Below are 72,089 nucleotides of genomic sequence, written 5' to 3' on the forward strand. Positions count from 1 at the left end.
CCGTTTCGTTATTAGTGGATGCGAATTCCAATCTGAATGAAAAAACCATCTTTATTCCTTATGACGAAATTAAAAAAATTCCAACTCCATTTCCTTCTCCATTTGATGATCCATCTACCAATATCTCCCATCTATTTGATTCTGTTAATAAATCTTTTGGATCTCCGTTTTCTTCTTCTATATCCATCATTTCTTCTACCGCTTCATCTTCTTCTAAAGGAAATTCTGCCAAGAAATCTACAACAACTTGTGATTTTGGTGAAGACAAAATTTCATATTTAATATCAAAGTGGCCTACTTGTGCATTCCATTTCTCCACTCTTCCCGATATTTTAGAATTCTTCATCACTGATTCAATTGGTACTTTTGTTAATACCTATATCTTGTGCGCTTGAAAATATATGCGGAGCCTAAATGATGCATAAACTAATGCTAAGATCAACTTCTCATTCTTTGAGTAATTCTTCTCAGCAGTATTAAAAGTTTTACTAATGTAATAAATGGGTTTCTCTATTCCTGAGTCTACTCGCAATAACACAACACTTAATGCATGCGACGTCGTCGCAAGATATATCAATAATTCTTCTCCTGATTCTGCTTTTTGTAAAATAGTTGTATTCATAAGATGTTCTTTGATCCCTTGAAAAGTATTTTCGCAATCCTCAGTCCATTTGAATTTCGCACCCTTCTTGAGTATATCGAAAAAATATTTGCATTTGTCTGATGATCGCGAAATGAATCTCCCCAGCGAAGCTAGAAGCCCATTCAACTTCTGTACATCTTTTATTGTTGCTGGTGTTGGCATGTCACGAATTTCTTGCACTTTTTCTGGATCAACCTGTATTCCTTCTTTTGATACAATGTAGCCTAAAATTTTCCCGATGCAACTCCAATAGTACACTTCTCAGGATTCAGTTTAATGTTATACTGCCGCATTTGTTCAAAAATATCCCTTAGGTCCTGTACATGGTCTTTATCTTCTTTACTCTTTACTAACATGTCGTCCACGTATACTTCTCATGTTTTGTGTATCCATTTTGCGAATACCTTCTCTACCATTCTTTGGTATGTCGCTCCCGCATTTCGCAAACCAAATGGCATTTTCGTGTAACTGTATAAACCTCTTGGAGCGAAGAAAGCAGTATTTTCTTGATCTTCTTCAGCGAGAGGGATTTGGTTATACCCTTTGTACCAATCTAAAGACGATACCCTATCATTTCCCGTTGCGAATTCCACCATTTGAGGAATATCTGGTAACGGAAAACTATCTTTAGGACAAGCTTTGTTTAAATCAGTGAAATCTATGCAAATCCTTATTCCTTTGTTTTTCTTTGGGACAATGACCATATTCGCTATCCATTCTGGGTATTTAGCTTCTCTTATAATTCCTGCATCAAGCATTTTCTGTAGTTCTTCTTCTATTTGGGAATGGTATGCTGTTGCGATTTTTCTTATTCTTTGTTTAAATGGTCTCACATTCTTGTTAATCTCCAACTTGTGGCATGAAATTGATGGATCTATTCCCGGTATCTCATCCATACTTCCTGCGAAAACATCTTTATATTCTCGCAAAAGGTTAACAGTTCTTTCTTCTTCTTCCACATCCATCTTGGTTCCAATTCTCAATATTAGAGGTTCTTCCATAGTCCCAACGTTTACTTCTTTTGTTGGTTCTGCAGCAGTGTAACTGGACTCGGATTCTCCCATTGGTGTTGGTTCTTTTATTGTTTTCACAGGTCCTTCTCCTTCTTCCGAAATTTCACTGGGTATTCCCTTGCCTTCTTTTGCCCTTATCATGTATACTCTAAATTCTTCTTCTTTCTTTGCCTCCCTCGCCAACTTTCTACAAAATTTTTTTCCTTTTTGCTTTTCCTTCATAATGCTTTACTTTAATTTGATAACATAATTTCGCATTATCAACGTCTCCTCTGATTTCTCCTATTCCATTTGGTGTGGGTAATTTAATACATTGATGTAACGTTGATACTACAGCTTTTATCACATGTATCCATGGTCTTCCTATCAACATATTATATGGCGATTCCATATCCACCACGCATAGTGTTACATGTGTTTCGATGTCTCCTAGTGGAATTCGTACCACTATTTCTCCTTTAGGTTTTGTTGTGGATTTTCCAAAGCCATGAACAAAATATGTTGAATTGGACATTTCTTCATCTTTAAATCCCATTCCCATGAATGCATGATATAATATTATATCCATTGAACTTCCTGTATTGATTAAAGTTCTGTTCAATATCCATTCTCCCATGGATTTTGTTGTTGTTTCCTTCTCTTTTCGCGTAATAGGCACTGTAATAACCAATGGAGATGTGTGGTTCAAATTTTCTTTTGGTATTTCTGCCGCCATGAATGTGATTTTGTGTTTTTCCCAATCTTTCAAGGGTGATGTCTCTTCTACCTCCATAACTTTCCTTCCTTCAAAATTTCGTTTATGTATTCTTCCTTTGATGTTTTCATGGAATTCATTAACCATTGTTTTTGTTATCATATTACACTCTAATCTTTTTTTATCTTCATTGACTCTAATCATTTTTCTTTTAACCGGTCCACTAATTTATTTAATCACTTTCTTGATTTGATTAATCTCAACAACAATCTTTAACTTTCGATCTTCAGCCTCTCCCTGTTTCTAGCGCCATTATGTAGTTGCAGGAAATCCTACACTACACCCCTCATATGATTTCATTAATACTCAACTCATTTTTAGATTTACAATATTAATTTTATTGATGAATCTTTGAATATTCTTACAAGAAAAGATAAAGGAATCAAGAATGACCTCTGCTCTAGACTTTCTCTCTCCTATTTACTTGTTTCTTTCTCAAAAAAGATCTCTCCCTTTTCCTCCCAGTTGAACGACTATTTATAGGGAAATACATAGTGGATGACAGCTAATCTGTCCTTTATTTTCGGATATGGCTTGCGACATTCTCGCAATCTTACAAATGTTAATCTCGCAAACTCTTTAATTTTCGCAGGATCATCACATCTTTTTCATGATTTTAGCTGACGTCGTTTATTATATCATTTATGAAATTGTTCTGCGACGCTGTTGTGTTGTTGATAATTTCGCTGAAATATTATTGCTGCGAGATTCTGATCCTACAGTCTTGAACGTATTTGCCTGCTCTGATACCAATTGAAAAGGCCGGGGTACAACAACCACACCCAATATTTCGTTTAGAAATCTGTATGGACAAACTCCAATATACTTTCTAGAGAATCAACTAGACAATGAGACTCAATCTAGATAAAGAGTATATCAAAGAGTTTATATCTCAATCTCTCGATTTGATATATACTCAAGCAAATAGAAATCTGCGAGTATTTATTAAATACTAGAGAGATAACTTGGATGCTACCAAAGACCAATATCCAAGTACCAGTCAATTTAAATCAACAACCAAAAGTTTGTATATTCTAATTGATTGAACAACGCACAACCTGTGATATTTCAATTATATAACAAAATATAATGGGGAAAAGAAATAACACAGGCACCAGAATTTTGTTAACGAGGAAACCGCAAATGCAGAAAACCCCGGGACCTAGTCCAGATTGAACACACATTGTATTAAGCCACTACAGACACTAGCCTACTCCAAATTAACTTCGGTCTGGACGGTAGTTGAACCCCAATCAATCTCACACTGATCAAAGGTACAGTTATGCTCATACGTCTCTGATCCCAGCAGAATACTACGCACTTGATTCCCTTAGCTGATCTCACCCACAACTAAGAGTTGCTACCACCCAAAGTCGAAGACTTTAATAAACAAATCTGTATCACACAGAAAAGTCTACGGTAATAGATAAATCCGTCTCCCACGAATATACCTACGAATTTTGTTCCGTCTTTTGATAAATCAAGGTGAATAGGAACCAATTGATAAACCAGACTTATATTCCCGAAAAACAGCCTAGTATTATCAATCACCTCACAATAATCCTAATCGACGCAGGGAAAAAAGATATCGTGGAATCACAAACGATGAGACGAAGTGTTTGTGATTACTTTTATATCTTGCCTATCAGAGATATCAATCTCAAGCCAATTATTACAATTGTACTCGTACGATAGAAACAACAAGATCAGATCAAACAACTATGAGAAAGTAGTATCGGTCTGGCTTCACAATCCCAATGAAGTCTTTAAGTCGTTAACCTGGTTTAGAAGAAGAAACCAAAGGTTAAAGGAGAATCGGCTCTAGCTTAGCACAACTAATATCACACAGAAGGTTTGGGGATTAGGTTTCCCAGTTCCTAGAGTTCTCCCTTATATAGTCTTTCAAATCAGGGTTTGCAATCAATGTTAGCTTGGTAACAAAGCATTCAATTTTCACCGTTAGATGAAAACCTGATTAGATTCAAGCTAATATCTTTCAACCGTTAGATCGAAAACTAGCTTGTTACAAACAAATGAAATGCACGTTTCTAGGCTTATGTAACCGTACCCAAACTTGTACATTCGTGGGTTCAACAATAGTCAACCAAATAGTTAGTCATATGATAACTTTCATATCAACCATATTCTTCTTCACCATAACTAGTTCAAGTGACTCAAATGAACTAGTTAGAGAGTTTTTCAATTGAAAGGAAATCTTATGTAACTACACAAGACACAATCGAAGCAAAAACGATTTGATTCAGTCGAATCAGTTCATGAACTATATAGCCACGGTTTGCAATTTGCATTCCTTAGTTTATATAAGACTAAGTTCACAAATATCGTTTTTAGATATAACCTACTCAAGTTCGCGGACTGGGTTCGCGGACTGGATTTCCCGGACGGAGTTCACAAACTCCAGCAAAATTTCTCGGGACGAGAACTTCCGCCAGTTCGTGGACTGAGTTCGCGGACTTGGCTCACACCACCATGTCGATTCTCTTAATCAACAAAGTTTGCAAACTTCAGTTCAAGGAATAAGGACTTATACATATATGTGTTTCCACAACAATGCTTATATCCTCCAATGATTATATAATCTAAACTCTCATTTCAATCATTGAAACATTCTTAGAGGACGTTGATATTCTATAGTTGTTATTCACAAACTATTTTTCGTCAAAGTAAGCAATTTTCAAAGTGATTGAAACTTGTCATGACTTTCGTCACTAGGTAAATATGAACTTGGTTAAAGCGAAAGCTTACCAACACATATTTCGAGAAATAGATAGGTGAGATAAACTCGGCTCGAAATAGCAAATGTGTATAATCTAAGTCTATATAGAAAAACGACTTTTGTCTCAAGATAGGAGATAAATAGACTTTTGAGTGATAGATAAGTTCAAGTCTCCACATACCTTTTAGTCAATGAAGATCCACCGGTTCCTTGAGTAGTCCTTCGTCTTGTATGATGATTGCCATGGAGTTCTTGAGCTCAACTACATTTTCTATCCTAGTCCGAGACCTTTGATATAGTAGACTATAAATCAAGACTTATAGTTTTATCACCAACATTGACAAACATGCTTGAGATAGAAACGCATGCGAGTTCGACCGAGCAATGCTCTAACAATCTCCCCCTTAATTTTAGTGACAAAAATACCAATTTTTCACATGGAATACAAAAAATAAATAAATTAACTTTTGTAGCTCCTATTCCATACGCATAATCTTCAACATTACTCGAAATCTTCGTCACTTCCAAGTACTCTAATGATCCCAAAGGTTGTAAGTTCAGCATCATCGTTGTTGAAAATCCGTAGCTATAACAACGAGAAAACAAGAGTTCTCAATCATTGTTATACAATGTCATAGTATCATTACACAACGTCAAAGTTCAATTATATCATAACTTCAACAACAATACTATGGTGATATGTATCACTCCCCCTTAGTCCGAGATCTTTAGCTATAATAAGCTAGAAATCAAGACTTATTGTTTTGATCACTAACATTGACAAACATGCTTGAGATAGCAACGCATGAGAGTTCGACCGAGCAATGCTCTAACAGTGAGGTGATTGATATTTCTAGGATGTTCTTCGGGAATATAAGTCTGGTATATCAAGTGGTTCTTGTTCACCTTGATTTATCAAAAGACGGAACAAAACTCAAAGGTTTATCTGCGGGAGACAGATTTATCTATTCTATAGACTTTTCTGTGTGAGACAGATTGGTTTATCAAGTCTTCGACTTTGGGTCGTAGAAAATCTTAGTTGTGGGTGAGATCAGCTAAGAGAATCAAGTGCGTAGAGTCCTACTGGGATTCAAAGAAGTAAGGAGCGCAACTGTACCTTGATTAGTGTGAGATTTATTAGGGCTCAACTATATTTCAGTCCGAAGTTAACTTGGAGTAGGCTAGTATCTTTAGCGGATTAATACAGTGTGGTGTTCAAATCTGGACTAGGTCCCGAGGTTTTTCTGCATTTGCGGTTTCCTCGATTAACAAAATTTCCGGTGTCTGTGTTATTTCTTTTCCGGATTATATTTGTGTTATTTCTGGTGTCTGTGTTATTTATGGTGTCTCTACTCATCATATATAATTGAAATATCACAGGTTGTGCGTAAATTCAATCAATTGTGAATCCAACCTTTGGTTGTTGATTAAATTGATTGACACTTGGATATTGGTTTTTGATATCGTCCAACTTATTTCTTATATTCAATCGGGCTCGCAAATTCCTTTTTGTTTGATTGCAGATTGAATTGAGAAATTGAGATATAACTCTTTGATATACTTTTCTTAATATTGAGTATGAATGTCTAGTTGATTCTCTTGAAAGTATATTAGAGTTAGTCCATACAGATTGCTAAGAGAAATATTGGTGTGGTTGTTAGACCCCCGTTTTTTTCACGATTTTCACATGAACATATTTTGACTTGCGTCAAGAATATAAGATGAACTTGGTTAAAGCGAAAGCTTACCAACACATATTTCGAGAAATATGTAAGCGAGTTAAACTCAGATCGAAATATCAAATGTGTATAATCGAATACTATATAGTAATACGACTTTTGTCTCAAGAAAGAGATAAAGTAGAAATAGACTTTCTGATTGATAGATGAGTTTCAGTCTCCACATACCTTTTGTTGATGAAGTCCACAAGCTCTCCTTAGTAGTTATTTGTCTTTAATTGGTAACGCTGTGAAGTCTAAAGCTCAACTACACAATCTATCCTAGTCCGAGACATCACTATAAGTAGACTAGAAATCAAGACTTATAGTTTTGATCACTAAACTTGACAAACAAGCTTGATCTAGCAACGCTTGCGAGTTCGACCGAGCAGTGCTCTAACAATCTCCCCCTTTGTCAATTTTAGTGGAAAAACTATCAATACATATGGATTACAAAATAAATAAAACTTTGTAGCTTCTTATCCAAATGCTTGATATCTTTGGTTCTTCAACATTACTCGAAATCTTCGTCACTTCCAAGTACTCCAGTGATTCTGAACGTGTTTAACTCAACATCATAGTTGTTGAAGATCCGTAGCGAAAACAATGAGAAAACAGTTGCTCTCAATCATTGTTATACAATGTCATAGTATTATTACACAACATCAAAGTTCAATTGTACCACAACTTTGACAACAATACTATGGTGATATGTATCACTCCCCCTTAGTCAATACTTAATTTTCATCTCACAATGAAAACCACTCCCCCTTACATAATGATCCGTAAACTATATGTATTTGAAGTGTGAACTACACATTAATTCTCCCCCTTTTTGTCAATATAAATTGGCAAAGGTACGAAAACTAGTGGGATCCTAATGAAATTTTCATAGAGATACTTCATGACCAAAAGAGAACATATCAACTTTGTTTAGATGCAATCAAATAGTTGAAACTAAATGCATTCATCAAGGAGTTCATAAAGATACAAGAAAACTCCTATAATATTCCACAGCCGCACTCCCCACAAAGATTTGGCAATTAAGCACAAGTTCAAAAAAGAACTCTCCCCCATAAAATGTCATTCCTGAAAGAACAACAAGAGCGACCTTACTTTTACAAGAAAAGAAGGATTTATTTGGACATAATCAAATCACATGAAACATGAATTTGTATCCAAAAATCTCAATTGAATTAACCTCAAAGAAAGTGATTAATACAATTGGCCATGCTCAACGTAAAAAAACTTACGGAGAAACACAGTATTTTCACAAAGATGTGGATCAGGGAAAGACCATTACTGCTGAATAATCAAAGATTCATTCTATTTTTCATCACTATTTGCACAATGACATATAATAGACTTAATTTTGGAGTCAAAAGTTCATTCTATCTTTCATTTAGATATAAGTAACCGTACCTAAACGTGTACACCTTGTTGGTTCAACAATAGTTAACCGAAGTTAGCCATATGAACACTTTCATATCAACCTTATTCATCTTAACCAGAACTAGTTCAAATGACTCAAATGAAACTAGTTATAGAGTTGTCCAATTGTTTATATTCTCATAGAAGTATACAAGACACAATTGAAGCAAAATCGGTTTGATTCACTCGAATCAATTCATGAACATTATAGCCACGGTTTGGAAAAGATTGCATTCCTTATTAGATAAATGTATTAGTTCATGACACAACCGATTCTAGAACTTAACCCACTCAAGTATGCAAACGGGTACACATACTTAGGTAGCCGGACTTGGACTGTGTCCGACAGTATGCGTACGTGTACGCATACTATCACACATCCAAAAACAACAGTTGAATTAGTACGCGTACGGGTACGTATACAATAGTACCCAGACTTCAACTGAGTTTTCCAGTACGCGTACGAGTACGCATACCAAGGCTCCTGGACTTTACCTAACCTCGCCAGTACGCATACGGGTATGCATACTATACCGGTCTTGGATCAACATATATGCAAGTACGCATACTATGTCTATAATCCAATTATGGTTAAGTGTTTTAAACTCTATTTCAATCATTGAAACATTCTTAGAGGATGACAATAGTTATTTTCACAAACTATTAGCATCAAAGAAATTTTCAAGTTATTGAAATAATCAATACGAAATATTCCAGGTCTACATCAAATAACTATCTCACACAAATCATGTAAAATGTTACCAGGCGATTTTCACATGATCATCTTTTGACTTGCGTCAAGAATATAAGATGAACTTGGTTAAAGCGAAAGCTTACCAACACATATTTCGAGAAATATGTAAGCGAGTTAAACTCAGCTCGAAATATCAAATATTTATTATCGAATACTATAGTAATACGACTTTGTCTCCAGAAGGACATAGAGTTGAAATAAACTTTCTGAGTGATAGATGAGTTTCAGTCTCCACATATCTTTTGTTAATGAAGTTCCACAATCTCTCATTAGTTGTTTTTCGTCTTCAATTGATGAAATCCGTGAAGTCTAAAGCTCAACTACACAATCTATCCTAGTCCGAGATATCACTATAAGTAGACTAGAAATCAAGACTTATAGTTTTGATCTCTAAACTTAACAAACAATCTTGAGATAACAACGTTTACGAGTTCGACCGAGTAGTGATCTAACACTTTTATTGATGAAATTCCAGCTACAAGCTCTCTTCAGTAGATCTTCGTCTTCAATCGATGAATGCCGTGAAGTCTAAATCTCAACTATACATTCTATCCTAATCCGAGACATATCTATACTTAAGTAGACTAGAAATCAAGACTTATATTTTTGATCACCTAAACTTGACAAACAAGCTTGAGATAGCAATGCTTGCGAGTTCGACCGAGCAGTGCTCTAACAATAAATTCTTCGTTGGGAGTCTGTTTGAGTCGTCGTTTTTGGCCCATAGTTTCTTTTCATAAGTATTTTCATTATTCAAAAAAGTCTCAAATTTGCCAAAAAATAGCAAATTTCGAGTTTCGGTCGGTTTTGGGTTGTTTTCATCCTCTCTTGTCAGACAAGTTAGGGGTTTTCCCCAAGTCTATTTAAGAGTCTTTTAGTTATTGTGTTAGACAGTTGAATTTGATTAATATAATTATTTTATTGAAATTGTTCAAGTTTAATTCTGATTTTTATTTATAGTCGGGAAACCGAGGTCTAAATAATTATCTCTGTTCATAGTCGTTATTCCTAGGAATAATTCAAGGTCTGAACAAACTATCCCTTTTCTTTCTTGTTAATAATATACGCTGCACTAAAATTTTCTATTCTTCTCCATGTTGATAATATTTATAACTTGTCTTATGTTCTTGTGTTTCTTGTCATAAATGGTGCAATATCGGTATTCAAAATGGACAGCATATCCAAGCTCCACAAGTTGCCCAATACTAAGCAAATATTGTGCCAAATCCGGAACATACAACACATCTCTAATGTATTTTTCTCCTTTTATAGTTTGCACGCAAATTATACCTCTTCCACTTGCTTGAACCATGTCTTTGTTCCCCATCTTCAATAGAGAATTTACGGATGTATCCATATCCATAAACAAGCTTTTCTCTTCGGACATATGAGTTGTACAATCACTATCTACAAACCACAGTTCACTTTTAGAAGTTTCCATAGCCCTTTGACAAGCATAAAATAAGTTTTGTTTATCTTCTTTCTCTTCGGATCTACCGTCTTATTGATCATCTTTATATTTACAATTATTCTCCAAATGTTCACGCTTCTTGCAATGATGACATTGGGGTTTTCCTTGTTCCAATAATTCTTCTCCAAATGACCATTTTTGTTGCAAAAATCGCATTTTGGTGCTTGTAGCTTGTTGTTAGAGATTTCTCATCTTTTGTTTCATTTTCCCTTTCTTTTGTAGCTCGTTGTTGCTTCACTCTTGTACACATTCTTCTTCATTGCTAAATTTTTTGAGTACAAACATTTTTTATTAAAAAGCACTTTCAATTGATTTCTTTGAGTGCCTTGACACCCTTTGTTCATACACCTTCAAAGAAGCCCATAATTCTTGTGACTTTAATGTAGAGAAATCTAAGTCCCTTTCAAAACCGCCACAATGGATTCAAATTTTTCCAGAAAAAAAATCTAAATCTTATCACAAATTCTTCTTTCTTCCATATTCTCACCATACATCATCATTTGATTAACAATTTCAACAAGTATGGAAGAAAATTCATTTAAACTTTCATTATCCATCATTTTAAGATTTGTTAGAGCATAGCTCGGCCGACCTCGCATGCGTTGTTATATCAAGCATGTTTGTCAATGTTAGTGATCAAAACTATGAGTCTTGATTTCTAGTCTACATTGCTAAGTCTCGGACTAGGATAGAAAAGTGTAGTTGAGCTCAAGGACTTCATGGTAATTCATCATACAACGATGAAGATCTACTCAAGGAACCATGGAACTTCATCAACAAAAAGGTATGTGGAGACTTGAACTTATCTATCACTCAAAAGTCTATCTATTCTATCTCCTACTTCTTATGAGACAAAAGTCGTATGGTATATAGACTGGATCATACACATTTGATATTTCGAGCCGAGTATATCTCGCTTATCTATATCTCGAAATCATGTGTTGGTAAAGCGTTTCGCTTTGATCGGGTTTATCTTCACCTAATGACGAAAGTCATAATGTTTCAATCACTTTGAAAATCGCTTTGACGAGAAATAGTGTAACAACTATATAACGTCCTCTAAGAATGTTTCAATGGTTGGAATGAGAGTTTAGGTCAATAAAACCAATGATGGATACAAGCATTGTGTGGAAACACATATGTGCATAAGTCCTATTCCTTAATCCGAAGTTTACGAACTTTGTTGATTGAGAGAAACCGGAGGAATTGGCTTTTCCAAGTCCGCAAACTCAGTTTGCGAACTCAGTCCGTGAAATGAAAGTTCTCTTAGCGAGAATTTCTGCTGGGATTTCCAAAAACTCGTTTGCGTGTTTAGTCCGCGAACCTAGTCCGCGAACTAGCGGAAGTCTCTTTGCCGAGATTTTCTACTGAGTTTGGAAAACTCTGTAGGTTTCCTTAAGTCCGCGAACTTGTTTGCGAACTTGAGTGGGTTATGATCTAAAGATGTGCTCTGAACATGAAACTTAAATTACTAAGGAATGCAGTATGCAAACCGTGGCTATAAATTTCATGAGCCGATTCAATCGAATCGAATCATCTTTGTTTCAATTGTGTCTTGTGTAGTTACATGAGATCTCATAGCAATTGAACAACTCTCTAACTAGTTCATTTGAGTCAATTGAACTAGTTATGGTGAAGAAGAACAAGGTTAATATGAAATGCTCATATGGTTAACCTTTTGGGTTACTATGTTGAACCAACATACACATACACGTTTGGTCACGTTTTTCACAAACCCAGTAAATGTATATCTTAAGTGTGTGTGACAAGCTAAGTTTTCGATCTAACAGTTGAGAAATATTAGCTTGAATCTAAATCAGGTTTTCATCTAACGGTGAATATTGATTGCTTTGTACCTAAGGCAAAACCCTGATTTGAAGACTATATAAAGGAGACATCTAGCATTGGGCAAAACTAATCCCCACACGTATGTGTGATACTAGTGCGCTCGCTAGAGTCGATTCTCCTCTAACCTTTGGGTTTTTTTTCTCTAAAATCAGGTTAACGACTTAAAGACTTCATTGGGATTGTGAAGCCAGACCGATACTACTTTTATCGTAGTTGTGTGATCTGATGTTGCATATTCTATCGTACGAGTACAATCTTATTGATTGGCTTGAGATCATGAGAGTTCTCCGATAGGCAAGATAAAGAAGTCACAAACATCTTAGTCTCATTGTTTGTGATTCTTCGACGTCCTATTGTTTATACAAGTAAGACTGTTGAGAGGTGATTGATTAATCTATGTTGTTCTTTGGGAATATAAGACCGGATTATCAATTGGTTCTTGTTCACCTTGATTTCATATCATAAGACGGAACAAAAACCTAGGGTTCTTCTGTGGGAGACATATTTATCCTTTGATAGACTTTTCTGTGTGAGACAAATTTGTTTATTATCAAGTCTGCGATTTTGGGTTGCAGCAACTCTTAGTTGTGGGTGAGATCAGCTAAGGGAATCAAGTGCGCAGTGTCATGCTGGGATCATAGGCGTAGGGAGTACAACTGTACCTTGAATTAGTGGGAGACTGATTGGGGTTCAACTATAGTCAAGTCCTAAGTTAGCTTGGAGTAGGCTAGTGTCTGTAGCGGCTTAATACAGTGTGTATTCAATTTAGACTAGGTCCCGGGGTTTTTTTTTGCATTTGGGGTTTCCTCGTTAACAAAATTTCTGGTGTCTGTGTTATTTCATTTTCCGCATTATATTGTTTATCTTTATAATTTAAATAATACAGGTTGTGCATTTGTGATCATCAATTGGAAATCCGACCTTTGATTTTTGATTGGTATTGATTGATCCTTGGACATTGGTCTTTGGTACCGTCCAAGTATTCCTTGTGTTTGATTAGGACTCGCTGATTTCTATTAGCTTGAGTAATATCAAAAACAAGAGAGAGATATTAACTCTTTGAGATACTTTTATCTAGATTGAGTCTGACTGTCTAGTTGATTCTCTAGCAAAGTATTTCAGAGTTAGTCCATACATATTGCTAAGTGAAATATTGGATGGTGTTGTTAGACCCCCGCTTTTTCAAGATTCTCAAAATATCTTCTATATGAAAGAAGTTTTAATTCTCCTACCTTCTTATTTCCCCCATACTCTTGTTGAAGAAGATCTCAAGCTTCTTTATCCTTAGATGAATGAATCACTCTAGGTAGAATAGTGTCTCCAAGTCCTTGTTGAATGCACATTGACGGTTTAGCATTCTTCTTATTATTCTCCTTAAGTGAATAATTTTGGGGTTTTTCTAGATTGATGTATCTTTAATTTCATCATACCCATTTTGAACAACCTCTCATACATCTTGAGGCATGAACAAGGTTTTCATTTTGATAGCCTTAAAATCATAATTTTCTCCACGAAAAGTGGTATTGATGGTTATTGCATGTCAAGATTTGAGTTGCTACTACTTTCCATATTTCATCACTTAATAAACCGATCTCTCCTATTAACCCCTACTTGCTGTAGATCCGTTACCCTTGTTAGATTTAAGGTGTTTTTCTTTCTTATATATTATTAAGTTTGAGTAATTGGAAGGTTGGTTTTGATTTACAAAAGATGAGTTTTGATTTGTGAGAGTAGGGGTTAATCGGAGAGATAGGTTTTGATTTTTGAAAACTTAGGTTTGATTTTGCAGTTTAGGTTTATAAGAGAAAGAAGAAAAAAATAAATAAGAAAAGAACTCGTTTTGAGAGAGATAATAAGAAAATGAAAATAGAAGACAAATAAAGGATAATAAAGATGCAATCATTTAAGCCCTTGACTATAATGATAAGGTAAGCACGTCTTGTTTTCCATTTTTCTTTTCAATAATTAGGATTTAGTGCAACGTATGTATGTCTTGAGAATTGGATAATCGTTTGCAACCTATATATCCATTGCACACTCGAAAAGCAAACGTTGCAAAAACTTGGATTTTTTTTCCGAAGCATATAACTTGGATATGGTGTAGCTAGTGCTGGTCCACGATTCCTGGATTGCTGAAGGACAAAATCCTTCACCAATACACGATGGAGAAAAACTAAAGAGATACAGTCTGATTCAAGAGTACACAAACATTCCTTGCGCTCACTCCTGGAATTATCTGAGAAGAGATAATCTTCCTTTAGGTTCGAGATCAATAAGCAAGGGGGTAATTTTCCCTCTTTTCCTCCTTTAGGATAGAAGACTTGAGAGTCAGACTACTCCCTTCTCCAATTTTTATGTAAAGGAACGTCTCACGTGGTACGAAAACAGAGCAATCCACATTAAGAAACTCCTTTAGAGTATCCATTGGAAAACCATTGCTCATTGTTTCTGCCCAACAGCTGAACTCTCGTAATTGTTCGATTTGTTTTGGCCTTTGCTAAAATGGTGCCTCAAAATACTGTTTGCTCTTTTAAAAATTAAAATCCCCTTATGACTAGAAATGTATAAGAAACGGTGGAAAGAACAATAGACGAAGAAGATTAAAATAAAGCTATTGAGTAAAATCAAATCCATCACGGGTAAATCTAGGTTTCACTCTCTGGAGAGATTTATAAATAAAATCTAGGGTTTGACTCTCCGGAGAGGATTCAAGAAAGAAGTCCACTGAACTTAATTAACTAGGTTTTCTTAATTTAAAAGGGATTATTTTTAGTTGAACTCACGTAAAACTAGATAGAAAGAACAAAGAAACTAAAATTAAAACTAAGATATAAAAACAAATAGACTAAAAAAGAAAAGAAAAACTAGCTCTTATATATTCAAAGGAAATATATTTTTATAAATAATATTGATGTATAAAAAAAATCCAAGAATGACACTAATGCAGGTTGGGACCAATAACATATATATTTTATATCACTCTTTCATAGTTTTATATTAGATATATATTAATTGATCATTGTGCAAAACTTTTTATTGTCTTTCATCTTAGATAGACAATAAAACATAAAAAAAAATATGTAAGAGTTACTTATAAATTTGTCTTTAGCCATGCCAAATATAAATTTGTCTGTCACGCCTTTTTGGTTTTGGCGTGTCTATAGGGTATACTTCTACCCCATAGACACGCAATGTTCAATGGGCGTGTTCATATAAGTGCTTTCAGCCACGCCAGGGCTACTAGCGTGTCAACATTTCAACCGTTTAGTCACGTTAACTTCAAAATTTTGATTGGGCGTGTTTATAGACCAGTCTTTGGCCACATTAGGTATTGGGCGCGTTTATAGACCCGTTTATGGCCACATTAGGGAGTTGTGGCATGTCTAAAAGGTTATTCACGCCATTTAAGGTGTGGTTTTAAAGTTGTTTCATTAGACACGCCAGTATATGCGTGTCCATAGTGTATGATTGATTGACACGCCAAATTCAAAGTGTGGCCAAAAAGTTCTTCTTTGGACACGCCGGTATATGTGTGTCCATAGTGTACGATTTATAGACACGCCAGTATATCGTGTCCATAGTGTAGGATATATAGACACGCCAAGTTGAAAGTGTGGCCAAAAAGTTCTTCTTTGGACACGCTAGTATATGTGTGTCCATAGTGTGTGTTCTAAAGACACACTAGTTTTATAGCGTGGCTAAAAAGTTCGCTTTGAAAAAATTAATAAAAATCTTTCGCCCATATTCGAACGCATGACCTCGAAGATTTAGATAACGTACCAATCCACCAATATGCCCATCTTTAGATGTTTATGATTAGTGTTTTGAAAATACTAGATTGGTTGAACTACTAAACATTTAAATAAACACGTCAAGTTGAAAGTGTGGCCAAAAAGTTCTTCTTTGGACACGCTAGTATATGTGTGTCCATAGTGTGCGTTCTATAGACACGCCGGTTTTATAGCGTGGCTAAAAAATTCGTTTTGAAAAAATTAATAAAAATCTTTCGCCCATATTCGAACGCATGACCTCCAAGCTGCCCATCTTTAGATGTTTTTGATTAGTGTTTTGAAAATACTAGATTGGTTGAACTACTCAACATTTAAATAAACACGCCAAGTTGAAAGTGTGGCCAAAAAGTATGTAGGATCGGAATCTCGCAGCAATAATACCTCAGCGAAATTATCAACAACACAATACAACAGCGTCGCAGAACAATTTCAGAAATGACATAATAAACGACGTCAGCTAAAATCATGAGAAAAATGTGATGGTTCTGCGAAAATAAGTGAGTTTGCGAGATTAACATTTGTAAGGTTGCGAGAATGTCGCAAGCCATATCCGAAAATAAAGGACAGATTAGCTGTCATCCACTATGTACTTCCCTATAAATAGTCGTTCAGTTGTAAAGGAAGGAGGGAGATCTTTTCTGAGTGAGAAGCAAGTAAATAGGAGAGAGAAAATCTAGAGCAGTGGTTATTCTTGATTCTTTTATCTTTTCTTGTAACATTGTTCAAATATTGATCAATAAAATTAAGATTGTTAATCTAAAATGAGTTGAATGTTAATGAAATCATATGAGGGGTGTAGTGTAGGATTTCCTGCAACTACATAATGGCGCTAGAAACAGGGAACAATTAAAGATTATTCTAGAAAAAATTGAAGATTAATATTGAGATTTGTGAAGATTTGGAATGATTGATTAAGAATTTTACATAATCTCTTGCAATTCGTTAACATTGAAGAAATGGCTAGAAGAAGAAATACATCAGAACAACCAACTACTGTTAGAAGAAGCAAGAGAATTGCTGGAAGAGAAAGAAGTGAAATGGGAGAATCTACTAGAATGAGAAATAATGGAGAAAATCAAATTCAACCACCAGTTCAACAAACACTAGTACAAGGAAGGAATGTAGATTATGATAGGGTGAGTATACACACTTGGCAATCAAATTCCGCAGAAGAAGTAGAAGAAGAGCAGCAAACCAGAAACCATATACAGATAAAGAAAAATCAAGAAGCATATGAAGGAATAATTCATGGAGATGAGGAAATTGGAGCATTAGAAACGTTGAGACGAAGAATACATGAAGAAAGAAGAGTTGAGGCAGAAGAACGTGCAAATCTAACAAGGAAAAATCACGAATTGAGGATGGAAAATATGAGACTACAGAGTAGAAGATCGAGAAGTATTAGAAAATCATATTCAAGATCTACTAGAAGAGGGATGATGCGAAACTCACCCACAATTAATGATGGAAACAATATTCAAGAAGAAATATCAAATCCTAATGAAGAATATCGCGAAAATAGAGAAAGAGCTGATGATCGTTACGTTCCACAAAATGAAACTTTTGATGATAGGCAAAATGATAGAAATCAAGAGAATGGACAACGTCAGGGACAAAATGATCAATATGGCGAAGGGAATCGAGAGGAAGGAAGGAGAATTTTACATGAGAGAGAAGCTCAAAGAAATCAACAAACGATTGAAGAAGAAATCGAAAGACATTATGCTGAACAATCACGTTTAATTCACGAACGTGAAAGATTGAGAACGGAAATGGAAGAACAAGAGCTTCAGGAGACAATTCGCCAGAACAATCACGACAATCGAGAAAGAATGCGTACACAAAATCGGAATAACGGTAATATCAATGAAGAGTATGATAGAGTACAGAGGATGGCTGAAAGACAGCGAATGGAATTAATAATAAATGAACAAAATCATGAAGGGGAAAATGAGAGACATCATCATATGCGAATTCAAGATAGAGATGAAGAAGAGAATCGCAGAAGAAGACGAGATGAGGATAATGAAGAAGAAATGCAAAATTTCGCGAGAGAAGGAAGACATGAACGCAGAAGAAGGGAGGTGAAATTAAAATGACCAATAGATCAAAATTCAGGTGTAAATAAACAAATCTTGAAAGAATTAGAAGAAATGAGAGGAATGCTAAATAATAGAGGAGAGGTAGGCAGAAGACAATTAGATGAAGCTATAGAAGAAGCTGCGAAAACTCCATTTACAAGGGAAGTACAACTAGGAGGAATACCTCCGAAATGCAATTTGCCCGCATTAACCAGCATTTTTGATGGAACAACTTGTGCAATTCAACACATTAAAGCCTACGTGAGGTGTATGTTGCAATGGGAAAATCATGATGTCGTATTATGTAAGTATTTTGCATCCAGCTTAACAGGGGAGGCATTAAAATGGTTCGAAGGTCTGCCAAAGAATACAATAACATCCTTCAATCATTTGCAGACTACATTCCTGGGGGCATATATAAGTAATAATTCTTCGCGACCTGGTATTGAAGACGTGTTTGGATTAAAACAAAGGATTGGAGAAAGTTTGAAGCACCTAACTAAAATATGGAGGACTATGTGTAGCGAAATGGCTGGTCGTGTGGATGAGAGATATCTTATCTTATCATTTATCAATGCTATGTTTGCAACCAACCTATTGTATATCCAAAATTTCAGAGTCAAGAATACGATCACAATGACTGAATTGCGAGAACTTCAAGAAGAATATATTGCTCTTGAGGAAAGGCAAAATGAAATGGAATCATACCCAGTTGTGAACACCAGTTCACAAGCAGCGAATGCAAGCTTATTACCCAAACTAATAAACACAGTTGCGAGCACTTCGCAAATACAACAAGAGAAGGTGACGGACAACAATCAACAGAAACTGGTGGCTATGGGAAGCCGAGATCAAGAGGAGTATGAAAGAGAAAGAAATTTCTACAATTGTGGTGGAAATAACATGATTCAAAGACTCGATCAACCGCAAGAAACTTATGGGGGTCAAAGACAAAACTATAATAGAGGACAAGGAGGTCACAAGGTAGTATGGGAAGAAATCAAGATGCCACCTCTAAATGCAAGTGTGGAGAAAATATGGGAAGCTATAATTTTGATGGAGAATATACCAACACCATGGAACATGGGAACGAAACCACCTCCAAACCACAAAAGTCATGAGTTCTGTTCTTATCATCATTTTCATGGACACACTACAAATGATTGCAGAAATGTAAAAAGAATTATTCTGAGAATGATAGATCAAAGAAAACTAAACCACTTTTTGATAGGGCACCCACAATCTCAACCACTGCCACCACCACCAGAGCATCACAAAGTAAACACGATGAAAAGAAGGAAACATTTTTTATAGAAGTTGGTGCAAAAGCAAAGAATCTATTCTGTTACTCTATCGTACATTCATACAAGAGAATTGAAGATTTTCATGATAATGTTTTGAGTAGAGTGTTCGCAAGAGATAATCATGGAAGATAAATTATGAATATTGCGAAAATCTCGCCACTAGAGGAATGGCAGAAACAGATTATTTCTTTTACCGCAGAAGAAACCCCGAAGGTGAAGAGGTACATGATAATCCATTGGTAGTAAAATTAGAAATTAATCCAAAACCGAAAGAAGATTAGGATGATGAAGCTGAAGATTCATGGGCAATTAATAGGATTCTAATCGATACTGGAAGCTCCGTGAACATCTTATTTTATCATACTTACAAAACTATGGGAGGAAGAGATGATGATCTTATACCATCAACATATAAGATATATGGTTTTAATGGTACTTCCAACAAGCCTAAAGGGGAGGTTACTATGTGAATTCCATTGAAGGGAATATCTTCCGAAATCCTGTTCTGTGTCGTTTACATAGAATCACCCTACAATGCATTAATTGGTCGACCTTGGATACATGGGATACTAGGTGTAGCTTCAACTTTCCATCAGTGCATCAAATTCCCTCACCCCCAACGGTGTAGGAATCATAAAGGGAGATTGGGTTGAAGGAAAGAAGTGTTACGAAACTGAGGTAGAATCCTGCGAAGGAAGAGCAAACAAGAAGGGAAGTTGGCGACACAAAATCAAAGAGACACAAAGAAGTGAGAAATTGATGGTGGATGCAATCGAACGAAAAGAAAAAGAGATGTTGCGAAACTAATGCTATCTCAGAATAAAAAAGATGGTGAACATACCACTACCAAGGAAGCAGTAGCATAAAATAACAAAGAAGCAGAGGATAGCAAAGGTAATGTATAAATGATTGATTTGTTGCGACATTCTCACAATAAATAAAATTCTCAAAAATACATTTTATTGAATGAAAAAATTGAGATTGTGAAATGCAAATACAATATGATGATGGGCAAGAATCTCGCAGAAATAATGAATTCTACAGAAGACAATCAGAGAACAATGACAAAAGAGAAAGGGGCAAACCTTTATGGCGTACACCCTAGTTCGCGAATACAATTTTGCAAGAGGAAAATGTAAGACCTAAAGTACGCCATATAAGGGGGTACCTGTTGCATGGCTCAGGGAAAGGCTACACCGCCACCGGAACCCGAGTCATGGAGATTTGGGGTCAATAAAGCCCATCCGGGAGAGGCACCTTGGCTCAGCTTAAGCATATGACTTAGGTTGGGAGACTAAGGTAATAAGGACTTTCCCAAGGAGTGCAAAATCTGATCAAGGCGCCGAGGTACACGGTTGAGTCAAAAGTGCCAGGGGCGTCTGAAGCGTACCTTGCCATTCTTGACAAGTCTTGGCTTATACTGCACTCGGCCTGAAGAAAACCCCACTTAGGGTGCAGTCTCGTAACCATAAACCCTATAGGTAAAAGGGATAAGATGATGCAAAAACAATTGGTTGTTGTTAAGACTGGATGGGAGGAGATAACCTTGTATAGTAGAAGTACGCCTCCTTGAAGGGGCAACCAGGGGGGAGATAAGGGAGGCACCCTCCATTAGGGAGATGATAAGTGTCTTAAGACACAAATGTCATGAGGCTTTTACTCGCAAGGGTATTAAGGCTTGTCATATTTGTGCGACAATCCTGAAGAGGCAATAATACAAAAGAAAAAGATAAGACGAGATCAATGGGTTTCCGCATGAAAGTGCGAAGACGTCCTGCGATTTCGTCGCAAGACGACAATGTCATGGGGCTTTCTTTTCGCAAGAATATTTAGGCCTGTCATATTGTCGCAATATTCCTGAAGAGTCCATAATACAAAAGAAAAAGTTAAGGCAAGATCAAGGGGTTTTTGCATGAAAGTGCAAGAACGTCCTGCGATTTTGTCGCAATGACAAGAGCTGGCATAATAAGACCTTTAACTAGGAGGAAAAATAAGACACACGGGAATGAGATTTTGAAAAGAATCAAAATTCACTTTGCATATGATTGCGAAAAATCTCTCATTTGGATACAAATAACAGAGGCAAGTATGGGAATGAATGAAATTAGAAAGTGTTATTTGTCTCCATATGATAGATTTAAGCAAAAATTCAAAAATTAATGATTATGTTGATTAACTGTATTGCAAGGAAGAATTATTTTAATGAATGCAGGTCAAAATGAAAGAAACTCATATATTAAGGAACATGGGGAATCAAAAGAATTCGCAAATATACAGAAAGAAGGAATAAATATACAAATATTACAGAAGATCAAAGAAAGAAACAAAGACTACTTCTTAGTTGATCCTTCATCATCTTCATCAGAATTGTTCCCTTCTTCGTCTGCATCAGAACTTTCATCACCATCAGAACCTTCATCACCATCAGATTCTTCATCATCAGCTTCACTATTAGAGATAGTTAGACTAGGAATGTTCTCTGGGATCTCCTCCAAGAGACAAGGATAATCAGAGTGAGGAATACTATGGTCATCACAAACCATTTAAATAGTTTGATTGTAAAAATGCAGAGCGTCGTTCTTAAAGTTCGCAACAGTTTTCTTGATTTGATTCTTTAATCTAGAATACTTGTCGTTGCGAGAAGAAAGATTCTTTGCGAGTTCCTCTTTTTCAGCTTCAAGTTCCTCAATTCTTTCGCGATATCTACTTTCAGAATCTGCGAACAAAAGGCAATCAATTAATAACTTGATGAAAATTCATAAGAAACAAAAGATTAGTGAAGCAGAACAATTAATAACCTTCTCTGTCAGAAATCATATCTCTAATCAAGGTTGTATGCTCAACTTGGAGACTAACATTTACACCTAAATCTTTTCTGACATCGTCTAAGATTTTCGCATCCCAAGCGAATTCATCCTCATTACTTATAAGAAGACGAGAACGAATTTGGTTTTCTCTTTCGCAGAGATCGATGTTCTTGCGGTTAGCTTCATCTCGTTCAAGTTGAACTTCAAGAAGGGTCTCTTGGAACTTCGCCAAAGCCTTAGCACCTTGATCAGAGATGCGATCCTTATCATCTATGAGACCGCTAATTTTTGTTCTTAACTCATTGATTTTCTCTTTAGAATTAAGAAGGAGACGCTTAAATCGGTTGGCTAAGCCTAAACTAGATCTATGGTCAATTTCTAAGAGGCGAAATTTGGATCTTAGTTCATTCAGAGAAAGAGATGAAATTTTATCATTTGAGAAACTATTTAAAGATTTATTAAGACGCTCAAGAAGGGTATCATTATCCAAGGCATTAGGAAATGAACGAAGAATGGTTGCTTCATCAGAAAGACCATAAATGTCTGCAAAAAGGATCAATTAAATAAGATAAAACAGCAGGATGAATGAATGAAGGGAAAGGAGAAAAGTAACATACCATAGAGTTGATTATTAGCTTGTTGAAGACTAGAGATTTTGTTCTTATACAAAGAAGAATCAATTTATAGTTGTTTGTTCTTCTCGCGAAGACATTTGACTTCAGCTTCCAGTTCCTCATTCTTTGTACGAAATTGAAGATTCTTCTTTTCAAGAATTTCGCGTCTCCTCTCCAGATCTGAGGCAACAACGAAAGAAGCTTTTCCAGCCTGCGAGAAAATATAAAAAGTATTAAAATAGAAAGAGATTTTGAGTTACAATAATGAAGAAGTAAAAGGATGAAAGCATACCAGACTATTAAGAGAATGCAGGAAATTGGGAGTCACTGATCTAGAAACTCCAAGAAGAGAATTATCACCATCCAATAAAGGAACATCGCAAATTGTAGCGAGAGCTTTGCAGGTATTGGCGAATCGACTATCTCCCATTCATTGTAAAGATTCATAAGAGACCAGAGAGCTTAGCCATAGAAGATTCAGATGGAGAATCTTCATTTGCAGCAAGGTCATCATTATTCTCATCATCCTCGTCACTCTCGGAGTTTTCATGAGAAGGAATATTTGAAGAAGAGGAAGAAGGGATTTTTCTCTTCTTTGAAGGAGGAGCAGTTGGTTTTTCCCTGCGAAGAGCACCTTTTCCTTTATCTCCAATCTTCGCAACATTGGCATGCTCTTCTATTTCAGCAATAATCTACACACACAGATAGAAATAAGAAATAGAGGCAACAATATACTGTTTAAAATCATAAGAGAATATTTCTTACCTCATCTGTGAATGAGCGAAGATCTAACAAGGTACTAGCCTTCCCAGTCCTGTGATAGCTATCTTTCAGTTTCTGGATCTGTAGAATTTTGCAAGAATCAGCGAACAAAAGAATATGGATAAATAAAGAAATGTAAAGTGAGCGAAACTGGAAGAAACATACCTCTTTCTCCTTCTCGGGCCAAGAGAATACCCAAGGTTGATAGGTAGCGAGATTATCAGGAAGAACATTTGACCCAGCAATGTATGGTCCTTTCAGCATCAAGGGAAAAACACACCATTTATCATCTTTGGATTGGCGAGGAGTTGTGTTCTTACCAGAATTCCAATCAATGTCTTGCATGAGTATTTTAGCTTCATCAATATTATCTTTCCTTTTCAAGCGAATACCCCAGCGAGTATTCTCTTTCTTCATGGAGATCAATTCATAATTTTCAAAGAAACTCGCTATTGTGTATTTTTCAGCAATTATCTCCAAGTCTGCAAATTTAGGATCCCTAATTTCTTTGGAGTAAAGAGATCCTTTACCAGCACCACGGTTAGTGAACTCTAGCATCAGACGGATGCAATCCCCACTCAATTGGAAGATAGCTCGCGAAAATCCCGAGTAAGCGAGAATTTCATAGAACAGAGGAATATCTGGGTCATAAAGATGAATGGGGAGACCTGTGAGAATTTGACCCAGCGAAACTATGATTGATTGATTATCACAATATTGATCAGAGAAAAGTTTGATAGAAAAAATTGACTTGGCACTTTCACCAGGAATGGTAGAAAGTGTGAAACCTTTCTCATCAAGATCTTTTTGGACGTCTTTTAAGTTTTCTCATGTTTGTGGCCACTTGGAGGCATATCTGAAAATAGAGCATGGCAATGAATAAAAAGTAAGAAAATTAAAGAAGGAAGAATTACAGTAACAGAACTTATGGAAGAACAAAAGATTTGCAGAGATGAGAAAGTAAAAAGAGAAGAGAAAGTAAAAAGAAAATGGAAAGAAGAGTAAGAAGAATATATAAAGAAGATTTTTGTACTCGAAGAAATAAACACCATTAATGCGAAAAGACGTGAGCGGTTGAAAAGAAGCGGTTACGGAAGACGTGTCAAGAAATAGATGGAAGAAAGAATACGTGTGATAAATGCAGAATATGAAGACATGAACAGCCGCGGTATTTCTCACATCATTCTCTACTTCGCAGAAAAGATATGAGAAGAGGCAAGATGTAGGATCAGAATCTCGCAGCAATAATGCCTCAGCGAAATTATCAACAACACAATACAACAGCGTCGCAGGATAATTTCAGAAATGACATAATAAACGACGTCAGCTAAAATCATGAGAAAAATGTGATGGTTCTGCGAAAATAAGAGAGTTTGCGAGATTAACATTTGTAAGGTTGCGAGAATGTCGCAATGCATATCCGAAAATAAAGGACAGATTAGCTGTCATCCACTATGTACTTCCCTATAAATAGTCGGCCAGTCGTAAAGGAAGAAGGGACATCTTTTCTGAATGAGAAGCAAGTAAATAGGAGAGAGAAAATGTAGAGCAGTGGTTATTCTTGATTCCTTTATCTTTTCTCGTAAGATTGTTCAAAGATTGATCAATAAAATTAAGATTGTTAATCTAAAATGAGTTGAATGTTAATGAAATCATATGAGGGGTGTAGTGTAGGATTTCCTGCAACTACAAAGTACACCCAAAACCCTCAAGACTAATTCCCTAGCTTTCTCTGGAATAGATTCTGACTTGCATGTTCTGCAAGTTATTGGGTTCTCCAAAAATATTTCTGCAAATCTTCTAAACACCTATAATCAAAATTTCTTTGGTAATCCTTGCATTGTAATGCTATAAACAACTTGGGAGTCTGCAATTTGGTTTCTAAAAGATCTTACTCCTGGACTATGTGTGCTATCAAAATTTCCTTTCACCTACCACACTGCATTTCTGGTAAGATTTTTCATTGCTCTCTCAAGTATTCCTGTACTAATATGTTATTCTATCTCTATAAATTCAAAGTTGCCTATGCTACCAGTTGGAGTAGTTCATATGAATGCCCAGATAAAAGTATTAACCCCATAAAACAATTTCAAACCTTCATGATAACGAGAAAATTTCCAAAGGTGTCTAATTTTCTTTAGTTATTCCCAAAAATGTTATAAATTACCAAAAAAATGTTTGAATATGTGCCCATTGCTTGATATTGTGTACACAATATCAAGAATCCACACCTATAATATGTACACATTATACCTTTTTCGGAATTTTTAAAAAACTAGACATTTTTAGTAAATAAATTTCTGTAGAAAACACTTTTGAGCATAACCCCCTTTCAAATTCCCCCTGCTATTTGCTATAGTCACCATATCAATCTCAAAACCAAAATTAAACACAACAATCACTCAACCAAGCATAATACAATAACCCAGAACCACATATACATTGAATTAAACATCATTGTCTTTAAAACCAACACTATCAAATCCAAAATCAGCACCACTAGCATTAACTGTTTATCCATGAGAAACATATGCAATATTCAGCCAAAAAACATTTACAGGAATACTTACTTTACCATCTGGAAGGGGATGGTTGAATACTGGTCAAGCTCCTGGTGCAACCCCAGAGGTCCCCGCATCACTTCCAACAACCTTCTTGTTATCTCCACTCCTTTCTGGTGCATCCCTCCTCCTTGGCACAGAATAGTTTCCCCTAGAAGGAGGCATAGGCACTACTACATCCTCAGGAATCTCATTAAAATCAGTTATCTTCCCTAGTCCGGAAATTGCAATATCATAAACATCCTCTGCCAACTGTCGCATCACTGGTGCTAGCATGAAGATATTGGGGAATACTACCACATCATTGGGGAGACCATGAGTGTCATTCTCCCGAATCTTAGCTTTGCATGCAACTGGAACTGGTGCATAATAGAACCCCTGTCTAGCACCACCACAAACCACCTGCTGCTCCCCTACAATTACCACACCTTCATTAATCACAAACCGACCTTTGTCAGGACGAACGGCATACACCACCCACCCTTCATCATCCCCTTGGAGTTGAGGATCCAACGCATAAAAACTGGCACTATCATGCATAACAACCATATCCTCTTTGACTTCTCCAACACCTCCAGTACCAACTTGCATGTTTGGCTTTGGTTCCTCACTGCTGCTACTACTTATCTCTACTACCTGTCAAATTGGAGAAATGGGGGAATCCCAATCAATAACACCATCACAGTTACTAATAAAGCCAATTACAACTATGAAATTCACTTTCAACACCTTGAACCCAACAATTCTTCCATGATTATCAAAAATCAATACCTGGTTTTCTTGCATATTCATCTTAGCCTTCTTTTCCTCTGGTCTACCTATGGATTCCTGATTTGTAGACATGGCTGGGCGATCATTCAGATTTAGATATGCATTATAACCTCGCTTAGACATAGCTTCAACAATTGGAACACTGAAGGGATTTTGCGGAGATGGAATGTGGAAGTTACAGAGTTACAGAATTGGAAATTAAAACTGATTTCTTCCAAACATGCCTTATGGACGAGAAGACCAACAGTTAACACATCTCACCCATCCTTTTTCAATCCTCGAGATCAATTAGTTGAGATATCGTGGAGGCATATGCCTACTAAGTTCATGCAAAGACCTATTGAACGCCACCCCAACTTATTGGCCGTTAATAGGCGGCAGCAAACACTTGGCAGCTATTTGGCAAGCGGACTCTCTAAGCGGGCTACCCGTGACCCGAAGTCGAAACCCAGTACCGAACCACAGCTGCCCTCAACTATTTTCGTTAGAGACGAGCTTGAAGTGGCAAGTGGAAGCCCAATTACCTTAAAACTTCTAGAAGAAGACGCTTTCATCCTTCTGAACAAGCCCATCCTTCTGAAAAAATTAATAAAAAGCTTTCGAACGCAATATTCGAACGCATGACCTCAAAGAAGTTAGGTAACGTATCAATCCACCAAGCTGCCCATCTTTAGACGTGTTTATGGGGTGTTTTGAAAAAACTAAACTGGTTCAGCTACTCAACATTTTAATAAACACGCCAAATCAAAGTGTGGCTTGTTATAATATGCATGGGATATGGTGGCTATCCACTTAGCACCATTAGTTACACCAAGCACCTTGCATAAGCACCTTGTTACACCAAGCACCTTGTATAAGCAACTTGTATAATCTACTTAAGCAATAGTAAGATACTTTGTTGGATGAGATTAACACCTAAAGCTAGTGGGTGTTGAATTGCATGGTTTGGAAGCTAGAGGTGTTATTGCTACATAACATCCTACATGTAGTGTGACATGTAATACTAGGTGGTGTATACAAGCTAACACCTTAAGACTTGTATAAATAGCTCCCTTAGGCTATTGTATTTTGTATCCCAATTTCTTAAGTGAATAAGAAATTCTCCCTTCTCCCTTCTCCCTTATTACTTCCCTTAATATCCATTTTGAGTTTAGTGATTAATTAGTATTTGCTTTAATTATTGTTAATATTACTTTGGAAACGTAATATGGCCAAAATTTTCTTTTTTTGGACACGCTATTATATGAAGGATTGTTCTAGCAGGAAGAGCATTTTTAACAGGTTGCAATGAAGCCTCCCAACTGGTTCCGCCATCTCCTAGTATGCATAAAACATAAAGAGTTAATTAGACCCCAAAGATAAACATCAAAGTTTGGTGAACCACCAGATACTCCCTTAATGGTAGTTCCAAAGAGGTTAAAAGTCTTAATGGGAATTAGGTGTTGAAAATAGGTCTTGATGGGGTAATGATGGTTATTAGAGTGAAGGGGACACAGATGGCTTTGAATGGGCGTAGTTAACAAAGTGACATGACGGCTAACTAAGCGCCATAAATGGAATTGAATTGGCACAATGGGGTATTTGAGGGGTTAATTAGCAGAGAGATTACCATTTTCAGAGAGATCTTTAACAGAAGAAGAAAGGTTTAGGTTTAGCAAACTAAATTGAGAGTATGGCTGATCCTGCCCAGAATTCAACCAATACCATCAGAAATCTTCCAAATGCACCACCAGTAACACCTGAATTTTCACAAGCCAAGTCAATTCTCCCTTCTTTGAGCATAGAGGAATTGCAGCAGCTAAGAGAAGATGCACAGTCTGAAATTGATCATCGGATTCAAGAGCAAACTCGTCAGAGAGAGGCAGAAGAGGCTGTTCAGGAGAGGAAGAAAAGGAGATTTGAGGCTCTCTACAATGCATGGCTACCCAAGTTCTTAGAATGGAAAGAACGGAAGGATGAGGAAAAGGCTGAGAAGCAGGCCAAGACCCCAAAGTTTGGCAGTTCAACAGAAAGTGACTCCGAGGCCTCAGAAGGGTATGAGTATGAAGTGGAGGAAGTGGATACTAGTGACCTAGATTTGGATGCTTCGAAGGACAAGCAAAGGATGAATTCTTATCATGATGAGAAGGCGAGAAGGCGATTTAAATATGAACTTGCCAATCCCAAGATTTTTGCTCGCACCATGAGTGAGGGTGAACCTGTTGCAGTGAAGGTGAGCCGTCGAATCGCTGATCTCGATGATGAGTCAAGTGAGGAAGAAAGGGAAGAAGGGGATGAGGATAGTGATGATGAATCATTATCCAGTGGGACTTCTCCTGTACCATATGATAGCGAGGACTATGGTGAAGAGGGTCTGGATACTGATGAGGATGAACGGTGGTAAGCTCATCAAAGTTACCAGGAAAGGCTAGATTTTCAGGCATTGCATAAATCCTGAAAACGATCAACAAGTTTTTTGCAAAATAACTTTTCTGGTAATTTTCCTTCCTTCTGCTCTTCCTGATGTTGGTGCGAAAGATGGTAAGTTTCTTTGTATTTTGAAAGTTGATGCGGACGGTTTTGGATTTCCTTTTATTTTGATTTTGTGGGAAAGTAGTAAGATACATGGAATTTTCTTGTGTTTGGATTGTAAAGTTGAAAGGGGTAGTCGTTGTTTCAAGTTTGTAGTAATGGTTTGTAATGAAAGGGGTTTGGGTTATGGCCTTTTGGTGAAGGTATTTTGAGAATATGTAACGGTAGTTGTAATGGTAGTTTAAAGCTTTGATCTTTTGAGGGTTTGATAGTTGTGTGAACTTGTGTTGCTGATGCGGAAATTGAAAAAACTTGATATAATGCTCAATGAACTGATAAATGTTAAAGGAATGTTTGTAGCATTGGACTTGTTTTTGTTATTGTCTTCTTGTTTTTGTAAATGTACAAACAAGCAATGTTCTTGGTGAATGATTCTAAAATTCCGATGATTGTTAAGTAGATATGGGTAGGAATGACTGAATTAATGAATCAATAGGGTATATAAAATGATGTTTAAGATGGTGGGTATTACTCCAGTTTATAAAATGTTGTTGGAGTAAGATTAATCCAAAGACTATTTTAGGCCCAATTCCAAAAAAAAAATCTATTTGCAAGCCTAGTGCTATTACTACTAATCCTAGCATGACAGAATATTAATTCAATAATCAGTATAGCCAAATCCAAACTCATCCAACATTTCTAAAACCCATCTGCATACAAAACCCCACCATGATTTAAGAATTAATTTTTTTCAACAATCCATACATTCATTCTCTAGTTAACAGAAAAATCCAAACAACTACATTCTATCACCTGGCTTGTCGCTTAGTCCTTGGAAATCGTTGCTCAGATGCAGTTGTTTGAGAAGAAGGGACTGCTATTGGTGCTGGTGCTGGTGGTTTCCTTGAAGTTCTACCCTTAATGTCGTCCCGATAGTAATCATCCCTGGATGTCCTTTGCAGGTCAAGTTTATCTACCTTTGGCAATTGATACTCATTCCGACAAATAACTGTCGTACTGAATTCCTCGTCGACTTCATCACCAGCATATTTCCAGATTTGGGTAGGTGCACCTAACACAATATACTTTCTTTTATTTTCCTGGTCTGGCACATAAAATACCTGCTTAGCTTGGGAGGCTAGAACGAAAGGATCATCCCAGAGTCTCAACTTATCAAGCTCAACCAAAATGTAGCCAAGTTTGTCTTTTGAGACCCCTGCTTTAGTAACCCATTTACACCTGAAAAGTGGAACTTTCAGCTAATGATATGTCAGCACCCATATCTCTTGTAAAACACCATAATAATCCGCCAGATTAAGGGTAATCCCTGCTTGTCTAATGTGCGAGTCAGTTACCTCTACGTAAACCCCGCTATTATGGTTAACGGAACCATCATGAGATTTTGTGCGAAACAGGTATCCATTTAAGTGATATGCTTCGTATGTCTCTACTTGTGCATTCGGTGGGATTGATAGCCACCTTAAGTCCTGATTGAAGTTTTCCCTAGAGTCTGCCCACTCACTGTCAACCTGAAATACATTATAAGGATTAGCCTTCTTCTCAACGCAAAAGTTACATAGTAAGAGTGACATTTTCTGCAAACTCTTACCACTTTTTGTAACCATTTGGCGAACTCTTCACGATGTTTTTGATCTAGCTGTCTATCACTCATACCAAGATATTTATCCTTCAAAAAATTCTGGTGTCGGATGGACAGTGCAATGATTAATGTTATTATCTTTACAGAAATTCAGACACAGAATCAAAAACTAAATAAAAAATGAGGTTATCTGGTTAGATCTAGTTATACTTACTCAACGTAAGGAGCAACTTCAGGAGAATTCCGCAATACATAGAAATGCGCTTTATCAAACAGATCCTTATCAACATGAGGAAACTTAGGATTTGACATTGGTTTTCCCCTGAAAGAATAAGAATCTTCGCCAGTATAAGATGTGTTGAGTTTGTCTGGTGGAATTCCGACTATATCATTAATGCTTTGTTGGTGCTCACTGATAACCTCAATTATCTCTTCCGCAAGGTTCCCTTCAGCGATGCTTCCTCCAGGTCTGTTTCTGTTTCGCACATGCCCTTTTATGACCTTCATGCACCTTTCAAACGGATACATCCATCGAAATAATACAGGACCACAAATTTGCACTTTCCTGGTAAGATGCACAGTTAAATAAACCATGATGTCGAAAAAGGATGGAGGAAAGTATTTCTCGAGAAAGCACAACGTCATAACGAGATCCGACTGCAATTTTTCTAGCTCTGCCACCTTGATTTCTTTGCTAGATATTGCCCTGAAAAAGAAACAAAACCTGATAATAACATATCTTGTTGGCTGCGGCATAATTGATTTAATCGCAATGGGCAAAAAAATGTTGCATTAGTATGTGATAATCATGCGATTTTAGTCTGATAAGCTTTCGATCTTTTCGATTCACCAGTGTTGAAAAGTTTGAACAATACCCTTATGGAACCTTTATCTCGGATAATGTTGCACAGAACTTGTCCTTTTCCTCTGGGCTTAATGAGTGGCATGCTGCCTTTAGTATATATCCCCCTTTGCGATTTTCCCGAGGTTGCAACTCGTCTCTAAAACCCATCTCCTTCAGGTCCATTCGAGCAGCAAGGTGGTCTTTCGACTTAAATTCATTGTTCAACAATGCTCCAACGATACTCTCGCATACATTCTTTTCGACGTGCATGAAATCTATGTAATGGTGGACAACATGATACCGCCAGTAGGGGAGGATCCGGAACCATATATTGAAATTTTTCCAGTAGCGCCTTTCGTTCTCCTTATCCTTCCCCTTCCCCTTTTTTGGGTTGATGGTCTTTTCGATTCTCTTCATCTTTCCACCTCTTCCAGGGTTATCCTGCACGAATTCCACCACAATGTTCTTCCGTCCCTTTCCCCATGAATTCTTTATAATCTTTACCTCATTGTATATTGTGACGGGGTCATAAGTTCTAGAGCCTTTTCAGTTTCTTCTTTCCCGTTGAACCCCTTCTGACGTCTGAATGGATGATCGTATGGTAGGCATCTTCTATGCCCGGTATAAACCTATTTTCTACAATGTTTTAGCCTGACATAGTAAGTATTTCTACCACACACCTTACAAGCGTCTCGTCCCTGGTAGGGGTAACCACACAGTGTACCGAGAGCAGGGTAGTCATTTATTGTCCATAAAACAACCGCACGTAGAGTAAACATCTCCTGTTTCAGTGCATCAAAACATTGGACTCCCTTAAACAATTCCTTGAGATCCTCGACAAATGGTTGTAACATAACATCAATGTCCTTACAAGTCCCCCCATCGATAATTAATGACAGCATGGTGAACTTTCTCTTTATACACAACTCTGGCGGAAGGTTGTAAATCACTGTCAGAATTGGCCACACACTGTGCTGTTTTTGCATGCCTTTGTTTACGTCAACCCCGTCAGCCGAAATGCCTAGCCGCAGATTTCGAGGATCATCACGAATTATGGGATATCTTTCATCTATATTTTTCCATGTTGGTGAGTCCGCCGGATGCCGTAAAACACCCTCTTCTTTCTTTCTGGTGTCGTGCCATAATAAATATTCGACAATTCTCTTTGATTGAAACAGCCGTTTCAGTCAATTGGGAAATACCACAAGACTTTTGCCGGAATTTTTTCATAAACCTCGTGGGTGGTGTCGTCAACTTTCCATCTTGATTCCCCACAGGTGGGACACTTGATGTGATCCTCGTAATCCTTCATATAGAGAATGCAGTCATTGATGCATACATGTATCTTTTCGTAACCTGAACCCAAATCTCTCATCACCTTCTTAGATTCATATGTACTTTTCATCATCTCATTTCCTGGAGGGAGCATGGATTTTAACAGCGGTAGAAGTTCATTAAATAACTTGTCGGAAGCTCCGTGCTTGCTCTTCAGGTTAAACAGTTCACACATTACAGATATCTTTGTAAAATCGGCACATCCTTCGTATAGGGGTTTCCCAGCATCTTCGAGTATCCGTTGCATCTTCTCAGAATCCTTTGAAAAGTTGTCTCCTAATAAAGCACTAACCATTTCTCTAGTCTTTGCAGCATGTGTTGGTTCATCAGAGTGCGGACCGTCGCTGCCATTACCATCTAGAAGTGTCCAACTTGATGACTCATGTCCTTCTCCGTGCTTAGTCCATACCGCATAATTTTGAATGAATCCAGAAGAAAATAAATGATACTTAACTTTACTTTCCTTGTGTGCGCGTAGAGGTTGAGACATTTCACACATGGACATAGAAACTTAACTTTTGCCCTTGTGGTATGGTTTCCGTTTCCCATTCGCAATATCCTGTTGGTATGTAGCGTAGCAAACTTTATAAATGCATCGACTCCGTCTTGATAACGCGGTTTGGTTTATCGGTATACATCCAAGATTTATCCATTACTCTAGGATCCATTATGAATTCTCAGATACCTGGACGGAGAAAAAACTTGTGAACATCTTGTGAAAATGCTATTGTGGTCCGAATAAAACTACGAAATATCATTGCAAAGAGTAATACGTACATACAGAGTAATCACAAATCACAATGTGAGTTCAGTTATCATATATGAATCATACAAATAATCATAGGTTAGCTACCTACATACAGTTGCATGTGAAGACAATATTTACCCTACTATGACCATTAGAGTTACAATCTCAGTTAACAAAGCAGTACTGAAAAGAATTACTTACACGGTCGATCCGATTATTCCGCAAAGCAAAACTGACAGGGGAATATATGGTTTATCCAAGAGATGAATCAGATGATCAAAGTAAACCACTTGTTTAGTTTTCTAGGTGGAGGTTAGAAGATTTAAGAGTAAAAACATGAAATGATTTAAGACGAGAGAGATGAACACAGAGGGTAAATGGAAATTTGGCAATATTTTTACTAATAAATAATTTGGTAAAATAGGAAGGTAAAGATCCTTCAATTTGCATGCTGCACGTTCAATGTTAAGAATTTTCTCAGTCAAATCTGATTATCCTGCTGCATAGTTTTCTGCTTTGACGGCTCTAAAAGACCGGAGTGCGATGCGACTAAAAAGCGGAGTACGTGTTACTGCAGTTGTTATAACGGTACTAAAGTAAAAAACTAACTTTGTAAAAAGTGGAGTACGTGTGGGTACAGTTGAAAAATAAAATCGTAAGAACTGAAAGAAGCTATGGCCCCAATTATAATTAAGTGAACTAAAACACATTACTCTAATAATTGTGTGTTCTGTCTAAGATGTGCAAGGAAGAAGAGAGAAAGGCTAGATAGATATGAACGTCATTGTATTAAGACAATATGTTCAAGGAAGAAGAGAGAAAGGCTAGAGAGATATGAACGTCGTTGGATTAAGACAAGAAGTGCCACAGAAAGTGAAAGTGATGAGGAAGGTGGAGAAGCAGTAAAACTTGATGAGGATGATAACAGCAGTGAGGGATCTAATGATCCAGAAAAAGAGGCTAGAGAGAGACAAAGGCAGGAGAGAAATGATGCATAAATGTATCTACTCTATTTGGCAGAGAAAGCTCAACCCAGGATATTTTCTCGTACCATGTCTGAACCCCTGAACGTGGATTCAGACAGTGAGGAGATACCGGGGATGGATGTAGATGGAAATCCTATTGCAGCAGAGGTTCAGCAAGAAGAAAATGAAGGATCAGAATATGGTGAAGATGATGAAGATGGAGGTTATGGTCCTGCAGCTTCTACCAGCACTGATAGCGGCGTAGACTTCTCCTATGAAGAAGAGGGCTTTAAAACCGACGATGACGATGATCAGTGGTGATCATCTGAAGAGCATTGGTAAAATCTTTTGAGGAAGACTTAGGAGGATTGCATTCCTTGAAGTCCTCAGATCATCTTCGTGAAAATTCACAAAGATTTTCCTAATGCTTGTAGTTGCTGGTGTTGTTGGAACTGAAGGAGAGGTCTAGTCTTCTGTAATACATGATACATCTTCTAATGCATGGTAAGTGTTTTTTTTTTTTTTGGGGGGGGGGGGTTTATTTCGGCACAAGGTTTGATCTTGTAAAGGTGTTGTTTTGGTATTGACAAAGATCAAACTCGGTAGTAGTGGTAGGTATTTTGCTGGTACTTGTTATGGAGGTTATGGGAATTTTGCTTATCGGACGACATCGGAGTTGGTTGTTCAGGTGTAAGTCGAACTGGAATTGGTAGTGTGTCTAGTTCTTTTGCTTATGGTTTGATTGTAAATGGAACTACTTAGTAATTAGTGGTCTGATCTGTAATGGTGATGGTGTTTGTAAACGTGGCTAATGAAATTGCAATTGTCTTTTTTCGGTTTCTCTTTGTGATTTCAACCGTGGTATGTTGAAACAAAATAAACATTATTCTCTATCCAGTCTAATTCACTTGATGGAGAGGCATATACACACCTAGTATGAATCTACAATCTGAGATGTTCATAATCTTAAATCACCTACAGTCTGAATCTACAATCTGAGATGTTCATGAAGCATGCAATTGAGATGTTCATAATCACCAAAAGATTCTCAAATCAGGGTACAATTCACATCAACATAAAAATAAACCATGAGACATGAGCCAAACCATGCTGCAGTTCAAGATATTGCAATACACCAACGTCACATAATGCCTGTCAACAGGTGCTGGCTCTATGAAAAACGCGTAAACCCTGGTAAACCGTGCATGATCAACAAATGCTGGTGTCTATGAATTTTGCAAAAAATCAATTATTATTGTAGTAATAATGTAGTAGGAAAAGTTGCGTCTGAAATTCAATAAGGAAGGAGTATTTTGTTAAATAAGGAACGTAAAATTTTAATTTTAACAAGTGTACTATCTATCACATTGATATGAATGCTTAACATGTCAGGATATTTAGAGATATCTTTAGGGTTACGGCAAGATTATAGGAGTCTAATTAGAACTGACAATCAGTAGTCTAATCCTATAATCCTAAATGCAATATTTTTCTGCTCGGTCTCGCAAAATCCGCAAAATCCCACTTTCCATGTATCACCTTGATTTTCGTTTGTTATATTCATGGTAAACATAACCCACCCACTATATTTAGATTTGCATACTAGATATGCATAGGAAAAAAAAAACACTATATTTAGCTAGATTTGGATCCTAGAAATAAGAAATTAGATACCTCGTTCGTAAGTAAAAGAAAGAAGGAATTGAGAGGATGAGTTCTAATGAGAAATGTGTTGTTCCTGCCAATGGTCTTATTAATAATGATCCTCCTCCTCTGAAGGGCTTTGCTTCATGGGATGACTTTGTGGAAAGCATTGGTGATATACTAGAAGATTTTGTCGATGAAGAATGGGAATTAGTTCATAATAAGAAAATTATCCATGTTGAAAATGATTCTCCTCCTAAGGGTTTTGCTTCTTGGGATGCATTTGAGAAAAGCTATGGTGAACATTTGGATAATGATTACAATGAATAAGAACATGGGAAGCCACAAAGACAAACAAATTTATGGTTGAGCATTCGACATTGACTAAATACAAGTTTTTTACATTATTTTTAGTATGCTAATTTTATTAATGTGTAAGCACAATTATGTAGCAGTCCTAGGCCTACTGTTCAATTGTGCTCTCAATTCTGATTTTTTTTTTGTTAAAGTTTGTCAGATTTGGCACTGCAGTTTATGAAAAATTTGGCTATCTTCTCGGATACAAGACTCAATATACAGTTCCTATCATATTAATGATCCTATCACTTTAACAGCAAACCCACAACAAAATCATGGTTAACCCTAAAATCCAAATCTCTACACCAAGCCCCCTTAAACACATTACTCGTTCATTCTATTTTGTCAAAAGATTGATACTCCAACAGATGAACAATGGACAGAAATTAAACAACATATGCACTTGGAATCTAAAGAAAATATTGCATCCGTAAATATTAAACATTCACAAAAACTATACTTCCAAGCAGCTTTACAAACAGACTAATTAAAAAAAAAGATTACACTAATAACACAAAAACTAAAAAGATATTTAACTAAACAAAAGATGATGGATCAAGATGTGATTAAATACCATTCTTGCATAGAAGAACCATGAAAACAGAGGACTAGATCAGTTATAATCCCCTCCTTCTTCACTGCTGCTGTCGACAATCGTAACCACATCTTTGTATGGCCAATCATCATCGTCATCATCAACATCATCGTCTTCATCCTCATCCTCAAGCGCTGGCCCAAACCAAAATAATTGTTCTAGATCATCTAAATCATCATCCTCATCATCATCATCATCATCCTCAAAATCATACTCATCATCCTCTTCATCGTCTTCCTATTCTTCATCGTCCTCCTCTTCTTCATCGTCAACAACATCATAATCATCAACATCTCCAAAACAAGGAACAACCTCGCAACCAAAATAACCAACAATCTCTTTGTCTCCATCAAGAAGAAGAAATCAGAAGGAAGTTACTAGAAGAGCAGTCATTTTGTCTGGTTTGATACTAAAACTTTTAGTTTTTGATACTGAAACCCTAGTTTAGAGAGAGACTTGGAAACGAAAAAGCGGTATTGTCCAGTCTCCCTTCCTTGCTCGTGTTTTATACCGTGACACACGTTTTCACTTTAACTCTAGCTTAGCCACGTGCAAACTTGGCTAGTGAACAAGTATGCGGCTTTGGAAAATAAATAAAAAGTAATATAAAAAAAATATTGGATGGAAAATTAAAATCAAGGAATTTATATGGGTGGAGATACTCCCCGTAAATTTATATTTATACGATAAATACTTGCTAAGAATCATGACATCGAAATATAAATTGGTTTACAAGCTCGTCCAAGAGTGACATCGGTAAAAATGGAAAATTACCATTAAGCAATTTGTCTCGGTGGAAATACTCCCCGGAAACTTAGATTTGGACGAAAAATTCTTTCTAAGATCATGACACGGAAATAAATAAAAATTGGTTTAGAAGCTCGTCCAAGAGTGACATCGGTAAAAATGGAAATTACCATCAATCAATTTATCTTGGTAAAGATACTCCGCGTAAACTTAGATTTGGACGATAATACTTGCTAAGATCGTGACATCAAAATATAAATTGGCTTACAAGCTCGTGTTAGAGTTACATCGGTAAAAATGGAAAATTACCATTAAGCAATTTGTCTCGGTGGAAATACTCCCCGGAAACTTAGATTTGGACGAAAAATTCTTGCTAAGATTGTGACATCGAAATAAATAATAATTGGTTTAGAAGCTCCTCCAAGAGTGACATCGAGTCTTGTCGACGAAGCCAATCATAGTCGTTCGTGAATTCATAATGCTAACCAATCAAATAAACTAGTTTCACCTGATAACCTAACATCCCCAAACATCCTTGCCAATATTATCGGCTGATCGGTCTGATACGACCAATAATGCGATATCATCGGATATTCATATGTATTGCTGATATATCATGTTTCGTCCAGTTATCGCTGATAACTGTCATAAAATTAAAAATTGGTTTAGAAGCATATTCCCGACGAGTGACATCGGTAAAAATTAAAAATTAACATCAATCAATTTATCTTGGTGGAGGTATTCCCCATAACCTTAGATTTGGACGAGAAATACTTGTTAAGATCGTGACATCGAAATATAAATTGGTTTACAAGCTCGTCCATGAGTGACATCGGTAAAAAATGGAAAATTACCATCAATCAATTTATCTTGGTGGAAATACTCTCGGAAACTTATATTTGGATGAACTATACTCTCTAAGATCGTGACATCGAAATAAAATTTGGTTTAGATGAATAAGCCATGTCCAAGAGTGACATTGGTAAAAAAAACTTGGATATCGAGTCTTGCCGATGAAGCCAATCATAGTCGTTCGCGAATTCATAATTCCGACCAATCAAATAAACTAGTTTCACCTGATAACCTAACATCCCCAAACATCCTTGCCAATATTATCAGCAGATCGGTCCGGTACGACCAATAATGGATATTGTCGGATATTCATATATATGTATCGCTGATATTTCATGTTTCGTCCAGATTAAAGGCACAAACATGATAAAATCCTATATTATCGACCTGTATTTTAAAAAATAAATATTGATCTCGGTTCTTTTAATACAAATTTAATTGTAAGAGCTAGCTAGAATTGCTTCTAAGATTATGAATTGGGATTTTAATAAAAAAAAAATTGCACCAAAAAAGCATTTATGATCTTCCAAGGCACTAGTTAGTACTATATTAATAATTTATTATTTTACTTCTAAGAATATGTGAATTGTGAATAAAATAGTGTAATACAGTTGACTCAGTAGTAAGGAATAGATAGTACTCTATCCAAGTCACTAGTAACAAAGGAATTAGCTAGTACTCCAACAATAACTTAAGTACTCCGGTTTGCAGTGGTATTTTTTGATCTTTTATCTTTTCTACTTTAACAATCTGTGTAGAATATTCTAGTGAGACCCTGTCCTAAATACCAGCCACATCACTAAATACTAGGAGTATATATATGGAACATTCTTATGATTGATTTTTGGCTTTGAGGGGTACATTCATATGGTAGTTGTACTTTGGGACTTCTTGTTATGTGTGATTGAAAGAGAAGTATTATAACAAGAGCCTGTATTGTGTGACCTTATGGAGTTTATTCTCTCCTTCAAAAGAAGTGTTTTGTCAATCACAACGCTACTGCTTTTGTCAATCATCATTACTCAGTTTCTCATTTTTGTCAATCATCACAATGATTCCCTTATTTTTTGTGCGCATGCAAAAGAAGAAGATGTAGGTAGCCATAATGAGTATCTTGTGCAGTTGGGTACATGCAAAAGAAAAGATAGATCTCTTCAGTACTCCTTTTCTTCTGATTTTTTGTGCGCATGCAAAAGAAGAAGATCTAGGTAGCCATAATGAGTATCTTGTGTGGCCTTGTTGGGTACATGCAAAAGAAAAGATAGATGTCTTTGGTACTCCTCTTCTTCTGTTTTGCCAAATAATATAGAGAAGATTATTTTGTGTTTCTAAAATGTCTGTCACATTGGGTTGGCTTGACCCAAATTTGGCATTGGTGGCAAGATCCCTTGTGGTCCAGTCTTTCCATAAATTAATGCTATATTTCTTCCATTTTGGTTGTGCCTAAATTAAAATTAAAAATCTGATAAGTGTCATAAGGGATTATGTTTATATAAGGTATATTATGGAAAACTGAGTTGACTCGACAAGTTAAGATAATGAAAATTGATTGATTAACAAACAAATATCAAGCAAAGAATTTGAACACGAGCATATATTAAAGAACCAATATTTTTATATTATTCATTCTAAAACTAAACGAAGCAAAATAATACCAACATCCTCAATATTAAAAAACAAAAACCACATTATTCGAAAGTTTCTTTGATAATCTGCTCAACTAAAACCATCGCATCTAGTACTCGTGTTGCAGCGTTAGCAGGCTGTGCTGGAACTTCAAGTACCTTTTCTTCTAGAGGTGTCTCCCTGGGTATTTCTGGTGTGCCAGACACAGTTTCACCAACAGGCTCATTCGAAGGAATGGGAGCATAGACACTATCCATTTCAACAGAAGCAGAAGCAGGAAGAGTAAGATTGTCAACATGAGCTTGAACTTCAGCTAACATGGGCATGTCAGGAACCTTACACACGCCATCAATAGTTATGGTGATCCTTAGCTTTCTAGGGACAGCCATTACTATCCTTGGAATTGTTTTAATGCTCTCGGTATTGTTCTTATTGGAACTCATTTTCTTCGTCTAATATATCAATCTATCTTTTATGCTAGTGTGGTTTGTACGACCTCTTTAATTAATATATATATATATATATATATATATGTATTAGAAAAACCCTAATTTTTTTAGGTTAGGAGCATTATCTCCAATTACCTAATTTAGTTGTATTCCGCCTATCATTCTCAAATAAACAAAATATAACAGTTTCCATCTTGATAAATATATTCTCATATACGTGTACAACACCACATTGATTTTAGTATATAGTATGATTTATCTAAATACGGAAAAATAGCACGAAAAAATTGCGTAAACACAACCATGTTGATTGAGTACATATATGCTTTATCTTACAGTAGATCATAATCATGTACTCTTCGCTAATGTGCATGCCTTGACTAAACTCTTGCCAAATATGTAGGTATCTGAAGTATCTCTCTCCATAATTTGCCATGCCTAATCTTCTCTGAACAAATTTATATTTTTGGTGTAATTCCCTCGGTAATTCACACCTACTCAAAGCCATGTGCAACAATTCCGTCCAGCCAAGCGCTATAATCATGCCCAAATTCTCTTTTGGCTTTCATATATTGGTCAACACCATAAATTACAGCTATATATGATTGACAATAGCAATATATATTGGGATCATTTTTTTTCTTCAAAAGATTAATATACTATGGTCATAACTCTAATTTCTTGTCTTCAAAAGATTAATATACTATGGTCATAACCCTAATTTTTAAATTTGCAATAGACACATAAATAGAATGTTGATGAACTGGAATAAATCTCACACAAACACGTGAAAATATCCATTTCATGTTTGGATCATGGATTTTTAAATAAGGCATGCTGATTAAGGATGCGACCATTGGCCAAACGGTGTAACGGTTCGCACCCATTCGTATTACGCTTCACATTCACCGAATAGATTTTGAAACACCAAAAGACGTGAAAATTCCAACAGGTGTGTTGTGTGGGGACACATATTGCATCCATTGTATGTCTATATAAGCATTCAACAAAAACGAAATCCTAAATACTTCTACATTAAAAAAAAATATTTCACCAGTAATAGTAATGGAAATGTTGTCGGATTTAACTCCCGAGATACTACACCTCCTCCCAAGTACAGAAGGTATTTTGGCAAGAAAATGTGTATGCAAAGAGTGGAATTCTGTCCTTGCAGACAAAAGAATTGGACTCCTTTTCGGTTTCACTCAAAAAGTGACAAAAGAAAAATTTACGCAACTCTTCTACAGAGAAAAAATTGAGGAGGAAGATTACTACACGATGATGGGAGATTTCTATCAGATGTTATTTGGAAACAATGGTACCTGGAATATTATCCGATCTTATGATGAAAACATGTCACACCCAATCGTTGGATCTTGTAATGGTATGTATGTTTTTATGTTTCACACCACGACATACAAGATCCTATCTATATTATGAATCCAACAACGGGTGAGCACCTCCATCTGCCGCAAATATGCGATCCAACACCAACGCCACAAATTAATTGGGATCCATGATTCGTCGTAGGGGGGTTCGGCTATTGTCAACATACCGGTAAATATAAATTAGTTCGAATTCAATTGGACGTACACACTCTAGGCGACAACAGCGGATGGAGGAACATTGGATATTTTCCTTTTACTTTTTGGGATTCAGGTGTGTACGCACATGGTTGTATTTTTTGGATAAATCATTATTTTTATGACAATATTCAGATAGTATCTTTCAATTTGGACAATGAGACATTCCAGTCACATTCGCCACCCCCGCATCATATTTATGAGAATGGTGGTTTCAGTACTCCAAAACTTGGAATGGTCTTGTCTGGAGTTCGCCTTTTATTTTACAACATTCACGATATTTATGATCTCCGGATTGATTTTTGGGCACCCATTTCGGATAATGATATTCATGCACGGGCACCCGGTGTAGAATGGAATTGGGAACTTAAGAGGAGAATTTTCTTGGAAGAGCCTTCGAATCTATGGTGGCCGCCTTATAAGCTTATAGCCTTGGGAAAGAACAACGACGTCCTATTGCAAAACAACCGTTGTTTAGCGCGTTATAATGAACTCACCAGAACTTTGACAAAAATTGCGGAGATAAGGTGGTCAAAGGTGATAGACACATTTTTGTGTCTAAATTGTACTCAATGTCTCTATTGTTAGTGCTCGATTTTTGTACTAATTTTGATGCTTTGTGTGTTTGTAGGTGTTTTTGGAGAAATACACTTGTGTGGAAAAAGTTGCTCAAAAAGTGCTATTTGGACTCCCGAAGAAAAGTACTAAAGGAACCCTCAATTTGGATAAGGGGCACCTCAGTTGGGCACCTTATATTCGCACCTCCAGTTTGGTTACGGGGACACCATCTTCAACATTTCAAAAATTCGTTTTGGCGGGAAAATTTTATTCTCAACTGTGTAACTTTCGATCGATTCTTGAAGGAGTTCTGGGTAGACTAAAGGGCTGAAACTTAATGGGTAGTTGTGATATGTCCTAACAAAGCTAGTATGGGTGTTTGTTTCGATCAAATTTGTCTGGATAACTTGGTTTAATCCAAACAGGGAGTTGGAGGAAAAACATGAGCGTACACGAGTTGTGGTGAATCTAAACGTGTACTGCACGTGTTTGGAAGCCTTAATCAACACTTTGGAACGTGAAGAAGATTTATAAGGAATTTAATCCAGTTGCAGATGCGTAAAAATCAAAATCATTGATAAAAAAAGAAAGAAAATATCCCGAGTAAAAGAATATTATTTGGGATTAATGGAGGAGATTCAACGCGTGTTTTTTCTTTAAATAGATTCCCTGGGAGTCCTAGAGAGGGTGTCGAGAGTCTGGGGGGCTGAGGAGAGCCAGAGAAGAAGAAATTCGAGTTTTCCCAAACTCGGTTTCTGCTGTTACTGCTGTTGCACCAAGAACACGAAGAACATAAGACCCACATGGAGCAGTCTTATTTTGCTACAGTGTCAGCGACTGTCATCTGGCAGTCTTATTTGTTACAGTGACAGTCTTATTTGTTACTGTAGCGGGACAGTCTTATTTGCCGAGGGTCGTAGTTCTCTGGTTTGTAACAAATATAATTGTTACAAACCCGGTTTTGAATTATTTCTCCCTTTTCATCATTTGTAAACACCCTTTGAGCAATAATAATGATTTTTGAGCGTGTTTCCAACATGATGAGCGGCTAATTCTCCCACAACCAAGGCAATGAGGAAGATATTTACGCATGAATAATTGGTAACTATTTTATTTTCTCTAATATTTAATTATAATTCACTCAATCACTGCTTTTGCAGAGTTTTAAATTGTTTGCGTAATTTTCCTAATCAGTTGTGATTCAATTAGATAGGTTATGCTTTGTTTAGATAATCTATGATTAAGGGATACAATTGATGTTTGAGAATTTGCTTAATTATTAGTGAGTTAAGATATAAAGGACTTAAAAGATAATTAGAGTTTTGGATTATTTACCATCATTAATTCATGTGTAATAGTGGAATCAATATCTTGGTTGTTTTCTCATACCTCTCGCCCACTTTGTTAATATTTTTGTATATAATTTTATTAAATCTTTAAATTTAATCTTCACTAGTCCGAGAGTTTGAACCTCGTTACTACAACATCATTCAAAAATATTAATCATTTTGGCGCTGCCGACGCGGATTTGTGCTTAGGTAGAATTTTTAGGTTTTTTTTTTTTTTATTTCATTTGTTCTTTTTACGTTTCTTTGGGTGTGTCTTTGTATTACAGGTTTGAAGTTGGATACTAAAGACTTGGAATCAAAGCTTAAAGCCAAAAGAGAAGGAAAAAGACAAAAAAAAAAGAGCGAAAGAAAAATTAAAAAAAAAGAGAGAATTTATTTTTATTTTTTTTAGAGACCTTCCATTTTTTGTAATTTTTTTTTATTTCTTTTCTTTTGCACTTTATTTGGACTTTGGACTTGGATAAATTTTTTTTTTAAACCCTAAGGAAGGGTACATTAAATATAAAACTGTTTGCAGGGAAGGACGACGATTACAATATCGTCTCGGCCCCTCGAGTTCGCACATGACATAGGAGTCATGGCCCGAGTCGATTTCAGCGGTTCTGCGCCCGTCTGGTACGGGAGGTAAGCTTTCGAAATACCCGTGAATCCCCTGTCAACGGGTTTATTGTATGCCTTAAGGTGAATATATGCTGAGGATTTGAATACGGTTGTTTTAATTTCCTAGTAAATGGCAAGGCCTAGCCAAATTAAGATAAGGACTCGGATTTCATCACCGTTTCCTTCTTGCCCGCTTTAGGAAAACGAAACCAAACGCGAACCTAAGCTTAAAATTTTGACTAGAACGAGACCTATAGGGTAACAAGCTTAATAGGAAAGTCGTTCGAAAAATATTGGTTACTCTTTTGAGCATACTTTGAAGTTCATGATGGTTTCTGCGAGTTGAATGCGTGACTGCACCGCCTTATAATACCGGTGAAACCTTGGGTATCAAAGCTCCTCGCAGCTTCCCTCGTCTCAATTCAACTTACTTAAACTCGGATTGATTCCAGAGGTTTGCTCAGATTGTAACGAATTCATTTTCGAAAGATTAGAAGCTGGTCTAGAAACAATCTACGTGGAGCCATCATGCTTGTTGTTTGCTAGATTTTATAGGTTTGATTTGGTCAAGTCAGCCTTGTTTGTGATTGTGTAGAATTTCCTTGCAATTAAGAATGTCGAACTGGTATGACAGAAGCCAATACAATGATTATCGACCTGAATTTGAATATGGACATCATCCTTTTTATGACCATGTTGGGAATAGTGGTTGGGAACGCCATCCTTTGGAAGGATATGGGTCATACCCTGGTGAGCCCAATTACTATCCACACATGCATCAGTCTTACGAGCAATAAGATTATAGTACTAGTTCTCCGTCTCTAGAGGATACAATCAAACTATTGAAAAGTAGTCCTTTTTATGATCCCTTTGTTCCTATTCCTCCTTTAGAAGAGTCCCTCAGGAAGTTAGCTGAGTCGACGCGTAAGTTAGCTGAGATGAATAGTATAATTATAGACGAAAGAACTACAATAATGAGTGAACCTTATTTAGAAGACCACCTCAAGCGGATAGCTGAGACGAACGAAAGAATTTCTCGAAATTACTTGAATGTCCAATATAGTGTATCCAATAATACCCTTGAGAATGAATATAGTTATTTACATAATCAAGATAACAAGGTTAGAATTGGTAGCACTACTTGTTTTGATGAGGTTCGATCTTTTTCATGTTATTATGATGAGGATAGTGTTGATGGAGAATCATACTTATGTAGGAATAGTGATCAGGAAATGGATACTCCAATTGAGCTTTACAATGATAATATTATTTCTATATCAAATCCAAATAATTTTAATAATTATTCACCTATTCAAAAGGACGAGAATTTGACTAGAGATACCCTCGTTTTAGACGATGTAGTATTTCCTGTTTACAAAGCCGATAATGGTTTAGAGGAAAGAGTTTACCCTGAGAATACTGTTTTAGAATCTAACGATTTAGAAATACTAGTCTTAGAAGATGATAAACTCGTAGAAATGAGTGAGGATGAACCCAACTTAGAAGAATCTATTGACCATTTCCAGGAATCTGATGACCTAGAAATTAGGGAAGTTGTGACTAGTCTTTCTAGAGACACAGAAAACTCTAAGTTTGGGGTGATTATCATTCTTCGTGTGCTTTAACTCTTAGAAAGTACCCTCCTGTAGGACTTGAAATTTGTGCCTCAACCATCTTACAAGATTATCTTCATACACGTTTTCCCGAACCTAATGATGTCTAGAAAGAAGCTCAGTTGTTAGAAACCCATCCTATGGTTGATGTGGTTAACCCAGGCTATGATACCAAGATTGACTTTGTTTTCCCACCAAAAAATTTTCAACCAATTGTGGGAACATATGATTTTCAGATGTGTCGGTTATTAAGTTTTGAGACTAAACCTAATTACTTTAGGATATTAGGGTCGACACATCTTCTTAAGGAAGACCACCTCTTTCATTGTGGTCAACTGTGTAGGTCAAATCTGATTGACTTAGAGGATCCTTTTATAGAGCCTGAACCTGAACCACAACTATATGTAGTTGTCATAAGCAAGGGTATGTTCAGTATTTTCTTGGTCTGTTGCACTTTCCTCTTCTTGTGGGTAACACTTTTGATCTAGATGACCCACAGTTATTCCGACTATTTCTATATGATTCTATGAGGTGACTAATTCCTTCCGATGTCTGGCTGAAGACTTTAAACTTAGCACTTCTTGGGAGGTAACCCAATATTCTTGCAACACGGTAATATATTTCCTTATCTCTTTTGCTTCAAGTGGTAACAGTTTCTCCTTGTTCATGCTTTTAATTTTATCTTTAGAAAATTGAGGACAATGTTAGATTTAAGTTTGGGGTATGGGAGAAACATTTTAGTCGCATTTTTGAAACTTCTAGCGTCACATGGTATCCGGTTAGCTAAGTTTACATACTGTTTCTCACCGAAAAGATAGAAATTGGAATGCTAGAGATAACAATCTATTGAGACATTAGAGAAAAAGACATTGAGATCCTTGAAATTCAGGAGAGAACTTGTTCCTTTTAGAGGGTAACCGTGATGGACCTAACCATCCATGATGGAAAGGCAAGTAGGTCAAGAAATGCCAGAAAGACAAAGCAACCTCACAATGTAGTCTTAGTTAATGGATTATTACGACTCTCTCTCAGTAGAAACTTATCATCATCAACAAGCGGAGCGACATCAAAATATATGAAGAAAGTTGAAGACGTTTGAGGTTTAGAAGTAACAATAGAAAAGAATGTTTCAAAAATCAAAGTTGAAGACTTAGTTACAAAAAGTTATAAGAACAAATGATATAAGTTGTTGAAGTTCATGATACCAAGACATCACAAGTTGCAAAGATCCAACTTCTAAAGTCCTTCTTTCATGGCCATTTAAATTTTTGTCTTGTTATTTTTGTCTACGAAAAAAAAAAATCATCGTTACGTTTTGTTCAATAAGGCCAAAGGGAAGTAGAAATTTATAAGTCAAGCAAGAAATCGAAGAGAAGATTTAATTGTCAAGGTTCTATGAGGTTCGATAGTTTATCATCAACAGTTGAAGACCGAAGAAGACGTTGTTTCTGAGAACTATGAGAGAGTCGAAGAAAGATACATTTGGTTGCTTTGTTAGTACGCTTTCAATCTGGCACAAGATCTTTCTAGCACTGGTTTAACTCATCACACGTAATTAGTCCAACTGTGTAGCAGATGTCCCTCTCATCTTTATCTCTCTCCTAATCTTATCCAGCTGTAAAGTAGCGGACGCATCTTACAATGTTTATCTAGTTGCGTAGCGGATATCTATTTATCTAGCAGCGTTGCGGATGTGTATCCCCTTTTCTTCAGTCAGCTTTAGAGCTGACACCTTTGATTTCTCTGGCATTCTAGTTACTTGGAGATAGGTTGAGAATATGTATGTCCTCATAGCTCTTTGGATACTTGTGACCAATTAGAAGTAATGGTTTTGTGGGTACACCTCTGGTAAACCCTCCCGAGCTTAACTCGGTTTTATTTTTTATTAGTTTTGCTCGAGGACTAGCAAATAATGAGTTTGGGGGTATTTGATAGACACATTTTTGTGTCTAAATTGTACTCAATGTCTCTATTGTTTGTGCTCGATTTTTGTACTAATTTTGATGCTTTGTGTGTTTGTAGGTGTTTTTGGAGAAATACACTTGTGTGGAAAAAGTTGCTCAAAAAGTGATATTTGGACTCCCGAAGAAAAGTACTAAAGGCACCCTCAAATTGTCTAAGGGGCAACTCAGTTAGGCACCTTTTATTCGCACCCCCAGTTTGGTTAGGGGGACACCATCTTCAACATTTCAAAAATTCGTTTTGGAGGGAAAATTTTATTCTCAACTGTGTAAATTTCGATCGATTCTTGAAGGAGTTCTGGGTAAACTAAAGGGCTGAAACTTAATGGGTAGTTGTGATATGTCCTAACAAAGCTAGTATGGGTGTTTGTTTCGATCAAATTTGTCTGGATAACTTGGTTTAATCCAAACAGGGAGTTGGAGGAAAAACATGAGCTTACACGAGTTGTGGTGAATCTAAACGTGTATTGCACGTGTTTAGAAGCCTTAATCAACACTTTGGAACGTGAAGAAGATTTATAAGGAATTTAATCCAGCTGCAGATGCGTAAAAATCAAAATCATTGATAAAAAAGAAAGAAAATATCCTGAGTAAAAGAAGATTATTTGGGATTAATGGAGGAGATTCAACGCGTGTTTTATTTAAATAGATTCCCTGGGAGTCCTAGAGAGGGTGTCGAGAGTCTGGGGGGCTGAGGAGAGCCAGAGAAGAAGAAATTCGAGTTTTCCCAAACTCGGTTTTTGCTGTTGCTGCTGCTGCACCAAGAACACGAAGAACATAAGACCCACAGGGAGCAGTCTTATTTTGCTACAGTGTCAGCGACTGTCATTTGACAGTCTTATTTGTTACAGTGACAGTCTTATTTGTTACTGTCGCGGGACAGTCTTATTTGCCGAGGGTCGTAGTTCTCTGGTTTTATCAAATATAATTGTTACAACCACGGTTTTGAATTATTTCTCCCTTTTCATCATTTGTAAACACCCTTTGAGCAATAATAATGATTTTTGAGCGTGTTTCCAACATGATGAGCGGTTAATTATCCCACAACCAAGGCAACGAGGAAGCTATTTACGCATGAATAATTGGTAACTATTTTATTTTCTCTAATATTTAATTATAATTCACTCAATCACTGCTTTTGCAGAGTTTTAAATTGTTTGCGTAATTTTCCTAATCAGTTGTGATTCAATTAGATAAGTTATGCTTTGTTTAGATAATCTATGCTTAAGGGATACAATTGATGTTTGAGAATTTGCTTGATTATTAGTGAGTTAAGATATAAAGGACTTAAAAGATAATTAGAGTTTTGGATTATTTACCATCATTAATTCATGTGTAATAGTGGAATCAATGTCTTGGTTGTTTTCTCATACCTCTCGCCCACTTTGTTAATATTTTTGTATATAATTTTATTAAATCTTAAAATTTAATCTTCACAAGTCCGAGAGTTTGAACCTCATTACTACAAAACAATCAAAAAATATTATCAAAAGGTTACAGTTATTCCTCACATGAGGAGCGCCGTCTCGTTAAGAAAATTTGGAGGACAATCGGAAACATGTATTGACGATGACCATGCCACAAACATATTCCGAGTGTAGTGTTTTTGTTTTTGTTTTGATTAGAGTAATGTAGTTTGGTGTTCAATATATATATACTATATATTTTTAAAAGTACTATTTCTCATCTTTGTTTTTTTTTTCGTATCTTGTTTGGACTAAAAGTTGTTTTTGAAATCCGAAGAATCAGAGTTGGTCTTATTTTGGGTAATAATGGTTGGTATTTTATTTAATGGAGTTAATGTTTTTAAACATATTCCCGACTAATTTAGAGGGGGATTTTCTATTATGGTGGTCAATTTGGTATATAGGGAGGCATTTCTGTATTCCAGTTGTATTTATGGTTATAAATTTTGTGAATCTATAGGGAGACTTTTATGCGTTCATTATTGTAGAAAATCTGATATCAAAGACTTGATGAAAGGAACACATAACTAAAACTCAAACAAACTTCTCTTGATTGATGTATTTCGACTCATGGATTGATGTATTTCGACTCATGGCTCAACAACCTATTTATATGAGTAACAAACTTGACTCTCAAGAAAAATAACTTTCCAAACATAATCAAACTCTAACAAAGAAACTTCTAGACAATTCTCACGTAAATAAACTCTTAAAACCAGTAATACTTGCAACCCAAATAAACTTCTATAAACCGTACCATGTCAACAAGAGTTGTTGATCCATTCACTTCATGTCCACTGTACCAGTTGGCTCAACCATATTGGTTGATTCTTCATAGTATCTTGGTTTATTCTTCAACAATTATAATAAAATCCGAGAGGGGAAAAGAAAAATGTAAAAAGAAGTGAGAATTTGAGATGCAAATGGTATAAGTGATTGATAGACAAATCAATGATGATATTCTTGAAAATGCACACGAATGAAAAAGATTTTGTGACTAATCGGGATTCTTTTTGTAGACAAATTATTGATTTGAAACTGGTGTTTGACACCAAAACACAAAACCAGAACATAAATGGGCAAAAAGAGAGATACATAAATTATGGTACCATTAGCCCATATTTGTAGTGATAAATTCACGTTTGTATTTTATGGATAGTTCATGTTTTATATTATCAACGAATGTCGTTGTAAATATTAAGATGTTGTCGTGACAGGTATTCTAATTCCAGGAGGTCATCATTAGTGAATTGGTGTCTTTTCATACCTACTTCATGACGTAATGGTTATCCTTTAGATTTTGTTTCCTTTTAAATAAAAATTCAGTTATAGGTTTAAGCTATAACCGCTTATAAGATAAAACGGGCAAATATGCTTTACTTGCATGCTCATTAAGGACGCGATCTTTCAAAGATAAAACATGTAAATATGCGTTACTTGTCTGCTCATTAAAGACGCGACCTTTCAAATAATGCCTGCTCATCAAGGACGCAACCATTCGCCAACAGGTGTATTGGATGTATGTTTATATAAGCATTACTCGTATCTTCTTGTAGCATTCTACGATATTAAGAAAATCTTAAATGCTTTAAAAAAAAATTTGATAATCTTTCATCAGTATAATAGTGATGGATATGTTGCCGGAATTAACTACCGAGATACTACAACACCTCCAAACTGCAGAAAGCATTTTAGCAAGCAAATGTGTTTCCAAAGTGTGGAATACTATCCTCGGGGACAAAAGAATTGGACTCCTTTTTGGTGTCACACCAAGGATAGGGAAAGAAGTTACTCAACTCTTTTATAGAGAGGAAGATTTCAGCCCGATCGTAACAGCCAACAATCACGACGCCCCGAATGATGGAACCCATGAAGATTTGACTAAGTTGCACCCAATAGTTGGATCTTGCAATGGTCTGGTCTGTTTTTATGTTTCACACCACGGCATACAAGATCCTGTAATATGTTATGAATCCAGAAACTGGTGAGCACCTACATCTGCCACAACTATGCATCCCAATTATTGCACGAGATCAAGTACTTTCTTGGTATCCTGTAATTGGGGGTTTCGGATACTGTCAACATACCGATGAGTACAAGATAGTTCGAATTCACATGGATGGTAAAGTTCAAATACACACTCTAGGAGAAAATAAAGGATGGAGGAACATAGCATGGGAGATTCCTTATATTTTTCGGAGTTCAGGTGTGTACGCACATGGTTGTATTTTTTGGAAGGATTGTTGTCTGTGGGATAGTGGCATAGTTTCTTTCAATTTGGACACTGAGACATTTCATCAAAATTCGCGACCCCCGCATCATATTCCTAGGAGTGAATTCCCATCAGTTGGGATGGTTATGTTCGGAGTTCGCCTTTTATTTTACTACATCCATGAGGCCTGCTGTGATGAGGGGATTAATCAGCCCCGGATAGATTTCTGGGCACCCATTTCCAAAAAAAAATATTCATACATGGGCACCTGGCGGGGAATGGAATTGGAATCATAAGATAAGCATTTTCTTGGAAAAGGATGAGGATGAAGGGTGGTCGGCCTATTACCCGATAGCTTTTGGAAAAAACAAGGACCTCTATTGTGGCAGAATGGGCGTTTATTGCGTTACAATGCACTCACCAGAACTTGGACGGAAATTTGGGGGACACAACTGTGGGAAACAAGCAAGGTTGCAATTATTCCTCATATGAGGAGCGCTGTCTCGTTGAAGAATTTTGGTGGACAATCGGTAACATGTACTCATGATGTCCATGCCACTAACACATTCCTTGGGTTATCTATGTAGCTTTTTTTTTTCTTGTAGTTGTGTTGTTTTTTGTTTTTTTGTATTTGGATTTGGATTTTTTTCCTATGTACAATTTATTCCTTGGGTATGTAGCTTTTTTTTCTCTTATAGTTGTGTTTTTTTTTTTTTTTTTGGTGTTTGGATTATTTTCTATGTTGAAATGTACAATTTAGTTTGGGTCATTGTTCAACTAGACAACCTTTGGTTTTTTTCCTTTTTTTGCGTTACACCTATGGTCCAGCCGTTCGGGCCACCCCAACCCACCTAGGTAATTAGTCGAAAAGTAGAAAAATTATTTGGGTATTTCCTAAGAGATCATGATTTATTTTAGTTTGTTATGTTTGGAATGTATATATTAAATTAAAAAGGAAATTAGATAAACATGAAAATATTCATTCCATATCTCATTATACTGCTACAATATCTCATTTTTTAGTAATATGGAAATTGAAATATTCTGTGTAAATACCAAAGAATCGTGATTTAAGATAATGATGGAAAGCCTAAAAAATTAGAGTTTTCAAATTACACCAAGCATATAAAAAACTAACATAGAGTATTAAGAGGGATTGTTGATATGAAATTGACGAGAGGATCCAAAAACGTCCTAGACTGACGCGACCATTCGCCAAAAGGTATATTGGATGTCTATATATATATAAGCTTTATACTCGTATTTGCTTGTAGCATTCACAATAAGAAAATCATAAAATCTTGCAATTTTGTTTTTTTTGATAATCTTTCATCAGTATAATAGTGATGGATATGTTGCCGTAATTAACTACCGAGATACTTCAGCGCCTCCAAACTACAGAAATCGTTTTAATAAGCAAATGTGTATGCAAAGAATGGAATACTATCTTTGGGGACAAAATAATTAGATTCCTTTTTGGTGTCACACCAAGAATGGGGAAAGATAAAGTTACCCAACTCTTTTATAAAGAGGAAGATTTCAGCCCGATCGTAACAACCAACAATCATGATGCCCCGAATGATGGAACCCATGATGATTGGACTATGTGGCACCCAATAGTTGGATCTTGCAATGGTCTGGTTTGTTTTTATGTTTCACACCACGGCATACAAGATCCTGTATATATTATGAATCTAGAAACTGGTGACCACCTCCATCTGCCACAACTATGCATCCCAATTGCAACGGATCAAGTACTTTCGTGGTATCCACGATACAACGTAATTGGGGGTTTCAGATACTGTCAATGTACCAATGAATACAAGGTGTTCGAATTCACATGGATGGTAAAGTCCAAATACACACTTTAGGAGACAAGAGGGGATGGAGGAACATAGCATGGGAGATTACTTATACTTTTCGGAGTTCAGGTGTGTACGCACACGGTCGTATTTTTTGGATAGATTGTTGTCAGCAAGATATTGGCATGATATCTTTCAATTTGGACACCGAGACGTTCCATCAACATTTGCCACCCCCGCATCATATTTCTGGAGGTGAATTTTGGATAAATACTTACCCATCACTTGGGATGGTCATGTTCGGAGTTCGCATTTTATTTTACTACATCCATGAGGGAATTGATCGGCCCCGGATAGATTTTTGGGCTCCCATTTCCAAAGAAAATATTCATACATGGGCACCTGGCGGGGAATGGAATTGGAATTATGAGATAAGCATTTTCTTTAAAGATGATGAATGGCCGAATCATAACCCGATAGCCTTTATAAATAATAAGGAACTCTTATTTTGGTAGAATAGGTGTTTATTGCGTTACAATACACTCACCAGAACTTGGACGGAAATTTGGGGGGAACTACCGTGGAAAACAAGGGTTGCAATTATTCCTCACATGAGGACCGCTGTCTCGTTGAATTTTGGTGGACAATCGGAAACGTGTACTCATGATGTTCATGCCACTAACACATTCCTAAGCTTATCTATGTAGCTTTTTTCTTGCAGTTGTGTTTTTTTTTTTTTGGTATTTGGATTTTTTTTCTATGCTGAAATGTACAATTTATTCCTTGGGTTATTTATTTTGCTTTTTTTTTTCCTTGTATTTTTTTTTGTTTTTGTTTTGGTGTTTGGATTTTTTTCTATGTTGAAATGTTCAATTTCATCCATCAACATGAAGGTGTTGCCGCTAAATGTTGGGTCATTGTTTAACTAGCCAACATTTGGTTTTTTCCTTTTTTTTGCGTTACACCTATGGTCCAGCCGGCCGGGCCACCCCAACCGACCTAGATAATTAAATTAAAAAGGAAATTAGATAAATATGAAAATATTCATTCCATATATCTCATGAGATCATAATTTATTTTAGTTTGTTATGTTCGTTATGTATATTAGATTAAAAAGGAAATTAGATAAACATGAAAATATTCATTCCATATCTCCTTATATTGATAGAATATTCGATGTAAATACCAAAGAATAGGTGATTTAAGATAATGATGGAAAACCTAAGAAATTAGGGTTTTCCTTAGAAATATATATAAATTACACCAAGCATAGAAAAAAACTAACATAGAGTATTAAGAGGAAAAAACGAGTTCTACTAAGAGGGACTGTAGAGATGAAACTGAAGAGAGGATCCAAAAATGTCCTCGACTGATGGCTGGTCCTCGTAAATTGAGGATTATCATTACTGTGGACGGAATAAGTTTTGTTCCTAGTGTTCCTCTCGACGCTGTAATTAGTTCCGTTGTCAGTAGTGTTGACAATGATGATGTTCCTATTTATGCTGATGTTATTCCTGGTGTTCCTCTGGACGCTGTAATCAGTAGCGTTGAGGATGCTGATGTTCCTGCTTATGCTGATGTTCCTGCTTATGCTGATGTTCCTACTGTAAATGATGATGCTCCTGCTTCTATTATTGAAATTATTGATGAAGATCGTCCCGATGTTCCGGATTTGGCAGATAATCCAAAAGTTAATAAGCATGATCTTAACAAGCATGTGGAGCCTGATGAAGCAGAAAATGACAAATCTGAGAATGACAAGGCGCCCAAGCCTGCTGGTTGGAGTGGTCAGGTTCACCTCAGCATTGCCAGAAGAATTATTTGAAGATGGGGGATTGTTCATTTGATATGTTTTTTTTTTTGATGATATGGTTTGATTTATCGATTTCATTTTGTGGACGCTTTGAAAGTTGTTTTCGTTTCTTGTTTCGTTCGCTAATTTTGTCATTTAGAAGAAGGTGATGTTTATGAATTCTTTTATTATTTAGGTATTAGAATCATGAAATAAATCAGATAATTATTTACAAGTTCATAGAGTTTACAGAATGCAATATACTCTTGCAAATTTATTTATGTATGAGGTGTGCATTCTTTTGGAAAAATAAATATAATTAGCTGAAAGAACGGAGGAAATGTACAAAAATACAGTCCCCCACACCCATAAACAATAAGAAACAATTTATCACTTTAGGTCTGATCTTATTATCTCATTGCCAATACTTTTAACAAAAATACGAGTTTGAACAAGTAAAGTTCTATTGAAAGTAAAGTACTGCTATACGACGATGTTAATGATAATGATCTTTGCGTGGAATTGGATGAGAATGAGGAACCATACTAATCTGACAAAGAACCAGACTCATCTAACAAGTTCTTTGCTTTTTAAACAGGGTTTTTGATGACCATTTTGTTTTCAGTGGTGATTTTATTTATTTTTTAAGTACTGCACCAGATGGAGGCTTTTTACGCTGATAGGTAGGTTGATATTTATGTGATGAATGATTCACGTTGAACTTTATGTTTTCTGGAAATGATGAACATGAAAATGGATAGGTTTAGTTTATTTATCTTTATTAGCTTACTGTATGATTAGAATAATACGTTTCCTACATAGGTGCCACTAATAATTCATACGTTTCCTCCCTAAACCAAGAATAATACAGGAGACAACGCAGCTTAAAATTATTAAGGTAAATATTATTCGAAATATGAAAGTACTTTTTCACTATAGCCTCTTCTCGAGTTGGTTAGAGATAGGAAACAAAATTTCGAAAATTTTGGGAAACAATTTTTATCATAACTGTCTACGATATATTCTCTCATAAAATAAGGAAACTAACCATATTGGTTATACATCAAAAATTTGGAAATAAAAAAAGAAAAACACCAAAAATCTTTTGTTTGGCGGGTGATGAAAATGGATTTTACTGGGCGGGATGATTTCAAAAGGAAAATCAATTCTCGCCTGATGGTTTGGTTAAATTCCAAAAAGAAAAAGAAAGATGAGTACGATCTACTTTTTTCAGTTTTTATTACTCGATTCATTCTCTCTATGAAATCATAATTCTACTACTATCGTCTCTAATCTTTACAAGGAACCTACCTCTTCAGACTCGATCTTTGTTGTTGGTATTATTTCTACAACCCATTATCGAATGAATATTGAATTGATGTTAGATTTTTTGTTCGATCTCATGGAATCATATGTTAGATCTTATAGGTTTACTAGTTAAAGCATGATTAGGGTTTTTATTCTATCACTTATTATAGGTTTACTAGTTAAAGCATGAGTAGGGTTTTTATTCTATTACTATCTCTAATCTTTACAAGGAATCTACCTCTTTAAACTCGATCTTCGTTGCTGGTAATATTTATACAACCCATTATCGAATGAATATTAAATTTATGTTAGATTTTTTGTTTGATCTCATGGAATCAGATGTTAGATCTTATAGGTTTACTTGTTAAAGCATGATTAGGGTTCTTATTCGGCTGTATCAAAGAACAAGTTAATGACAATCACGGGTTGTAAGATGAGATGTGATTTCATTTTGTTACAACAATAATATTTTAGGCTTAAGTTACATGCATGAACTATTATAAGAATTAGGTAAGGATCTTTCTTTCATGATACTTAGTTAGGCTTTACTAGTTAGTTAGGTTTTACAAAATAAAAAACTTAACGATGCTAAAAAATTTTCTAGGGTTTTTGTTATTGTTTGGGTTGGATTTTGATTGAGAGTTAATAACTCTACTTTGATCGACGATGTTGTTTCAATCATATTTATATACAAGGCTTCTCAAGATTTAATCATTTGAGTCTTTGTTACTTGGCGAGCCTGTAACGTCTGTATTTTAAGTTTCCACTTTTAATAATACCATGTTGCTGGTTGGCCAATTTGACTATATCTTCAAGCTAAAAATGGATAATCATTATCTGGTGCTTTAGTGCTCTTGGCTTTTGTAACAAAAAGTTATATAAGACCGTTTAACCGGTACCTTTCGCTTTGTGGATAACACTAATCATGAGGAGATTTTGTGTGTTGCAGTGATGTTTTAGCCTCAAGTTACATGCATCACTGAGTTCATGTTTGTTTTCTTTTCATAATAGAAAATAGGTGTAACACATGTTGCCTATCCTGTTAGGTTTAGCTAATATTTTCCAAAATAAGCTCAAATTCCTAACTGAGATGCACGTACCTACACAGCTTTTGTCATGGCAGAAGATGATGATTACGACCAATGGAGGGAATCAGATGTTGAGGGGGATTCTGATGAAGAAACGGTGGATTTAGATGAGAGTCATGATGACATTGTACAATCAGATGACGATGATGGTGGAGATATGCTCCACACTGCTAGATTTGAAGACTTAACAGGTAATGTGCGAAACCTTGTACTTACTTGTTTCTACTTAAACATCACATGGTTTCATATGTTGCCTCGGTTATTTCCAGAGTCAGAAGATTCTGAAAATGATGATTTGGAGGTGTTAGAAGAAAAAGAATTGGAAAATGCTCCAGAAGCAGAAAAGCAGCCACAACAAGAAGACTCTACAGAAGTGATCATAAAAGAGAGGGGAATGACAAGAATGTTGAAGCTGCATAGAGACTTCTCGATAAAAGATGCCAAAAGAAGGGATATTGAATTTGACAAAATGCCTATTGGTAACCATAGAATTGAATTCAGTAGTTACCTAGGCTATTTGGTCCGTGATATGGTTGGCATAAAACATTTATGTTGGAAGGAAGTCCCTTCAACAACAAAAGAAAATATGTGGGAGAAAATTCTGGTATGCATATGCGGTTACCAATTCGTCGTTTTTGTTGTCTAACTGTGAGTCTGTGATTAACATACATTAGATGTTATTGCAGCTTCATTATGAGGTGCCCCATGAGCTGAAGCGAGTGGTCATGAAGCGTCTACCTGTTCAGCTGCGGGACTTCAGAAGGAAATTGTACAACAATCATGTAAAACCCTTCCTGGAAATGCCGCACAAACTAAGAACTTTCCCCAAAAAGTACGAAACGGTAATGGACCAAGAGAACTGGGACAATTACCTTAATCATGTACTAAAATCGGCTATATTTAAGGTATGGAATACACATTGCTTTTTCTGATTTTGTGTTTCGTTCTTATTGTCTATCCCAGCATACTAATGAAATTATTTTTATTTCCTCTGCAAGAAAAATTCGGAGAGGGGAAAAAAGGCAATATCACAATCCAAGTTCCCACATCGGACGGGACGAGGAGGATACTCGGGATTAAAACTAAAATTAGTAAGTCTGTTGTCTTATTTATTATACACTGCACAGTAAAACCGGCCATATCAGATACTTCTGTTTTGTATGTCGTGTGCGTGTCTCATATATGCAGAAACTTAAAACGGTATAGGGATGTGTCCTCTTACACCAATCTGTAATTTTGTCACATTAGACGCTTTGGAATAGGTTTTCTGTTTTACACAGTTAATATCTGTGCGGATGTAAATCCTTACTTGTTTCTGGTAACTACTAGGTCCAAAGCGGAAATGTTGCCGAAGAAGATCTTGAAGACCGGTGCTTCATGTGGGCAAGAGCACGCGAAAACAAAGACGGAATTGTTCCAGACGAGTTTGTCAGGAAGAAGACATCTGAAGTTGTGAGAAAACAGAAACTTTACAGTCCTCATGTTTTTAACCAAAGTAAGTGCACAGTAATTGCGCAAGGTTTAAATCAGAATTTAACACATTATTTGAACAGGAAGAGAAGCGGAAGATGATTCGAGAGGGAACTCTAACGGTTGGTCATAACGAGGATGCCCTAACAGTTGCGATCGGCCCGGATAAGGGTGGACGTGTCAAGGGGGCTGGCTTTGGAGTGACGGCAACCCTTTACTTTCCAAATGGAAGAAAACCAAGACACTCGAAAGAGAACGATGAACTGCGTGAAAAGCTGAAAGCTAAGGAGAAAGAATTAGAGTCTACTAAAAATGTGTATCAGAGATTGAAAGATAACTTGTTATCTCAAGGAGTCGACATTGCGAAAATTTTGGGCAACAGTATCAGCAAGTCTGGAGGAGAGGTAAGTGAACCGAGTTTTGATTAGATTGTATAATTTTTTGAAAAAATTGTCAGACAGTATCTGATTTTTTCAAACAATGTGTTTAACTACAGTCACAGGATGCAGGACCTATCAACGCCTCCAATCGATTTAAGAATAACATAGGTCCAGAATCAGTTAAGCAACTTCAAAAAAAACATGGGAAATCCGGTCCGCAGAAGTCATCTGAAAGCACCAAAGGGTCCGCGAAGCGGGTCTCTCCTTGTACTAAAATGCCGACCGTTTATATTGAATCCCAGCCGTCTTTAGTATCAAAAAAGAAGTCTTCGTCTCCTTCATCCACTGGGGAATCTCATTATGTGCCATCTGAAAAAGTTACCATTGATGTATGGTTTTCCAACGCGTTTAAATTTTGAATCTTCCATTTACTATCTCTCATGCGTCTTGTGTTTCTGCAGGGCACAGGATGCAAACTTTGGTTTGGAGAAAAGGACAACATTGTTGCCATTGGTAGAGCTTACTCTTCAAAGAAGGTATCTTATAAAATGAAGTCAGGAATGACGGGTGAGGTTACATGCTATAGCGTCATGGTTAGTGAAGTACTAAATGAAACCATCAAATTACCCTTTGGCACATCTTCTGGGATAAAAACTTTAAAAGATGTTGGTGATGCTGAAATTTGTTGGCCATAAAATCAAACCATCTTCGATCAAAAGGTTGGTTGCTATTCTTGTTTGCTTTATTAACTCATTGGATATGTTTTTACACAAACCAGTTTTATATATATATCTTGTTTGATATAAGAGACGAATATGTTATCAGCTATATGAATCACGGACGTTAGTGTATATTTTAGAGAACCTTATAGAACGAGATATGTGGTTAGTTATTTGATTGTGAGTCAGTTGTGCATTTTGTTTAAATGGTTTCACTGCAAAAACAAGGTACAACTTTCATTTCAATTTTCTGATGCAGGTAAGTCAACCAAAACATTCTGAGGCTGTGAAATCACCGGATCTACTCAACGGAAGCCAATGTCGTATCACAATATCTGAAAAAGTTCCGAAGGGTATGTGTTTTAAACCAGTTACATGAACTTAAGACCATATGAGTCTGAAATATGCTATCAACTACTATATGAATCACGGATGCTAGGGTGTATTTTGGAGAACCTTGTATATTTGTTACCTATTCATCCGTGTCTTCGCATTCACGGTGGAATTTGGCATATTTGTCACCCGAATATGGAATATTACTCTACTGCTGCAGGTAAGTCAACAAAATTCGGGGAAACCAACTCTGGATATGACATCAAAAGATCCACCTAGTCGGAGCAAATCTGAGATCACGACAACTAAACCAGTTTCTCTGGTATCTGTTTTATTTTTACATGCATTTTAAATCTCAATTTGTTTTGAAGTTTTCGCTTGAAGATGTTCATATGCCATATATTTTCGCAGGGTAGAAGGTGCAACCTTTTTTACGAGTTGTCTAAGGCAAACGTCCTTGCTAGAGGTAGAGCTTTTTTGTTAACAGGAAAACAACAATTACATGGAAAGGATGGGTTGGAGGTTGATTGCCCCAAAATCCTGATTGATGAAGTAATAAAACCGAATTTCTGTCTACCCGTACGATTTGCTGGTATGGAAACATTAGGGCAAACTTTTGGAAAAGCGATTCCTTGGCCAAAGTATGGTGTTCAGTTTACCGAGCCTGCTAAGAAGGTTAGTTTCTTGGCTTGTTTGATTTGTAAGTCGAATATACATAAACCAGTCTATCAATTATATGAATTACCGATCCAACTGTAAATTAGAGAACCTAGAAAAATAGAAACATGTGTAACTTTCAAAAGTAACTAATAACTCTTTTAATCTTATGCAGAACCCTACTAGTAATTCACAACCAACTACTTCTCTGCGGAAGTCTCCTTCACGTAGCAACCCTTCTGATGGATCTAAGAAGCAGTCTCCTAATCTTATGCAGTATTCTACCAGTAATTCCCAACCAAATCCTTCAATATCTCTAGAGAAGTCGTGCACATCTACGGCAGAACATCTGGATAAGAAATCTAATGGAGTATGTTTTTTTTTGATTTTTTTTCTTCGTAAATCTATATTGCTAATTCTAACATCTTTTTTTTATATGATGTTCATATGCCGTATCTCCGAAGAAAGCAAAATATGACTTTTGGAAAGGATCAAGGGGAAACGTCATTGCTAGAGGAAGTGTTTTACCTATGGTGCCTAACCAGAAAATACATGGACAAGATCTTCCTAGTAAATGTTATGCTGTCAATATTCAGGAGGTTATAGTTCCATCGTTCGTGTTAACCGAACCAAGTGGTGAGTTTAAGTTATTAGGGGAAGCTAAAGATGGTTTTGTGGCATGGCCGAAAGATAACTGTTCCATCTCTGATGACAAGGTTAGTTTCTTAGCTCTTTTGCTTTGTTAATCAAGTATATAAATAGTTTTACATAAATCGTGTATTCAGTTTGATTAAAGAATAAGTACGAGATAGAAATATATTAACACCTAAATGGAACATGAATGCCAGTGTAAATTTGAAAATTGATATTTGGTTACGGATTTTATTATGGGCGTCAGCTGTGAAAAATGTCGCGGCCTTCAGTGAAGTTGGCTTTATTACATTGTTGGAAAAATGACTTTTGTCTGTCTTTTGTTGAGAATTCACATGATAGACGAATTCACCTTGTATTTAGAATATATATATATATATATATATATATATATATATATATAATACATTTAATCTCTTGTTGCAGGAAACTCCACAGCATGGAAAACCTCATGAGCAACCATAACCAGTTTTAGATTCTGAGAAGAAATTGGACAGTGAAAAACTGAATGAGGAGCACCTAGAAATCAGTCCACATTCGGGGAGTCATGCAGCCTCTGAAAAGATTTCTCAGAAGATTAAAAAGGCGCAGAGAAGGTTATATGTACCAACTGTGTAGAAGGCATTGCAACTTTTAGCTGCGCACCAGAGGAAGACAAGGTTTGGCACGTCGAGAATGTCACAACCTGATCCATTGCATGCAGAGACACCACCATCAAAAAAGTTGAAGAAAAACTGATGATTGTTGGATAAATGCTCATCTAACAAGTTCTTTGCTTTTTTAAACAGGGTTTTTGATGTGTGAACTTTTAGTTTACGTATTTTTTAAGTACTGCACTAGATGCATGCTTTTTACGCTGATAGATAGGTTGACATTTATGTGATGAATGATTCACGCTGAATTTTTATGTTTTCTGGAAATGATGAACATGAAAATGGATGGGTTTACTTTGTTTATCTTTAGTAGCTTACTGTATGATTGATTACCAATCCAGATGAACCATGGGTTGTTACTATGAAGAAAAAATATTTTCATGTTGTTAATCCTTTAACTGATATTGTGAACAAACAGGGGTCTTGGATTTGGCAAGGCATATGCACAGGTTTGAATATAATTAAAAGACACTACATATGGGAGATAGGTGATGGTACTTCTGTGCAAATTTGGAAAGATACTTGAATTCCAAATATGCACAGACCTCCAGATAGTCATTTTAGCTCTTTTAATATGAAAACTGTGAATCAACTCATTGACCAAGACTCTAAGTCTTGGAATTCTGATATTTTGAATGCTTTGTTTGATGAAGATACTGTTAAAAGGATTACTGACATAAGAATTCCTATTGAAGGTAAAGATAAGCTGAGATGGGAGCTTTCCAGCAATGGAATGTTTACTATAAAATCTGCTTACAATGCCATCTTGAATGAAAACTTAGCTACTAAGCTAACTAAGAACAACTTAGACATCTGCTGGAAATCCTTTTGGAGATATAAGCTACCTCCCAGAATTCAGTATTTTATATGGAAAGTCCTACATGGTTGCATTACTACTAAACATAGACTTGCCAGGTTCACTGAACATAAATATAGTAGATGTGCTATCTGTAATGGTAACCCTGAAACTATTCAACATCTGTTCTTTGATTGTCATCATGTCAGACATATATGGGATTCAGTAGACTCTATATTATCTACTATCCTCTAGGGTCTGGACTTACAAAATTGGATAAGTGGTTTATTTCTAAAGGCAAACAATGGTATGCCCAAGGATTTTAGTCTGTATGAGAGTGCCAGTTTCATTTTGTGGCTAACCTGGAAGGCTAGATGTGATACAGTTTTTGAAAACAAGCCATTTAACAGTAACATTGTTATAAACAATATTGTCAGGCAGATTGAGGACTGGAAAAGGGCTAAAAGTATGCAAACTAGTAGCAACAGTGCTTTGAGAATAATTGATAAGAACTGGAAGGCTCTTATAGATGATATATACAAATTGAATTTTGATGCTTTCTATATTGATAAAACTGTATTATCAGGATGGGGACTGATTTGTAGAGATTCTGCAGGAAACAGTCATGGACTGCGAGGAGGTACATCTCTAGCCATTGATCCAGAGCAAGCTGAAGCGCAGCAGTACAATGGGCTCACAGTAAGGGATGGCGAAAAATTCACTTGGAAGGAGATTTTCAGAATGTTATAGCAGCTGTGAATGGGAAGGCTACAGCAGTTAAATGGACAACATATAATTTAATCCATGATGCATTAGTTATATTAAGTTATTTTGATTCTTGGGTTTGCACTTATGCCCATAGGGATGCAAATCATATTGCAGTCTCTATAGCAAAGTATGCAAGAACTCAAACAATTTGCTTTTGTTGGTTTAATAATCTGTCTGTATGGATCAATCTTCTGATTCAACGGGATAAAAACAATATGTAAGCTTGCTTATCAATATATTTATTTTTTCCTATTAAAAAAAATACTGTATGATTAGAAGAATACGTTTCCTACATAGGTGCCACTAATAATTCTTACGTTTCCTCCCTAAACCAAGAATAATACAGGATACAACCCATGTTAAAAATTTTAAGGAAAATATTATTCAAAAATAGGAAAGTAATTTTTTTCTATGGCCTTTTCTCGAGTTGGTTAGAGATAGAAACTAAATTTCGAAAATTTTGGGAAACAATTTTATCATAACTGTCTACGATATATTCTCTCATAAAATAAAGGAAACTAACCATATTGGTCACACATCAAAAATTTGTAAATAAAAAAAGAAAAACACCCAAAATCTTTTGTTTGGCGTGCGATGAAAATGAATTTTACTGGGCGGGATGATTTCAAAAGGAAAATCAATTCCTGCCTGATGGTTTGGTTAAACTCCAAAAAGAAAAAGAAAGATGATTTCGATCTACTTTTTCAGTTTTTATTACTCGATTCATTCTCTCTTTGAAATCATAATTCTGCTACTATCTCTAATCTTTACAAGGAACCTACCTCTTCAGACTCGATCTTTGTTGTTGGTATTATTTCTAAAACCGAATATTAAATTGATGTTAGATTTTTTATTGGATCTCATGGAATCAGATGTTAGATCTTATAGGTTTACTAGTTAAAGCATGATTAGGGTTTTTATTCTATTACTTCTTATATGTTTACTAGTTAAAGCATGATTAGGGTTTTTATTCTATTTTTACTATCTCTAATCTTTACAAGGAACCTACCTTTTCAGACTCGATCTTTGTTGTTGGTATTATTTATACAACCCATTATCGAATAAATATTAAACTGGTGTTATATTTTTTGTTCGATCTCATGGAATCATATGTTAGATCTTATAGGTTTACTAGTTAAAGCATGACTAGGGTTTGTATTCGGCTGTATCAAAGAACAAGTTAATGACGATGAGAGGTGATTTTATTTTGTTACAACAATACTGTTTTAGGCTTAAGTTACATGCATGAACTATTATAAGATTTAAGTAAGGATCTTTATTTCATGTTACTTAGTTAGGCTTTACTAGTTAGTTAGGTTTTACAAAACTTAACGATGTTAATTGTTTTCTCGGGTTTTTGTTATTGTTTGGGTTTGATTTAGATATAACTCTACTTTGATGGACGATGTTGTGTCAATCATATATATATATATAAGGCTTCTCAAGATTTAATCATTTGAGTCTTTGTTACTTGGAGAGCCTGTAACATCTGCATTTTAAATTGCCACTTTTAATGATACCATGTTGCTAGTTGGCCAATTTGACTATCATCTTCAAGCTAAAAATGGATGATCATTATGTGGTGCTTTAGTACTCTTGGCTTTTGTAACAAAAAGGCATATAAGACCGTTTAACCGGTACCTTTCACTTTGTGGATAACACAATATTCATGAGGATATTTTGTGTGTTGCAGTGATGTTTTAGCCTCAAGTTACATGCATCAATGAGTTCATGTTTGTTTTCTTTTCATATAATAGAAAAGAGGTATAACACATGTAGCCTATCCTGTTAGGTTTAGCTAATATTTTCCAAAATAAGCTCAAATTCCTAACTGAGATGCACGTACCTATACAACTTTTGTCATGGCAGAAGATGATTACAACGTGCCCCCAGAGGAGGACCAATGGGATGATGAGGTGGATTCTGATGGTGGCCATAGAATTGAATTCAGTAGTTACCTAGGCTATTTGGACCGTGATATGGTTGGCATAAAACATTTATGTTGGAAGGAAGTCCCTGCAACAACGAAACAAAATATGTGGGAGGAAATTCTGGTATGCATATGCCGTTATCAATTCGTCGTTTTTGTTGTCGAACTGTGAGTCTGTGATGAACATAAATTAGTTGTTATTGCAGTTTATTTATGAGGTGCCCCATGAATATAAGCAAGCGGTCATGAAGCGTCTAGCTGTTCAGCTGCGGGACTTCAGAAGGAAATTATACAATAATCATGTAAAACCCTTCCTGGAAAGACCGGACAAACTAAAAACTTTCCTTAGAAATTACGAAAAGGTAATGGACCAAGAAGACTGGGACGAATACCTTAAGTATGTACTAGAATCGCCTATATTTAAGGTATGGAATACACATTGCTTTTTCTAATTTGTGTTTCGTTCTTATTGTCTATCCCAGCATACTAATGAAATTATTTTATTTCCTCTGCAAGAAAAATTCGGAGAAGGGAACAGAGGAAATATCACAATCCAAGTTCCCACATCGAACAGGACGAGGAGGATACTCGGGATTAAAACTAAAATTAGTAAGTCTGTTGTCTTAAACCAGTTACATGATCTTAAACCATATGTCTGAAATATGATATCAACTATATGAATCATGGATGCTAGGGTATATTTTGGAGAACCTTGTGTATTTGTTACCTATTCAATTCATTAGTGTCTTCGCATTCATAGTCTAAGAAGCAGTCTCCTAATCTTATGCAGAACTCTACCAGTAATTCCCAACCAAATCCTTCAATATCTCTAGAGAAGTCGTGCACATCTATGGCAGAACCTATGGCTAAGACATCTAATGGAGTATTTTTTTATTATTATTTTTTTTTCTTCGTAAATCTATATTGCTAATCCTAACATCTTTTTTTATATGATGTTCATATGTCGTATCTCCGCAGAAAGCAAAATACGACTTTTGGAATGGATCTAGGGGAAACGTCGTTGCTAGAGGCAGTATTTTTCCTAAGGTGCCTAACCAGAAAATACATCGACAAGAGATTCCTGAACACTGTTATGCTGCCAATATTCTGGAGGTCATAGATCCATCATTCGTGTTAACAGAACCAAGTGGTGAGTTTAAGTTATTAGGGGAAGATAAAGATGGTTTTGTGGCATGGCCGAAAGATAATTGTTCCATCTCTAATGACAAGGTTAGTTTCTTAGCTATTTTGCTTTGTTAATCAAGTATATAAATTATTTTACGTAAATCAATCGGGTATTCAGTTTGATTAAAGAATAAGTACGAGATAGAAATATATTAACACCTAATGGAACATGAATGCCAGTGTAAATTAGAAAATTGATATTTGGTTACGGATTTTATTATGGGCGTCAGCTGTAAAAAATGGCGCGGCCTTCAGTGAAGTTGGCTTTATCACATTGTTGGAAAAATAACTTTTGTCTGTCTCTTGTTGAGAATTCATATGACAGACGAATAATTCATATGACAGACGAATTCGCCTTGGATTTAAAATGTATATATATATATAATACATTTAATCTCTTGCTGCAGGAAACTCCACAACATGGAAAACCTCATAAACAACCAGAACCAGTTTTAGATTTTGAGAAGAAATTGGACAGTGATAAACTGAATGAGGAGCACCTAGCAGTCAATCCACATTCAGGGAGTCATGCATGCAGCCTCTGAAAAGCTTTCTCAGAAGACTAAAAAGGCGCAAAGAAGGTTATATGCACCAACTGTGCAGAAGGCATACCAACTTTCAGATGGGCAACAGAGGAAGACAAGGTTTGGCGCGTTGAGAATGTCACAACCTGATCCATTGCATGCAGAGACACCACCATCAAAAAAGTTGAAGAAAAACTGATGATTTTTGGATAAATGCTCTTTAATTATTTTTTTGCAAACTGTTAGACCAAAGCTCAACATTTTTTACTGTGTTATTAATAATAATATGAATTTCAGATTTAACCATAATTTATAAAGTATATAAGAGAATTTGGATAGTGCCAGGTGGATGGTTTAGAGGCTGGTAGGTTTCTAAAAGACCTAAAAATTATAACCGCAAGTGCACGGTGTCGAGGTGTAGAACAATGCAAATACGGGTCGATCCACAGAGACAAGGTGTGTGTGAGTTGAAGTTTCCTAGATAGTTCTGAGCTAGTGACAGTGAAGCAAAGGGACAAAGGCAATGAGCCTAAGGCAGTGAAGTAAATTGCCAAAGAAACAAAGTAAAACAGTTGCAGTGAGGCAGTGAGGCAGTGAGGAAAGAAACAGTGACTTTAGGCTTAATCACTAAGGCTTTTGATTCCACCTCTAACCTATGCTAAATCAATTTTCAATGCTAACTCATGTTCTTGCCCCTTGTTTAGATATTAGTGAGATTCTAGCCTCAGCTAATTATCTAGATAGCAGTGGAGGTTCGAGCCTGCTGCTTATCAAAGAGGTGGTTTTAAGAGAAGGATTTAGGGTCACTAAGTTAAGTCTAGTCCTTGTAGTAATTGGGGCTCTCACACTGCAACTACCCGCAGATAAGCCACTTAGATGATTAAACCTTCCTAAAGGATAATCTAATTACAGCTAAAATGTTCTTCCATAGCACTAACTGTCTGATTAGATCACAACTAGTCTAAGGTTTGAACAATAAACATTAATCATGAGCTGCAGCACCATCAATCACAGGGTTATCCTAACTACAATGTATGCTTGACATACAATGTGAGAGCAATGTGATGAAATGCTTAAATTATAACTGTCCTACACAGTTTCAGAACACAAGAACATTGTCTTCACATTAACCAACTAGCATTAGCATGGAAGCTTCATCTCAACCTTAGCAAGTGATAAATTAAAACATGATGAATATGTGAAAATAAAACTGAATTTGAAAGTGAAGCAAAAACAGAACATGAACAATTGAGGAACTGGCTAGTCCAGTCCTCTTGGTGGTGCACTGGCTAGTCCAGGCCTCCCTCTTAAAACATACCCACAGTCTCAATTTATACCCACAGACCCAATTTGGGTTTTCCCCCAAATTACAAAATTAGGGTTCTTCCCCAAAAATATCCCCAATTTAAACAGAAATTAGGTAAATTATTTCTACCTAATTTGACAGTACAAAACAGACCCATATCTTCTCTAATGCTCTCCCTAACAGAACATTAGGGTTCTTTAATAAATTCCCCCAAATCAGAAAATTTAGGGTTTGGTAATTCTTACCCATATTGATGTGATTTGACGAGTTTGTCTTCGACCCATTCTTCCCCTTGGTCCTTTGCTCCATTCCCATGTGTCAATTGCTACTCTAGACTCGCCTAATCGATTGATTTTTCTTCTAGGGTTTCAGAGAAAGGTGAGAAGAAATATCAATCAAATAGGGGGCTAGAAAGAGGGGGTGATGATGTTCGAGCAGGTGGAGTTGGTGGTTTGGTTGTGGCAGAGTAGGTGGTGGCGGACATGGTGGAGAAGGTGGTGGTACGGCAGACATGGTGTCTGCAGAGGCGGGAGAAGAGAATAAAGAGAAGGGGAGAAGAGAATGAAGATAAGGGGAGAAGAGAATGAGCGATTTAGGGTTAGGTTTTTGGGTTATATGTGTTGGGTGTGCTCCGGTGTTGGGCGGGATCAGCAATCTTGATGTCCAGCAAGACGAGAGCGTTGGATGACCACATCTGAAACGAATCGAACGACAAGAAGGGAAACAGCTTGTAGCGACCGTTGGATTGCGAGATACAACGAAGCTAACGGTTCCAGATGGGGTTAGGTACTATGATGTTTGACAGGAACTTCAGAGTTTGATGCACGATGATGAGACGACCGTAGGATGATGTGATGGATCCTATCTGACGGTTCTCATGGAAATGGGTATGGATATTGGAAATGGATTTGGGTAAGGGTTTTGGGCCTTGGGTATGCCAAGCCCATATCTTCTTTAAGAACAATTCTTCCTCTTCAAGCCCACTTCTAGTTTATCCGGCTCTTGCAAACATCATTCTTTGCTGCCTTCCTGCGGGAGTCTTGACCGTTTCTTTGCTCTTTTCGCTCAACAATTCATCCAAGTTTTATTTAGTACCTAAAAATACAAAATTAATTAATAAAAATATTTATTCTTGAAAACAATGAAAATACAGAATATGGGATAAAATGTAGAATTAATGCACAGAAGATGAGTTAAATGCCAAGAAAAATATATAGAAATATGCACTTTTTAGCACTCATCAAATACCCCCAAACCTGAATTTTACTTGTCCTCAAGTAAAACAAAACTAAGGAAATCCTACCTATACCACTGTCGCTGGTCTCTCGAATGCATTTCGTATGCACTAAGCCTTTGAACCACTAAGTGTCCCTAGTGGACGAGTGAAGTCTCGTGAAGGTTTGCTTAGAACGTACCTACAAAGTTCTAGTACAAAATATAAGCTCAGATTCCATCAAATGTGACATGTGCAAGACAGTTTAAGCTCACAGCAAAATGGAGATGTCAATCTAGCTATCTAAGGCACAATCCTAGCACTGATAACAAATAAAGACATGTGATAAGAGTGTAAAGTGTATCTACACATGTTTCTAGAATGACCTGAAGTTATGACTACTAACCACCAAGAGATAGTTTTTAGGCTAAGAACCGAATTCTAAGCCAAGCTAGCTTTCCGGCTTTACGAGAATTGTGAATGTTCACCCAATGAGTTGGTGATATTTCAGTTTACCCGCGTTATACATCGATGGATGCACCCTCCTTGCTTATTACAAGACTATTTACAACAAAAAGATGACTCTTTACATGACTCTTATTTACATTGATTACTCTCTTTTATTTTTGGAACAAGAGAGAACTATTGTCTTTAACATGACAAAACATGGAATAAATACTTGATTTTTTTTTATTTCTTTTTTTTTTTCTTTTTTTTTTTTTGATTTTTTTGATTTTCTGAATTTTTTTTTTTTGTAAGAAATAACTTTGAAATTTACAACATAGTGACCTTTTGATACATGAACAAAAAAAAAAACATAATTACATGACTCTTAGCAA

The sequence above is a fragment of the Papaver somniferum genome, chromosome 7, assembly GCF_003573695.1.
Source record: "Papaver somniferum cultivar HN1 chromosome 7, ASM357369v1, whole genome shotgun sequence".
NCBI classification, from domain to species: domain Eukaryota; kingdom Viridiplantae; phylum Streptophyta; class Magnoliopsida; order Ranunculales; family Papaveraceae; genus Papaver; species Papaver somniferum.